The sequence below is a fragment of the Cetorhinus maximus genome, chromosome 9 (genome assembly GCF_964194155.1).
Source record: "Cetorhinus maximus chromosome 9, sCetMax3.hap1.1, whole genome shotgun sequence".
In the NCBI taxonomy this organism is placed as follows: Eukaryota; Metazoa; Chordata; class Chondrichthyes; order Lamniformes; family Cetorhinidae; genus Cetorhinus; species Cetorhinus maximus.
The window spans coordinates 140,589,436-140,661,524 of NC_135887.1; positions in this window are offsets into that span (position 1 = coordinate 140,589,436).

The window sequence follows — 72,089 nt, forward strand, 5'->3', positions numbered from 1 at the left end:
GAGAAGCCTATGAAGGAGCTGAGGCAGTTCCGCCCTCATATGAACCACCCGCCCCACTGTGCCCATTGAATCCCACGGCCCCTATGGCAATAACCGTTAGGAAAAGTAAAGTCAGGAAAGGCGATTTGAAACCCGAAGAGAGAAAAGGGGGGTACCCCTAGGGGAGTTAATAAGCACTGACAGGCAGGGGAAATGTGAGCTTTCACCAGTTTGATTGTCCCTATAGGTGGAGCGTTCAAGATCCCTTTATTTCCCCCACTGCTATTTGAAGTTTTGTTTAGAATATGAGAGTTTTAAGTCGTTAAGTTAAAGATACAGGAATATAAATACATACTTCTAAATGTATGTTTGTTTGTGTGCAAGGTTGCATTTGTATGTGAGCTTTAATGTGTTTTCTTCCGTAAATTGTCATTCGTATGTGTAATTCAGCACTTTAGATTTGAAAGCCCCATGTTAGATTAAAGGTTAAATTAAATTAAATTAAGTTAAAGGTTAAATGTTAGACTAAAACATTCCAAAGTTTTGAGTATAAGGTTTGAGTCGAGATTCTTGGCAAAAAGGGTAGCAATTTGAAGGTATCATGAAGCTAGACAGGGTTAGATGAACCAACCTTTATACCACTCCCTTTGCAGACTAGCATCACCAGCTTCCAAGCTGATTGGGATTGATACATAGGAGTTACATTAACTCATACGAGTTAGTATTCTAAAATCCTGAGGGGAAAAGTTACCTGAAGTTCAAGGGATTCTAGAAAAACCAAAAGGAATAAACACACGGTCTAGGTGGTTCCAATGGATAAAAAGGGGTTTCTTATGAAGAGATCAATTAAATATGAAAGGAAATCTGTATCCCAACAGCACTGTTAGTTGAAGTTGGGACAAGGCTTGAGGTGTAAAGTGCAGTGTAATTTAGAAGATTACTTTTGAATCACTAGGATGCTATCTAAGATAAAGAATGTGTCGATAAACATACAGGAATTATAACTTGGAGACAAATCAATACACATAAGAAAGAGGTAGTTTCAATTTTGATAGCGTAAATTACATTTCTTACAAAGTTTAAAATTTGAGGTTTGGTTCGTGATAAAGTTCTCAAAAGGGAATTTTCATTTTAAAAGGTTTGACAATAATTGGCACTAATTCAAATGCTACAAGCTTTTGTATTTGTAAAGCCTGTTCCCAAAATGTGAAACTAAGCTCAAGACCTTGACAAAGTTTGACAGAAATCCAATTTTTGGCCTAGTTAGGGAATCTGGGATAATTCTAAAAGAAACGGGTCAGACACAATTTAGTGGGTTACTTTTGAGACAATAAAATGTTGTTTGAGAAGAAGATAAGGAAGCAAAACATGTCAATGCCTGATTTCTGTTTTGAAACTTTTATGGGAATGCTTTATTTATTTTAAAGTCTTTCCAGGCAACCTGAACAAGATAATATGGGAGCTGTGGTATGTGTAAAATGGTATGAGGCAAGTAGGAGAAAGAGCTAGGGAAAGAGGATACAATATACAACTTTTTAAGGGAATTGAATTTGATAATCTGGCCATCAACTGAGACATTGGAAACATACGGGGGGAGATAAGCAAAGATCTAGAGACAAGAGATCCTCGTTGACAATAGAGAAACTGAACTCAAGAGAATCTTAGGATGATCATGATCAGGGGAAAAAAAACTTAGAGGTAAAACTATGTGGAATCTGTAGTTCAGGAATTGAAATGTAAGGAGAAATAATACTTAACAACAATTTACCACAAGATGGATACAGGTAAAGGGAAAGCTGGAAAAAGGTTAAATAGATGTATTACTGATTCTATTAATATGCCTGCGAGCTACAGAAAGTAAGGCCACAGGATTAACACTATGATGACAGACAGTTAAGCAGCTCCCAGAGAGAACCGTCACTGGAAGTGAAGATACTGAGCCATTGAAAGATAGAATAGGAAGGTGCATTGTAGAGCTGTTTAAGGAATTGAGGTCTGACATGAGACAGCAGCAGGAGAGAGTAAACTGGAAGGAGTGGAGGGGGCCTACCCAGATGGATTCAGATCAGGGAACTCATTTCACAGGAAGAGTCATTAAAGAAATGTATAAATTTAAATATAAACTGAAATTCCACATTCCCTACCAGCCACAGAGCTCAGGGATGGTGGAAAGGATGAACTGAACTTTAAAAAAAAACATCAATCACAAAAGCAATTCAAGAGACAGGGAACAGCTCATTATTCTGATGCTCCTTAGGGCTACCCCAAGCAGAACCACCAGGTTCACCCCATTTGAAATAATGACAAGGAGAGCAATGCAGTTACCCGAGGGACTCATAGTCAGAGTGGGAGATGTAGGACCACTAAAAGGAAGGATGCGAGACTGTGTGAGGGAAATGAGTAAGCAATTGCATGAGTTAAGGAAGGAAGTCACAGACCCGACAGGTGATTAAGGACATGGAAGCAGGCAAATCCAAAGAGCAGCTGTTGATCAAAAGGTCCGTACCCTGAGCTTTCACTCTATACAGCTCTGATGGGCCAGTTGATGGTTGACGCGGTCCAGTTTAACAGCGGGATGTGATCAGGCCCAGAGGGGGACCAAGCTAAGCGCAGCCTGATAAATGACGCTGCCACATTATTCAATACAGGGACATCAATAGTTAATTCCATTGATCTAGCAACTGTAGATCAGAAGGTCCGTACCCTGAGCTTTAAGCTTAAGTTGATTTTAGGGCAGGGACAGGGGATCCAGGATACACAATTAGATACGGACCAGGATGTGACACGGTTAATCCAAAGCCTGGCTACCGTGCTCGAAAGTCATGCGGGGACTATCAATAAATTAATTGAAATAGGGAAAAATATTTCAGACGAAGCGAGCAGAAATGATGTTTGCAGCACCTATGGATCCTGGGCACTGGAACAAGCCTGAGAAAATTTAAGACAGATTAATAAAGGGGTAGTCCCTTTATGGGTAACGAATGAGCATTTATTGAATCTCTCACAACACAAGAATCATGACTTGACTGGTTGCCAGCTCAGAGGTTTGACACACGTATATAGAATGAATGTTGAATGTATAGTGAATAGTAATATGCTAATAGGCATTGTATTAGTAATACCTGTTATACCTATGTCAACACCTGGCAGGACATTATATAGAGTAGAAAATATTGGGGTTATACGGGAGGATTATTATATTAGGTATCATGACATTCCACCATATGCAATAGACATAGAAGGGAATATAGTTAGTACCACATTAGAAGAGTGTAGGATAGAAGCCACCGCAGTAGTATGTGCACATCCGATATATGAGACAGATGAAGCTAAGTGGATTTAAAGCAGCAGCAAACTGTACAATGGAAACTATATGGGCTGCAAAAGAACCAACTCATGTTGCATATACAGGGAATGGGAGATATTGTATCACCACATGGCAGGAAAGAATCCAGTATGGGAGTAACCAGATATGCCCCATCCATAATCATTCAGTGTGCCTACACCCACAGGTGCCGGCAAGGTAGGAAAAGTGGAACTGGTTGAAATATACAAGAGAGGAACGACTACTATTCAGGTCAAGGAAAGCCTTAAGGATAACCTGACACAGTATTTGGACCAGTTCTCCAATGAAGTTCCCCTAATACCAGAGAATCTCACCACGATTCGGAGACAGGCTCAGCAGATATACAGAACTTACTATACACCGCAGCAACAGGTTAGAGCCTTAAAGATGGATATTGAACAAACAGATTCTTCCACATGGTGAGAGGACCTGTGGAACTGGGGTTCAAACACACAGATACACCCCTGGATTTGGATTATCTCCCATGCCTTAGTTACACTTCAGCTGATATTATATATCTAACATACTTGATTCATCGCACCCGGAAATCACAAAAAAGGTGGCGTTGGGGGAGTTTTAGTAGATGGAGTAGGAATCTGGTAAACCAGAGGTTTGGATTAAAGGACCAGATGATACAGATGGTTGACCAGTACCCGTACCCTTTACGTGCCAAAGCTGGATGACTGACCAGCATCAATGGGTGGCGGTGCGTAAAGGGGGTGGGAGCGGACACCACTGTAGTTGGCTACCTTGGGCTAGGCCACGGGCCTAAAGCGGGGACTGTTAGGGGGAAGAAAGTAAATGAGAATTTATGGTAAGGGAGAATTCATTATAAGAGAATGAATTACTTAAATTAGAATCTATAGGCAGGCCAGCGCAAATCAGTAAATCAACAATTAAACAGTTAAACCAGATGAACCTTATACACTCTCAAACTTTGTAGACTCTCAGGGTTTGCAATCACCAGCAAGGTCCTGGGAGTTAGACTGGAGTCAGAGGATGGCAATAACATAAATTAACATTACTGATGATGATAGCAAACCCTGAGAGTGTACAAAGTTTGAGAGTGTATAAGGTTCATCTGGTTTAACTGTTTAATTGTTGATTTACTGATTTGCGCTGGCCTGCCTATAGATTCTAATTAAAGTAATTCATTCCCTTGGAGCTATTGCTGTTCATCACTTTCTTTAAAGGTCACGACAGAGTTATTTTGAAATGAGAATTTTTTTGTCTTCCTGTTCAGCAGAGGTTTCTGGTGGGAGAAGATCCCCTGACATTTTGCCAGGGATCTACAACAAGGGCACAATATTTTAATATGACGTATAGTTCACTTACAAGCATTTGTTCACATCAAGCATAGTAGAATTTTGAAAAAAAAAACCTTAAAAAGCAGCGAATGCTAAATTAATTAAAACTTTCAGGACTGAGATAAATAGATGTTTGTTTGGTAAGATATCAAGGGATCTGAATCAAAGACAAGGAAATGGTGTTGAAGTATAGATCAGTTATAATTTGATTGAATAATGGAGCAGGTTCAAGGGGCTGAATGGTGCATTGAACTTCCTATGAATATAGAAACAGGAAAGTTCAAAGCTGGAAAAACTCAACAGATCTGGCAGCATCTTTGTAGAGAAACAGTGTTAGCGTTTCAGGCTGATGACCTTTCATCAGCACAAGTTGCAAAATTTTCTTCTGTAAATAGAAAACCATTTAGACTAAATTCACCCTAATTACCTTGGAAAAATTAAAAAGAATACGGAATTAATCATGAGACATTTAACCCATTCATTTCTGTGCACTTGAAAGACTGCATATAATTGAACAACTAAAACTCGACAAAATAATTGCATATAATCTTTTGCATAGTCCTCCAGGAAGGAACCCCAGTAATGAGGAATGCATTTATGGAAACCGTTAACCCTGATCATTCAGACTTGATGTTTCTTCTCTCCAAGGTTAAGTGTTAATTTTGGTGAAGTCCTTGCATCTGTGTAGTTTGTACTGTCCCTTTCATTTAAAACAGATTGCTATTTGGAGATCCAATTTCTTGGCTCTCTGTTATCAACTTCAGAAGCATTTTGAAATCCACCCATAGCATTGCCACTTCCTACTTGGAGTAGCTTCATACCGTCTACCCTTCGACGCTAGTGTAGCAAAATGTAATTTTGTTTGTTGAATTTTTTTTGCCCTGTGCCGCTGCTAACTTCAGCATACAAAGGTAAACCTGTATAAAGTAGTCAGGAAGGCATATGGCATGCTTGCCTTCATTGGCAGGGGTATTGAGTATAAAAGCTGGGAAGTCATGCTACAGCTGTATAGAACCTTGGTTAGACCACACTCGGAATAATGTGTGCAATTCTGGTCGCCACATTACCAGAAGGATATGGAGGTGTTGGAGAGGGTGCAGAGGAGGTTTACCAGGATGCTGCCTGGCCTGGAGGTTATTAGCTATGAGGAGAGGTTGGAGAAACTCAGATTGTTCTCACTAGAGCGACGGAGATTGAGGGGCGACTTGATAGAAGTTTACAAAATTATGAGTGGCATGGACAGAGTAGATAGTCAGAAGCTTTTTCCCAGGGTGGAAGAGTCAATTACTAGGGGACATAGATTTAAGGTGAGGGGAGAAAACTTTAGAGGAGATGTGCGGGGCAAGTTTTTTACACAGAGGGTAGTGAGTGTCTGGAATTCGCTGCCAGAGGAGGTGGTGGAAGCAGGTACGATAGTGGTGTTTAAGAGGCAGCTTGACAAATACATGAATAGGATGGGAATAGAGGGATACGGACCCCTGGAAGTGCAAAATGTTTTAGTTTGACAGGCAATATGATCGGCGCAGGCTTGGAGGGCCGAAGGGCCTGTTCCTGTGCTGTACTTTTCTTTGTTCTTTGTTCTAACAGGGAGTTGAACTGGTTGAGGAGGAGATGGAGGAGCTCGAAGCCTCCTCCAATGAGGAGGACGCTGATAGGGATGAGGGTAAGGAGGTCCTCGAAGGCAATGATGATGAGGATGAGGCCCCTGCACTGGTCAGATGAGGCAGTCGTGCTCGGGAGGCCCTCATAGCTGCTAGGTTTGTGGAGGATGATGGTGACATGCAGTGAGGAGACCCCATAGACCCTCACATCGCATTTGTGAACGTTTGACTCCAGCCTGGCTTATGGCAGCGCGAATACCCTCTGTGAGAATGCTCCTGTCATGGAGACGCAGTGGAGGACCTAATACTCACTCAATTGCAGCAGGATGGTGACGACATGCAGTGAGGACACTCCATAGATCTTCACATAGACACTGAGAATGTCTGACTCCTGTCTGGCTGGCTCGCTTGTACTCTGTGATCAGGTGATATCATAGAGACACAGCCATGAAACTTTAAAAGCATCTGATCCTTTGTCTGCCTTCAGCACCTGAGCACTTCAGGAGCACAGCATCACTGGTCACAAATGCTGAAGAGATGGGGGGCAGCCCCACCTTAAAGGTGCTGAGAGCCACACAGAGAGAATGATGGAACTCTGTGACACCTGCCCAAGACATCCTGGCAGCAATGACCAGCACCGTCGAGGTGCAGGCATCAGTAATGTGTCCAGGGAGTGTGAGGCTGGACCATCACTTTGGTCTGAAGGCTGCACAGAGCACAGGGAAGAGGCCCTGGACTGAGACACCTGCCTTTATCTTGTGCAGAAAGGTTTCACATCTGAGTGACAAGAACACTGCTCATCAAGACAAGGAGCCACAGGCAGGGAGACATTCTTGGGAGTTTATTGACAATAGTGAACATTATATACAAGTGATTAACACCTGTGCCCAGGCTGTGCAACTACATCTTCTTATCTACCTAACCCTGCTGCTACGTCTTGGTGTTACCCAGACATCTACAGTGGAGGTGGAGGCATCCTGCTGACTGCAACGCCCTGTCTGTGATGACCTTAGTGGGTGTCCTCTGAAGGGCTGAGACCTGGAGGGCCCCGACCTGCTTTCAGGGTCCTGCTGTGTGGCAGTGGCACCCTCCTCAGCATGTGGAGCTGGAGCTGCTGAGGTCGCAGGAATGGGGGATTTGGGTGGGCCGGACACTCCCGCAGTCACCAGGATGGATGGCCTTAGGGGTTACACGTGCTGATCCTCCTCCCCATGGGTGCCTGAGGACCCCAGGCTGCCTCCTTGAGGAGAAGGGGTAGCTGGAGTGAGATTGAGCTGCAGTGCACTTAAGGTAAGAAGCAGGGGGTTTAGAGGGAATGTGAGGAAGAATCTTTTCACCCAGAGGGTGGTGGGAATCTGGAACTCACTGCCTGAAAGGGTGGTAGAGGCAGAAACCCTCATAACATTTAAGAAGTATTTGGATGTGCACTTGAGATGCCATGGCATACAAGGCTATGGGCCTAGTGCTGGAAAATAGGATTAGAATAGTTAGAATGTTCTGTTGAAGGGTCATGAGGACTCGAAACATCAACTCTTTTCTTCTCCTCCGATGCTGCCAGACCTGCTGAGTTTTTCCAGGTAATTCTGTTTTTGTTTTGGATTTCCAGCATCCGCAGTAGCTTTTTGTTTTTATATTAGAATAGTTAGGACCTTGTTTGACCAGCACAGACTCAATGGGCCGAAGGGCCTTTTTCTGTGCTGTATACCTCTATGACTTCTGTGACTCTACCCCTCTAATGCACACACTGTTGGAGGCCGACTATGGCAACAGCGCTGGAGTTCAGCCCACGTAGCAGTGCAGGAACGATATCCTGGACCAAGGTCTCCAAGGCGGCCGCCATCCTGTCGGTGTGTTGGCATGCCGACGCTACCACCTCAGCCTGAAGATGGACAAATTCCTCCATCATGCGCTCTGAGGACTGCAGTGGACATCCCTTCCTGATGTTCCCGAGCTTGTCTTTGCAGCTCCAGCAACTGAGACATGACCAAGTCCAGAGACTCGTCATCTGATATGGGCTCGGCAAATTTCTGGCCCCCAGCAGCCCTCCAAGTGCCGGGGACCTGCAGCTACCTACTGTGGATCAGACAGTGTGATGTGCTCATGAGATTGTGATCTCAATGCTATTCTAAGCTAGGTCCCACCGAGGTGTGTGTCTCTGCGCTGGTGGAGGGTGTGGGTGAGCGCTGTGATGGGACTTCAGGGAAGGTGCCTTCAGGTTCCTCTGCAGAGGTTTCTTTGGGGCTTGTTTGGAGACCCTGGATTGTGGGCTCTCTTGGCTGTTTCCCAGATGTGCCTGCGAAAGCAAGGGGAGATAATTGGTGCATGGCAGTGGCCTGTGAAACAGGACATATCACTCACGGCGTGGTTATCTGATGGATGTTGCACTGCTGGATCCTCACTTGTGAGAGCACCACCGACCTCACCATCAGCACAGGATTGATCCAGACTCTCACTGGCCAGCTGGATGGTTCTGTTTTCGAATTCTGTGAGGAACTTGATTTCAGGCATTCCTCCACCAGTCTGTGACCTCTCTCCCTGTTGTGGTGTGCGAGCTTGTCCTGAATGGGTAGAGATGGAGAGAGTATAGGCAGGACACTTGATAAGTATGTCTGGCCTGTGTGGGTGACGAGTGGCTCCATTGACAGGATGAGGACAATGACGGTGTGTGTGAAAGACTGAATGGTGATGTCCCTTGAACTGGCAGTGAGTGAGGGCCCTGTGGATGTGTGATGGGTTTGTGAGTGTGTGAGTAGAGGATGATGAGAAGAGTGACTTACCCTGGCGGAACAAAGGAGATCATTTATCCTCTTGTGGCACTGGGTGCTGGTCCTCTTATAAGGGCGTTGGCACTGACCACCACTGCCACCATCTCCCAAGCCAAGGTGATGTTGCTGCCCATCCTGCAGCTAGTGTGCTGGTCGGGGACATCATGGTGAGCCTCAACTGCATCCAAAAGCTGCTTGTGGGACTCATCATTGAACCTGGGGCCTGCGGTCTTTTTGCCTTTTGGGGCCATGTCTTCTGTGCAGCAGTGCTGGGCTGGTAGCTTTGAGATGTGTGTGTGTGGCTGCACTTTAAATATGGCACCTGGCGTGATGAAGCAGCGAGGTGATGGCGAATGAGAGCCCACCCGCCATGGAAACACGTGTTTCCCGGGAATACATAAAAAATGCAGCTGGTTTGGGGAGGTGGTAGTGTAGTGGTATTGTTGCTGGGCTAGTAATCCAGTGACCCAGGGTAATGATCTGGGGTCCTGAGTTCAAATCCCACCACTGCAGATGGTGAACATTGAATCCAATAAAAATCTGGAATTAAAAGTCTCATTATGACCATGAAACCATTGTCAAGTGTCATAAAAATCCATTTGGTTCACTAATGTCCTTTAGGGAAGGAAATCTGCCATCCTTACCTCATCTGGTCTACATGTGACTCCAGATCCACAGTAATGCGGGTGACTCTTATTGCCCTCTCAGATGGCCTAGCAAGCCACTCAGTTGTACCAAATTGCTAAAAAGTGAATATTGAATTAAAGGACGACTCAACATCAACCTAGGCACTGGAAACGACAGAAAAATTCAGGCCTATGTTTTGAGTTTTGCCATTGCAGGATGGTTGGGTATGGTCAGTATTTTGCCTGTCACAAACAGTACTGTTTAATACAATCTGCCAGTCATTGGGATGTATGGCCTACATGCCTAGCATCACACTGCCACTGACATTCATTTACCGCATTACTCATTTCTGTGATAGACAGAACATATTCTCCATTAACAAGATGCTGCCATCAAGCCAAAAAGACATTCTGCCTATCACACAAGTGAGTAATGTGGTATATGAATTTCAGTGTGCGGTGTGACGCCAGGTACATGGGCTGTACCTTAGCAATACTCAAATTAGAAAATTAGAGACAAAAAGAAAAATCGGCCTTTTTTTAACACAACGAGTAATAGATTTGCAGGATGAACTGGGGTCAAATACTCTTCCCTCAGTCGCTGAGTTGGCACATTGGAAGAGATGATGAATTTTGTCATCCATGTCTGTCATCATAGACAAGTTATGGGAAATGGTCCACATTGTCCAGGATATCACCATTGATCTTAATTGACAGGTGGTGCCCTTGTGCTGTGGGAACTGGTTGGAAGTAAATTTTAGTTTCCAAGCTCATACTTTTTAGTTAAGTACAGAGTTTCGGTGGGCTCAGGCAACAATCACTGTGGATATTTGTAAATATATGCAAATCAAGTGTAATTTGAATTTGCATGGAATTTTGTTTTAAATCGAGCCTAAGTGGTAAATAGATTGAATTTTGTTGTGATCATCTACTCAAAAATGTTTCCCTTCTCTAATCTGCATCTGCAGTGACTACAGCTTGGTTCATTTAACATTCATGAGGTTGACGTAAAATTGACAGAACGACCAATGGGAAAGCAAAGTTGTAGTTTTAAACTTAGCTCCTGAGGAGCACATGCTCTGTCGATGGGAGACAATTTATGCTACGTATGCTCTATACATATTGACAATGCACACTTTGAAGTAAAAGGTATATTTATTTCTCAGAACAGTAGTGATATTCTGTCGGATTTTAGATGATGTAGTTGCAAACATGCATATTTATTATTTATTTTCTGAATCCCAAGGCAGAGTTCAAGATTTCCTCGGAGTGTAGATTTACCTGAGTGAGTATGAACAAACGTCTGCCTCTTAAAGCTTCACAGAAACTCTGCCCCGAATGCTAAGATGCTAACAGCAATTCCTGCCAGATATTTAAAGGGTCAGTGTTCCCTTTGTTACAGTTTATACTGCGAGCACATACCGGAGGTGCAAAACTGAGTGTATTTTGGAATGCACTTAAATATAGCTTCTGGATTAAGTTGTCAGATATTCACCAACAATTGTTTGCTGAAATGTTTGGCCATCGTTTGAGAATTCTTGAATATCAATCCAAGCTCATGGGAATGAATGAGTTTGACTGAGAAGAAAAATAGTGAAAAGTTGCAAAGCCCTCATTTTTTGCTAGAAACATATATTTTTTCCTCATTCCTTCACCAGGCTTTGTCAATCTCCTCATTTCAAACTCAGCAATAAAAATATTTGTTAAGTGTGCAGCGAAATATTATTATTATTATTATTATTATAAAGTCCCTCGGGTCTTGCTTCCACTCCAGTTCGATGGGTTCTGAGTTGGCTGATAAGTTCAATGCGCAGTCTGCACACACTGTCGCATGTGGGGCAGGTGGTACTTTGAAGGGTCGGGTAGGTGGATTACTTGGAGGTTTGTGCGCTCCCTCTAACACCGTGAGTTCACCTCTGCACATTCCCAATGAAGCCTCTCAATGTGATCGGTGTCTTCCCGAACTAGCCTACTTGGTGCGGTCACGTGCCAGGGCCTCCTGAGAGTTGACGGGTGTGTTTGACTACTTCAGGGATGCTTTAAGGACATCTCTAAAGTGTTTCTGCTAACCTTTTGGGAGTCTCCTGCCATGACTGATGTCCGAGTAAAGCAGTTTCTTTGGGAATCTGGTATCAGATACATGAATGACATGTCGCACCCAGCGGAGATGGTTTGCATGACTAGTGCCTCAATGCTGGACATGTTGGAGAGGACGCTGCTGTTGGATCTTGCAACCAGGTTTGGAGGATCTTGTGAAGGCAGTGTTGCCGGTACTTACCCGGCGCTTTGAGGTACCTGATGGATGTTGTCCAAACCTCCAAAGCATATAGGAGCATGGGAATCACTGCTGCCTGGTAAAGCACAACCTTACTCTTGGGTCCTCAAATACTCTTCCCTCAGTCGTTCAAAGGCTGAGTTGGCACACTGGAAGTGATGATGAATTTTGTCATTCATGTCTGGGTCCACATTTTCCAGGATATCACCATTGATCTTAATTGACGGGCGGCGGCATTGTGCTGTGGGAACTGATTGGAAGAGAATTTTTGTTTTTTGGGTGTTTACTGAAAAGCTCATTTTCTCATATGTTTCAGGAAAGGAGTTGGCAATGACCTGCAGCTTGGTTTCAGAGTGAGCACACATACAAGTGTCACCTGCACCCTGAAGCTCAATGACTGAGGTTGGAGGGATTTCAGTTTTGGATTGAAGGTGCCCTAGGTTGAACAGCTTCCAGTCTGATGTGTAGATTATCTTCACGCCTGTGGGTAATTTGCTGGGGGTGAGATGCAGTATCACAGTGAAAAAAAAAATATAGGGAAGTGAGTTGGTGCAGTGACACAGCCTTGTTTGACCATAGTTTTCACTGAGATCGGGTTTTGTGGTGGCTTTGTTGGTGAGGGATCATGGCACATGTCATTGTGGAGTAGACAGAGGGTGGAGATAAATTCCTGAGGGCAGGCAAATTTCAGGAGGATTTTTCATTAGGCTTCGTGGTTGAGAGTCAAACGCTTTCATGAAGTCGAAAAAGGCCATGTCCAGCAGTTTGTGCTGTTCCTTGCACTTTTCTTGAATTTTCCACATAGTGAAGATCATGTCTGTGGTGCTTCTCGTTGGGTGAAAACCATACTGCGACTCTGGAAGCAGTTCCTCAGCTACTGGGAGAAGACAGTTGAGGACCCTTGCAATGACCTTCCCTGTGGTAGACAGAAGGGAGATTCCTCTCTAGTTACAGCAATCAACCTTGTCTCCCTTCATAAATATATCATCACTGCTTCGGTATAGGCAGGGTCATCCTTCAACATAAATGTCAAAACTGAATCATATTGCCTCCATGATCTTTGCCATGTATAATTCAAATGAACTCCTTCAAATGAAAAAAAGACACATACTGTCAAAGCTTTTCATCTCGCACTCATCAGGACAATTCGCAAGAATACCAGATTATAAAGGGAACAACAATTTATACTGCATGAGAAGAAAATGCTGATTGGTTGGCAAATGGATTCTGATTGGTTGAGGTGTTGCCATGGAGAATGCACCAGTTAGCTGGCAGTTAACTGCCAAGCTTGGTTTAATTTCAGAACAGGCAGGTTGGCACAGATTAGTCAAGGCATTGTCTTGAGGAATGAACCAGGGAATGGCTGTCCCCCAAGTTTTTGTTTAGTTGAAAAATGTGCAATGTGTGGACATTTTCCTTCCGTCTGTAAAGGACAGGGCCCTGGGTGTGAATATATATAGCTTCTAGTACACCTAAATGAGCCACATTGTGAGCCCAGCTGATAATATTAGATTTGTTGTCAGTGTAATTCTTAGCACACTCAGGATTGTTGAGCAAGTGTTGTCCATCATGGAATCACATTTAACATTGGACACCATGTTTTGAGTTTTGCAAGTGCGGACTGGTTGAGTACACCAGTATTTTGCCTGTTCCCAACAGTGGAAGGGGACATATTGTTTGATACGATTGGTCAGTTGTTGGGACATACGGCCTACATACCTAGCACTGCACTGGCACTGAAATTCATACACCACATTACTCATTTGTGTGATATGCAGAAATTCTTTTTGGCTTGATGACAGCATCCTGTTAGTGGTAAATACCATAGATCCATAGAAAAGTTGCGACACAGAAAGAGGCCATTTAGCTCATCATGTCTGTGCCTGCCAGAAAAAGATGAAAAAGAAACTACCCGCTCTTATTAATCCCACTTTCCAGCACCTGGTCCATAGCTTTGCAGGTTACAGCAGTTCAGATGCAGATCCAGGTACCTTTTAAGTGAGTTGAGCATTTCAGCCTCAACCACTGATTTAGGCAGCGAATTCTAGACACCCACCACCCTCTGGGTGAAAAGGTTTTCCCTCATGTCCCCTCTAATCCTTCTACCAATGCCACCTGGTAATTGGCCCCTCAGCTAGGGGAAACAAGTCTTTCCTGTCCACCCTATCTAGGCCCCTCATAATTTTGTACACCTCAATTAGGGCAACCCTCAGCCTCCTCTGTTCTAAGGAAAACAACGCTAGCCTATCCAATATGTTCTCATAGCTGCAATTTTTCAGGCCCAGGCAACATTCTTGTAAATCTCCTCTGTACTCTCGCCAGAGCATTTATGTCCTTCTTGTAATGCAGTGACCAGAACTGTACACAAAATTCCAGCTGTGGCCTAACCATCATTATATCCCTGCTTTTGTATTCAATACCTCACCCAATAAAGGAAAGTATTCCATATGCTTTCTTTACCATCTTATCCATCTGTCCTGCCACCTTCAGGGACCTGTGGACATGCATTCCAAGGTCTCTCACTTTCTCAACCCCTCTCAGTATCCTCCCATTCATTGAGTATTCCCTTGCTTTGTTTGGCCTCCCCAAATGCACTACCTCACACTTTTCCAGATTGAATTCTATTTGCCACTTTTCTGCCCACTTAACTAAATCACTGATATAATTCTGGAGGCAACAGTTATCCTCTTCACTATCAATTACACGGCCGCTCATGTAGTGCTGCAATTAACAGCATGAAACAGCTAGCTTCACCTGTTCCTCAAATTTTTGAGGTACCTTACTCTTCTAGGGTAATCTGAGGTAGACTGGTGACCTTTCAGGACCGAAAATGTCAACCTTGCTGTCAGTTATTAATTAACTGGTGCATTCTCCATGGTAACCCCTCTACCAATCAGAGTCCAGATGCCAACCAATCAGCATTTTTTTTCATGCACTATAAGTTGTTGTTCCCTTTACGATTTGGTATTCTTGCGAATTGTCCTGATGAGTGCAAGGTGAAATGTTTCAGCAGTATGTGTCTTTTTTCAGCAATTCTCAAGTTCTGTACTACCAAACAACTACCCTTCAATGGTGTGGTGTTTTGAGCTCAGAGATGAGATTAATGTTGTGCAATTACTCCAAGGTATCATGGTTTATTCAAGGAGAGGCATGTCAGACAGGTTTAATGTACTTCCTGAAATTCTGAGGCCATTAATCCCATTCCCCAAAATATGTTGCTCTTTGACACTTTATTTTGTGATTTTTGTGTATTTTCCAGTGTTCTATATTGATGTGTGTGTAAATAATTTATCATATGTTTACTAAATTTACCTGCTGTACATATTAATATTTTCCCAAACACAGCCACCTACTTAGCAATTCTTGCTGGCAGAGGCTAGAGACACATTGTCCGTAGAATCGCTGCCACTCCTGGTTCCCACTGAGTGCTTTTATTGTTCCGCGGGACCTAACTGCTGTAGGCTAGAATTCTTGATCTTGTAAAACTATTGTGAGAATCTCTGTCCACCACTTGTTTCATCTTCTGGAGCAGCGGCCACATCAGGAGCCCTGCTAACAGATAAAGCAGGAGTAATGCAAATTTTCATTTGCAAGCATGACTATAAGAAAATTATCCTCAAAACATTGACTGCCCTTGTGGAATATAAAATCCCTACACATCTGTCAATACTACCCTGGGACAGAACCTTAGGCGAATATATAGTCATTTCAAATTATTGGTTGGTCAGTGCATCCTGAAGTTTACTTAAGTGCAATAATCAAGCAGTTTCTTTAGGCAATGTTCCTTGTGTAAGGGAATCCCAGTTCATTTCAGTAACCTTCAGGATAACTTTGAAAACACATACCAAGGGTGGGATTTTCTGGCAAATCTATTTGTAGATTAAAATCACCCGCAATTATCACTGTACCTTTCTCACAAACCCCCATTATTTCTTCCTGTGTACCCTGTCCTACAGTGTGGTTACTGTTAGGGGCCGATAAGCCACTCCCACAAGTGACTACTGACCTTCACAGTTTCTTTTCGAGTTCAGAGACAGGTCGCTCCCCACTGCACCGCAAATCCTCCACATGAGATCAAAATGACAAAACTTCAACTTGCTGAAAAATGGGGAGGTGGTGGCTTAGTGGCGTTGTCACTAGACCAGTAATCCAGGGTAATGCTCTGGGGACCTGGGTTCACAATGTCATCACTGCAGATGGTGAATTTTAAATTCAATAAAAGTCTGGATGATGACCATGAAACTGGGATCGACTGGGATTGTCCAGTCCCGCTGAAAGTCTACGGGCGTTTGGTTGGACAGCTGCAATCCCCTGCGCTGGGTCCCGATATGACGGGGCCGGAAGATCTCGGTCCAAAAGTTGACAAAGTTCTGCAATCTATCTGGTGAATACAGAATTCCATTAATATATTGCACTCGTTTTTATACATACTCTTATTTTAAATATCCTCTTTTGTTGTTTAGCTGGCTTCTCAGTGCAGTATTGATGTATATAAATTTGACATTTTTGGGATAATGCCTTTTCCTCTGGCTGGGAGCTTCTCTCACAATCATTAGAAGATCAGGCTTATGGGTACCTGGTTTTCTAAGTAGTACAGCAGTTGCTCATATCCAGCTTTATTTATTGCCCTTGAGAACTCAAAGGCTTGCTAGGCCATATCGGAGTCAACCATATTGCTGTGGGTCTGGAGTCACATGTTAGCCAGACCAGGTAAGGACGGCAGGTTTCCTTCCCTAAAGGGCATTAGTGAACCAGATGGGTTTTTACAACAATCAGCAATAGTTTCATGATCATCATCCAGACTTTTATTGAATTCAAAATTCACCATCTGCAGTGATGACATTGTGAACCCAGGTCCCCAGAGCATTACCCTGGATTACTGGTCTAGTGACAACGCCACTAAGCCACCACCTCCCCATTTTTCAGCAAGTTGATGTTTTGTCATTTTGCTCTCATGTGGAGGACTTGCGGTGCAGTGGGGAGCGACCTGCCTCTGAACTCAAAGAGAAACTGTGAAGGTCAGTAGTCACTTGTGGGGGTGGCTTATGGGCCCCTAACAGTAACCACACTGTAGGACAGGGTATACAGGAAGAAATAATGGGGGCTTGTGAGAAAGGTACAGCGATAATTGTGGGTGATTTTAATCTACAAATAGATTGGACAAATCAGATTGGCAAAGTTAGTCTGTTTGATGAGTCCATAGAATGTTTTGGAGATAGTTTTTTAGACCAGCATGTTTTAGCACCAACAAGAGAGCAAGCTATACTAGAGCTGGTAATGAGCAATGAGACAAGATTAATTAATGGCCTCATAGTGAAGGCGCCACTAGGTAACAGTGATCATAATATGGTTGAATTTCACATTCACATTGAGAGAGAGAGGAGTGGATCTAAGACTAGTGCTTTAAACTCAAACATGGGCAATTGTGAGGGCATGAAGACAGAGCTGGCTAAAGTGAACTGGGAAATTAGGTTAATAGATAGGTCAGTAGAGTTGCAGTTGAAGACATTTAAGAAGATATTTCAGAATACTCAGCAAAGATACATTTCAGAGAAAGAAAGACTCCAAGGGAAGGATGCACCATCTGTGGCTAAATAAGAAAGTTAATGATAGCATAAAATTGAAAGTAAAAGTGTATAATTCCACAAAGATAAGTGGCAGGTCAATTGGACAGAATAAAAAGAACAGCAAAGAATGACTAAAAGATAAATAAAGAGGGAGAAATTAGAGTATGAGAAAAAGCTTGCTCCAAATATAAAGACAGATAGTAAGAGTTTATGGAGACATTTAAAAAGGTAAAGAGTAAGTAAAGTAAGCATGATCCACTAGAGAGTGAGAATGCGAAATTAATAATGGAAAATAAGGAAATAGCAGATGGATTGAACAGATGTTTTGCATTTGTTCTCACTATAGGGGATACAATTAAATCGCAAGATAATTGGGGAGGCGATGGTGTAGTGGTATTGCTACTAATCTAGTAATATAAAGGTCCAGGGTAATATCTGGGGGCCAGGGTTCACATCCCACCATGGCAGATGGTGAAATTTTAATTCAATAAATATATCGACAACATCAGATCTAATGACGCATTGTCGATTGTTGTAAAAGCCTAGTATGCTAAGGCCCTTCACAGAAGGAAATTTGCTGTCCTGGTCTAGCCTACATGTGACTCCAGACCCCACAGCAATGTGGTTGACTCTAAAATGGCCTAATAAGCCACTCAGTTGTCCAAAAGGAATGGAACTGGATGGACCACCTGACACCGAAAATGACAATGTTGACCCTGGAGAGTCCCACTTACTAACATCTAGGAGCTCGTGCCAAAATGGGGGAGCTGTTTCACATACCAGTCAAGTAACTGCCTGACATAGTCATCCTCACGGAATCATACCTTACAGATAATGTCCCAGACACCATCATCACCATCCCTGTGTATGTCCTGTCCTACCAGCAGGGCAAACCGAGCAGAGGTGGTATACAGTCAGGAGGGAGTTGCCCTGGGAGTCCTCTACATTTACTCCAGACCCCATCAGGTCAAACATGGGCAAGGAAACCCCCTGCTGATTACCATGTTCTGCCCTACCACTCAGTTGATGAATTAATGCTCCTCCATGTTGAACATCATTTGGAGGAAGCACTGAGGGTGGCAAGGGCACAGAATGTACTCTGGGTGGGGGACTTCAATGTCCATCACCAAGGTTGACTCGGCAGCACCACTCCTGACCAAGGTGGCTGAGTCCTAAGTGACATAGCTGCTAGACTGGATTTGCGGCAGGCGGTGAAGGAACCAATAAGAGGGAAAGATCTACTTGACCTCATCCTTACCAATTTACCTGTCACCATGACAGTACTTGTAAGAGTGACCACCGCACAATCCTTGTGGAGATGAAGTCCCGTCTTCCATCATGTTGTGTGGCACTACCACCGTGCTAAATGGGATAGATTTCGAACAGAACTAGAAACTGGGCATCCATGAGGCGCTGTGGGCCATCAGCAGCAGCAAAGTTGTACTCGAACACAATCAATACCTCATGGCCCAGCATATCCCCCACTCTACCATTACCATCAAGCCAGGGGACCAACCTTGGTTCAACGAAGAGTGCAGGAGGGCATGCCAGGAGCAGCACCAGGTATACCTAAAACTGAGGCGATAACCTGGTGCAGCTACAACACAGGACAGCTTGTGTGCCAAACAGCATAAGTAGTAAGTGACAGACAGGGTTAAGCAATTCCACAAGCAATGGATCTGCAGTCCAGCCACATCCAGTTGTGAATGGTGGTGGACCATTAAACAACTCACTGGAGGAGGAGGTTCCACAAATATCCTCATCCTCGATGATGGGGGAGCCCAGCACAGCAGTGCAAAAGATAAGGCTGAAGTATTTTCAACAATTTCCAGCCAGAAGTACTGAGTGGATTATCCACCTCGGTCTCCTCCGGAGGTCCCCTGCATCACAGATGGCAGTCTTCAGCCAATCCGATTCACTCCATGTAATATCAAGAAATGGCTGAAGGCACTGGATACTGCAAAGGCTATGGGCCCTGATAATATTCTGGCAATAATACTCCTGTGCTCCAGAACTTGCCGCGCCCCTAGCCAAGCTGTTCCAGTACAGTTACAACACTGGCATCCACCTGGCTATGTGGAAAATTGCCCATGTATGTCCTGTACACAAAAAGCAGGACAAATCCAACCTGGCTAATTACCGCCCCATCAGTCTACTCTTGATCATCAGTAAAATGATAGAAAGGGTCATCAACAGTGCTATTAAGCGGCACTTACTTAGCAATAACCTGCTCACTGAAGCCCAGTTTGGTTTCCGCCAGGGCCACTCATCTCCTGACCTCATTATAGCCTTGGTTTAAACATGGACATAGGAGCTGAACTCCAAAGGTGAGGTGATGCCTTGACATTAAGGCAGCATTTAACCGAGTGTGGCATCAAGGGGTCTTGGCAAAACTAGAGTCAATGGGGATCAAGGGGAAAACTCTCTGCTGTTTGGAGTCATACCTAGCACAAAGGAAGATAGCTGTGGTTGTTAGAGGTCAGTCATCACAACTCCAGGACATCACTACAGGAGTTCCTCAGGGTAGTGTCCTCAGCCCAACCATCTTCAGCTGCTTCATCAATGACCTTCCTTCCATCATAAGGTCAGAAGTGGGGATGTTCACTGATGATTACACAATGTTCAGCACCATTCGCAACTCCTCACATACTAAAGCAGTCCATGTCCAAATGCAGCAAGACCTGGACAACATTCAGGCTTGGGCTGACAAATAACAAATAATGTTTGTACCACAGAAGTGCCAGGCAATGGCCATCTCCACAAAAAAGTGTCCAACAATCACCCCTTGCCATCCAATGGCATTACCATCTCTGAATCTCCCAATATCAACATCCTGGGGGGGGGGTACCATTGACCAGAAACTGAACTGGTCTAGCCATATAAATACTGTGGCTACAAGAGCAGGTCAGAGGCTAGGAATCCTGCGACAAGTAACTCATCTCCTGACTCCCCAAAGCCTGTCCACCATCTACAAGGCACAAGTCAGGAGTGCAATGGAATATTCCCCACTTTCCTGGATGAGTGCAGCTCCCACAACACTCAAGAAGCTTGGCACCATCCAGGACAAAGCAGCTCACTTGATTGGCACCACATCCACAAACTTTCACTCCCTCCACCACCAATGCACAGTAGCAGCAGTGTGTACCATCTACAAGATACACTGCAGGAATTCACCAAGGCTCCTTAGACAGCAGCTTTTGCACCAGCTTTGTTTCCAGTGAGGCTGTGGGCCATCTGCCCACCACCCCCCACTCCCATATTATTCAGCTGAAGGAGTCTGCAACCTGATATAGATAGGTAAAGTGAATGGGCAAAATATTTGCCAGATGGAGTATAATGTGGGCAAATGTGAACTTGTCCACTTTGGCAGAAAGAATAGAAAAGCAGAATATTATTTAAATGGAGAGAGATTGTAGAACTCTGAGGTACAGAGGGATCTGGGTGTCCTGGTACATGAACCAGAAAGACGTTAGTATGCAGGTACAGCAAGCAATTATTAAAGCTCATAGAATGTTCTGGTTATTATAAGGGGAATGGAATGTAAAATTATGGATATTTTGCTACAGTTGGTGAGACCACATCTGGAGTACTGTGTACAGTCTCAGTCTCCTTATTGAATAAAGGATATAAATGCGTTAGAAGCAGTTCAGAGAAGGTTCACTCGACTTATACTAAGGATAGGCAGGGTTATTTTACCAAGAAAGGTTGGACAGGCTGGGTCTGTATCCATCGGAGTTTAGAAGAATGAGAGGTGATCTTATTGAAATATATAAGATCCTGAGGGGACTTAACAGGGTGGGTGAAGGATGTTTCCCCTTGTGGGAGAGATTAGAACTAGGGGCCACTGTTTAAAAATAAGGGGTCTCCCATTTAAGATGGAGGTGAGAAGAATTTTTACTCTCTGAGGGTCGTGAATCTTGGAGCTCTCTTCCACAGAAAGCGGTAGAGGCAGGGTCAATGAATATTATAACACAGAGGTGCCAATGACAGGCAGTGAGAGTGGGAGAGATTCCTGGTCAGCCATGTGATGCAAAGAAAGTTGAAGCCTCTACCATCACTTCCCATAGCTTCAGACTATAACATGCAGGTAAAAGTCTATGTTGCCACAACAACTCAGCTTCTTTGGGGTAGGGGGCGCAGATGGCTCAGTTGGCTGATGGCTGGTGTGGATCAGACCAGTGCCAACAGTACGGGGTTTGATCCCCATTCTAGCCGACGTGGATTTGGGATCTGCCATCTTATTCTACCCATGGTGGACGTGCCTTGGCACTATGGCTCGGACCTTCAGGCAGTGAACTCAAGAAGAAGAAGCACCACTGGACACTGTTATAGAAACTGGAGGCCATTTGAGTGAGGTGTGCAGTGCTTCCAGCTGCTTCCAGTGTGCCCCCCAACTCAATGCCATCCCATGTTGGGAGCTGTCCTTATGCAGTCGCTCCCCACTTACGCAGAAGCCTCATAACTGGTGTTGTCATGACATCAAACAACTATTCCTGCAGATTTGACGTTCTACTTACAAATTTGGAGCATGCTGGTCAATTTAACATATTGATTTGTCACCCACCAAAGGACATGCCAGAGGGGCCCAGGACTAGCATTGTTTAAAGGATCAGATGCCTAACTTGCAGGTGAAGGGTCGTTTTGGATAGCTCCTGCTATTGTAAAGTTACTGAAAACCCTGTGGACTGTTGTTCAAGGTGCTGTAGTGCGTTCCTGGATTTGACAGGGGGTGTTGCTTCACCCTCACAGGGAGGGCAGAGGACCTGTTGCCCTGTCCATCCAGAGGCTGCCACAGGTAAGGCGTCTGGAGAGTCGGTGCCTCTGGCTCTGCAACACAACAGGGAGATGGAGCAGAGAGGAACAATTCTGTGTGCTGTTCTCTGCCAAGTGATTATTGGATCCCCTCATGCTCCTTGACAGTGACAGGGGGCTGCCTGGCAGTCCAGCCAATACACCCAACCACCTCAGTGCACAGCCTCATCAGTGTTCTCCTTTATGCTGCCCTATCACATTTCTTGTCTGAATCCCCATTGCAGACCTCATCTGCAATTTTGCTCTTCAGTGAGCTGGCTCACAAACTACCATTTCCCCCTGGCCTGGCTGCAGGTCACTGATGCTCGATAACTCACCACAGGCAACTTCCAATCCACACTAATCTCCAGGGTACACGCAGCGCCAATATCTGAGTTGGTGGCTGCAAATGTCAGATCAAGGGACGGGACCTCTTCACTAATGCTGTACCCTTGCTCTATCTCCTCTTCCAGTGGCTTGTGGTTGGACAGTCACCTGTTATTGGGTGTCTGAGAGCAGGAAAGCAGAGGGAGAAGTTTGGGTTGAAGAAAGGGGGGTGGTGGGTTAGAAAGCAAAAGGTTCATGGTCACCTCATGTGTAGCTTGCTCATCATGCCAGATAGCAGAGTGAGGGTGAGCTGAGAGCTGAGAAGGGGAACAAAGCAGGGACATACCATTATTTTCAATGTTCTCAGTGAGACCAGATGCCACAGGCTCTGTTGCAGCTGGTGTTGGGATGTGGAGAACCATCTCCACTGCAGGGCCCAGGGGAGATGCATGTGTCCTTGTCACCCGACTGGCTCTGTTCTGCTGCCTTTTGTTGTGTGTCATCTTATGCTGCAAGAGAGATGGAAGAATGTCATTGTGTTGCAATGTGTTATGGTGCTGTGTCTGCCACAGTTGAAGCAACAGGAGCTGGGCATGAGACTGGCATCATTGGCAGGTGGTGAGGATGAGGTGGAGCATCTAGCTCAAGGGGACGATTTTTCCCTTGTCAGGTGGGCACGCTAGGGAGCAGCTGCACAAGGGTCCCTTGCCTGCGATCGGGCCCTGACCGTGATTTAACGGCTGCCAAGGTTGAGGGGGGGCTGGAGGAGTGCGAGTGCTGAAGTGTGCTTATGCGCGCGGGTTGCACTCAGTGAAAGCTCCCTGAAGGCACAGAGCTGCCTCACAGAGCTGAAGATTTTTAACATTAAAATAAAGGTTGCAAAAATAAGGAAAACACGTCCCCTCTTGTGACTCTGTCACATGAGCAGGGACATGTTAAAAATGAGTTTCAAAAAGTCTTATTGTTTTTTTAATTACTGTTCGAAACCTCATCCCACCTGTGTATGAGGTTTTGCAAGAAATGCAAAGGCCGTCTGGCCTATTCACCCGCCCGCCCACCGTAAGGTTGGACAGGCAGGGAAATTTTCACTTTATTTAATTAATGAATGGGCTTACCAGCGCTCTCAGTCGGGCTCCCGCACACGCCCACCGACCGAAATATTGGACACTTGCCCAACATCATCGTGCGCTATTTCACACTCGTGGGTGTCGGGCGTGTACCCGCACGCCAAACTGAACATCCTGCCCCCAAGTCCTGACTATCAGGGGGTGCTGCTGGGTGAGTGGTAGGTGTGTGGTGCATTGAGCAGTGTGAGGAATTGGGAGAGTGTTGGGCAGGAGATCTCATATCAAGATGCATTCACTGACTGTGACAATCTGTAAGAGGTCATTACGCCTTTTCTGGCTCTGTTGCCAGGTTCTCTGAGCAACATTCTGGGAACTGACCTTCCTGGGCCCCTGTTTTCAAATTGTTTCTGAGAAGGGTCTTTGAGAGGACCCTGGTTCCCCACAGTAAAATGGTATCTCCCCTCATGTCCACCTCCACATCATTTGTGCAGCTCCAACATGTAGCCAGTGTCATTGCCGACAGCCATCTGCCGATCCCTTCCAGTTTCCCTTTAAGAGAGGTAAACTACCATTAAAAGGAGGAGTCTGGCTTTACCACATGAGGCGAGTGGATGTTGCTCGGGCTCTTGCTGAGCACTCATACAGCGATAGTGTGAGCCTCACTCAGCCCAATGTCACAATCAGGTACAAAATAAAAGCAAAATACTGCGGATGTTGGAAATCTGAAATCAAAGCAGAAAAACTCAGCAGGCCGGGCAGTATCTGTGGAAAGTGAAACAGAGTTAACGTTTTGAGTCCATATGACTCTTCTTCAGAGCTGCAGGGAGATAGAAATGTGATGGATTTTATACAGTTTAAGACAGGGTGGAGCAGGTGGAGTAAATTGGAATGTCAGGGATAGGTGGGAGCTTGACAGATTTGACAAAGGTGTCATGGACACAAGGCAAAAGGTTGCATTAAAGACTAAAGAAGGTGCTAATAGTGGCATTAAGGTAAGATATGTCTTAGTAGCAAAACAAGGGTAAATGCTCTGTGAAAGCAAAACATAAGAACAAGTTTTTAAAAAATTCATTTCATTGGATATAAGTGTCACTGGCAGGGCCAGCATTTAATGCCCATCCCTAACTGCCCTTGAGAAGATGGTGGCAAGCTGCCTTCTTGAACCGCTGCAGTCAGTCCACATTGTGTAGGTACACCCACTGTGCTGTTAGGGAGGGAGTTCCAGGATTTTGATCCAGCGCCAGTGAAGGAACGGTGAAATTTTCCAAGTCAGGATAGTGAGTGTCTTGGAGGGGAACTTCCAGGGGGTGGTATTCCCATGTGTCTGCTGCCCTTGTCCTTCTAGATGGTAGCGGTCATAGGTTTGGAAGGTGCTGTCTAAGGAACTTTGGTGAGTATAGCTACAGATGGCCCTATGGGGGGAGGGGTGGGGGTGGCGGGAAAACATTTTAAAAGATAAAAATGGAGGGCAGAGTTCATGGCCACAATCAGGTAAATGAGGAGACGACAATCAAGCTGTGTGCTGCTCCCTCCACGGCAACAACTCATGACGTACATGCTCAAGAAAAGCACACATTAATTTTTAGCCAATAATGTCATCTTGTATAAGCATTTTCTGAGCCAAAGTCTAGACTGAGACAATTCAGCAATGTTCAGTTGGCAAAAGACAGTTTTCCTATAGTCAGGCAGATTGTTATTTAGTAAATCACGTTAGGACCGTTAGAATTGGTGAACTTCTCCAAAGTAACTTTTGGAAATATATGTTTGTCTTAGATCATATTATCCCGTAGAATGGTTTCTTTTCAAAGGCTCCTCATGTTGCGAATTCAACCTATTTCGCTTGCCAGACAGATTTAGAGAATATTTAAATTAGAGTACAAGAAATAACTTGCAGGAAATATAAAGACAGACAGTAAGAGGTTCTATAAATATTTAAATAGGAAAAGGGTTAACAAAGTGAGCATTGGTCCTATAGAAAGTGAGTCTGGGGAATTAATTATGGAAAATAAGGAGGTGGTGGATGAATTAATTAGGTATTTTGCATCAGTTTTCACAATAGAGGGTACAAGAAACATCCCAGAAATAGCTGTACGTCAGGAATTGGATGGGAGGGAGGAACTCAAGAAAATTACAATCACCAGAGAAGTGATATTGAGCAAATTGTTCGAGCTGCCAGCTGATGGACTTTATCCTAGGGCCTTGAAAGAAGTGGCTAGTGAAATAGTTGATGTGTTGCTTTTAATTTTCAAAACTTGCCTAGATTTGGGGAAAGTTTCATTATATTGGAAAATAGCACATGTATCTCCTTTATTCAAAAAGGGAGGGAGACAGAGAGCAGGACACTACTGGTCAGTTAGCCTAACATCACAGGGGAAATGTTGGAAGTTATTTATTAAAGATGTTATAGGAGGGCATTTCAAAACGTTCAAGGAAATCAGGCAGAGTCAACATGGTTTTGTGAAAGGGAAATCATGGCTTGACCAATTTATTGGAGTTCTTTGAAAGAGTCACACGTGCTGTGGATAAAAAGGAACCTGCGGATGTCTGTACTTAGATTTCCAGAAGACAGTTGATAAGGTGCCACATCAAAGGTTATGGCAGGAAGTAAAAGCTCATGGTGTAGGGGGTAACATATTGGCGTGGATAGAAGATTGGCTGGCTAACAGGAAACAGAGGGTAGCCATAAATGGTCTTTTTCTGTTTGATGAGATGTATCTGGCAGTGTGCCACAGGGATCAGTACTGGGGCCTTAACTTTTTACAACTCATAAAGTGACTTGGATCAAGCGACTGATGGTTGTAAAAATTGTCGACGCCACAAAGATAGGCAGGAAAGAAAGGTGTAAAGAGGATGTAAGGATGCTACAAAGTGACATAGATAGGTTAAGTGAGTGGGCAAAGATCTAGCAAATGGAGTATAATGTGGGCAAATGTGAAATTGTCCATTTTGGCAGGAAGAATCAAAAAGAAGCATATTATCTAAACAATGAGAGATTGCAGAGCTCTGAGGTGCAGAGGGATCTGGGTGTCCTAGTGCATGAATCACAAAAGGCTAGTCTGCAGGTACAGCAAGTAATTAGGAAAGCTGATAGAATGTTATCATTAATTGTGAAGGAAATTAAATATGTACTGACAAGTAGGGAGGTTATGCTTCAGTTGTACAGGGCACTGGTGAGATCACATCTGGAGTATTGTGTACAGTGCTGCTCTCTTTATTTAAAGAAAGATGTAAATGCATTAGAAGCAGTTCAGAGAAGGTGAACTAGACTAATACCAGGAATGGGCGGGTTGTCTTATGAGGAAATGTTGGACAGGCTAGGCTTGTATCCACTGGAGTTTAGCAGAGTAAGAGGTGATTTGATTGAAACAGATAAGATCCTGAGGGGTTTTGACAGGGTGGATGTGGAGAGGATGTTTTCTCTTGTGAGAAAATCTAGAACTAGGGGTCACTGTTTAAAAATAAGGGGTTGCTCATTAAGATAGAGATGAGAATTTTTTTTCTCTCAGAGGGTTGTGAGTCTTTGGAACTCTTTGTCAAAAGGAGGTGGAAGCAGAGTCTTTGACTATTTTTAAGGCAAAGCTGGATAGATTCTTGATTAACAAGGGGGCGAAAGGTTATTGGAGGTAGGCGGGTGGTTACAATCAGATTAGCCATGATAGTATCGAATGGCAGAGCAGGCTTGAAGGGCCGAGTGGCCTATGCCTGCTCCTAGTTCATATGTATGTTTAAAGAGATTTCATGCAAGTGCAGTGATTGAAAAGCTGGTGTTGTTTAGAGATGGTCATAAAAGTTGCAGTATGAAATCCACATTGCTAAAGTGTATGGACAGGCTCATCCAAGCTAAAACATAGCCAGAGACATGCGGTGGTGTTGATGGTGGCTATTAGCTTCTGTTCCTGCTGGAGCTTTGCTTCTAGAGGTAGCGAATGGTTCTGGAGGCATCTGCTCCTTCAATGATATTACAGAACTGCCCTGTAAAAGCAGTATTGTAATTCAGATGAGCATTAAAGATAGGTATAAGCTTCTTTCCCGGATTGTTGTCATTAGCAACTCACACTACATGTTGCATTTCTTCCCTGTTCATTCCTTTGCCTCATGTTACAAAACAGAGTGTAGGTAGCGGATATCAAACTTAGATCAGTTTTATATAAATTAAATTGAATCAAATTAACCTTGTAATGGATGAGTAACCCACCTTTGAAACAGTTGATAAGGAGTTAGTGTCCTTTCATGCAGCTTTAAATCTGGTGTATTACAAATATGTTAACGGCAGACATAGATTACTACATCACCATGTTCCAGTAGCTGTTCAATATGAACATAATTTAGAATTCCAAAATGGAATTGGTACTGAATATTACATAAATTTAAATATTGATTTACATATTTTGCATATAAAAACTGACACTATTTCTCCAAAAAATGTAATCTATGCATTTCAAAGTTAGCATTGAAGAATCCGTCCAATCCGGTCAGTCTCGGATAAACCAGGTCACAGCTCTTCAATGCTAATATCATTCTGTGCTTTGTAAATTGGATTACCGCCTTGTGATGTTGTTGAGACAGAGGTCAATCTTTTCATTTCCCCAAGGTATTTCCAATCTTACATTTCCCCTTGCAGATGTTTTGAAATAATGTAAGTGCGGCTTGTGAATTTGAATACAGAGCACTGGTGATGTGCTTTTTAACCACTGCGTTGCTGATTTTGTTGATTTTTCCTCATTACTTTACATAACAAAATCCAAGCGGCTGAAAACGGTTGGGATGCAATCCGAGGAGATATAAGGCATTAGTGGCGCCAGTGGAAGGGCAGATTCCACATCTTACAACATGATTTGTAAAGTCCAAAGACAGGTGGAAAATCAACAGTGCTCAAGAGCAATGTCAGCTCCTGCATCTTTATGAAAGTTTAACTCATATTTTACATTTTGATGCTCTAAAATGTACTTTCTGATGATGAACACAAGGATAAACAATTCGACAGCTTTTACACAAGCTTCATGGAGCAGTTGAAATCTATTCTGAGCATATTTGCAGATTGTCTGCAGCCAGTATTACTTAATGGTAACAATTCTTAGATGAGGTGCGTTTGAAGGGGCTAATGTTCGTTCTGGAACCTGAAAATTGGGCAGAATTTTTTCACCCCGCGGGCAGGCATGTGCCCGACCTAAATGGGAGTAAAATAGTTCGCGATGATGGCTGGGTGAGCATCCCAATGTCTTCGCACGCTCACACGATATTTTGCTCGGCAGGCGCACACACGGATGTCGGAGCGGTGCCCGCCTTTAATTAAACAGCTACTTAAGGCCCTTAGCAGACAAATTGACTGTGATTTTTTTCTTGCCCGTGCGATTTTTTGCTCGTCACACGGGGAAAATTAGGCAGACGGCCAGCCGACATTTTCGCAAACCTCATCCAAGGGCGGGATAAAAAGGGTCAGCAGTATTGCCAGTGTGAGTCGTGAGCAGCTTTGGAGATAGTTTGCAGCTGGTTTCTTATTGCTACTGGGCAGCTTCATCTCTGTTCGGGGCTTCATTGTTAGCGTTTCCAGGCTTCACTTCAGGACTCACTGCTGCCTGCCAGGCCCCCGGAGGATTCAGACTGTGTGGATCCTTCCAGGTATCAGACAGCCTTCCATTACCCTGGTAGTGGGGGTTGTGGTCTCCGCTGAAGGCACCTCCTCCTCTGAGGAAGAGAGGGACAGAAGGGAGAGGAGGCCAGGTGTCCCAGTGCAGCCTCCAAGGGGAGGGACCTGTGGGAGGAGAGGCGCAGGCACAAGGGGCGCAGGGTCAGCAGGAAGCCCAAGGCGAAAGGGTCCGCAGAAGACGCCACTATCCTGCTGCCAGGGTTTACAGGCAGCGATGCAGCTACCTCAATATATCCGAGGGGCAATGCCGAAGGAGACTCCGCCTCTCAAGGCAAACCGTGACCTCCATTTACCTGATGATTGGCCCTGAGATCAGCTCCGACTGTGTGGGTGGACACCACTGAAGGACACAGTGGCCCTCAATTTCTATGCTTCTGGCTCTTTCCAGGGCTCAGTGGGGGATCTTTGTGGAGTCTCCCAATCAGCTGTCCACAGTTGCTTCAAACTGGTGACAGAAGCTTTGTTCAGGTGGATCCTGACCTTTATTCTTTACCATACGGACGAGGCCAGCCAGGCTGAGTGAGCTGCAGAGGCTTTGCAACGATTGCTGGGTTCCCCCGTGTCCAGGGTGCCACATGTGGCCATCAAGGCGCCAGCAGGTGGACCCGGTGCCTTCGTCAACAGGAAGGGCTTCCACTCCATGAACGTGCAGATAGTGTCTGACCACAGGATGCTGATTCTACAAGTCTGTGCAAGGTACCCTGGCAGCTCCCACGACGCCTACATCCTGAGACACTCCCAGGTGCCGGGGCTCTTCAGTGCTCCAGCCCGGCTGGATGGATGGCTGCTGGGTGACAAGGGTTATCCATTGAAGAAGTGGCTCATGACGCCTCTCCACCATCCAAGAACAGAGGCAGAGAAGCGTTACAATACGAGCCACGCCTCCACAAGGGCGGTGGTAGAGAGGGCCATTGGTCTTCTCAAAATGCACTTTTGATGCCTGGTCCGTTCAGGGGGAGCACTCCAATACCCCCCAGAGCAGGTGTCACTGATCGTGGTTTAATGCTGCACTCTCCACAATCTGGCACTGGCAAGGGGGGGGACACACTGGAGGAAGAGGATCTTGACATAGCTCCACAGGACACAGATGATGAGTCCAGTAGTGAGTCCAAAGATGAGCATGGTGAAGAGAACAGTCACTGGTGGAGAGGCGGAGGAGCTGCTGCCATCATCCAGAGTGTCCTGAGCGGAGCCCACAAAGATGGCAGGCAGCTTGTGCGCCGACTTGATGTCACTGTGGACCTCCCTGCTCACCACTAATGGTCGGACATCGAGCTGGGATACCGGGTGCCTCATCCATCTCCCACACTGACACTGACCCACCTGACGTCAGTGCCTGTGTGAAGGTTTGTAGGTCCGAGCACAACCCCAGGAACCCCTCATTCTGTCCCTGGAGCTGCCTCTCCATGAGAGTCGACACTCTAAAGAGGAGGCTGTGCACTCGGCCATGAGGGTCAACGCAGTGCTCACACTCCGCATGGACTCCTCATTCACGAAGACCATGATACTCATGGGTCTCTGGTAGATCCTCCCGTACATCTCGCTGGACATCCAACATCTGCTGCCTAATGGACGACTCCAGAGGCTCATCATCAGCCTTTGACTGAGCATTGTCCTGGTCCCCAGCAGTCCTCTGACTGCCGGTGACCTGGGCACTCTCTGTCTCCGCCTGCACCTCAAGCAATTGTGAAGTTCCCTCACCAATATGCACCAATATACTAGCCGCCGCTCTTGTGCCCACCGAGGTGCTGGTGCCTGCTTCAGAGAGAGGGTGTGACGCTGGTGCAAATGATGGTTGATGGTCCTCCAGTGTCAGGGGTGACCTTTCGGGGTCTGGAGATTGGATATCTGCTGATGAAACTAAAAGTGAGAAGAAGGACATGTCATTAGTTAAAGTCATCACACTGTCACTATGCATGTCGGATACCCTGGTGAGACAATGGAGATCTGCATCATGGTGCCATCGTCTTCCAATGATCAATGGGGGCTCCAGACTTGAGGCTCCCATCCATTAAGACGCAGCACTAGAATGTTTGCACAAGCGGAATTTCTCACCCCTGTGCACTGCGCTCTTACCTTTGTCTGGCACGCCTGCCTCTCCATTGCCTGGTTGCCTGTGGGGCGTGCCAGCTCTGAAGCTCCGGGGCATCTTGTTCGGACCTCGAAAGTATTAGGAGGCTAGTGGGGCCTCTGTCAGTCCGCGACCTTTCTATATTGCTGTGGGCAGTTTTCTCCTGAAACAACAGAAGAGCAGTGATTATTCCACTCTCTACCTGCAGCGCCATTGCAGCCTGACCAACCCCAGCTGAGGGGCACCTGGCAGGGTATTTCCAAGTCGTGGCCCTCGAGCCGCAGGGACTCAGTCCAAGCAGCCAGGGCTCACTGGCTTGGCCAGCTCCAGCGTGATTGACAGTTGACACTCAGACTCTAGTACCCCTGAGGTCCACGGGTGGATGGCCAGACGTTAACACTTCTGCACACTGACCTATGCCAACATGGTGCTCACCCTTCCTGAGCGCAGCAGGTCAGTAAAGCGCTTCCAGCACTGCGCCCATGTGCGCCGCACCACATCGTGGTTGCTGACCAGTGCTGTCACCTCCACCCATGTGTCCTTGGTGAGGTGCGGTGGCCTCCTCCTCCCATCCCTGGAGATAAGGATCTCCCTCCCAGCAGCCAACTCCTCCAGGAGGATGGCGAAGCACTCGTTAGAAAAGCAGGGCTCTGACCGCCCTCCCACCTGCCATGTCCAGCTTCTCTAGGGTTCATCCTGCTGGCTCAGGGAACTGAGGGAACTCCGTGACAGCCTTCCAGGGGCTTCCTGGTCCGCTTTTAAACCAGCCGCCAGGAGGCCATTGGACCCAGCAGCTGACAGGCACCCTCCCCCACTCAGCCCTTCCTGACCAGAGAGGAGCCCTGTTTGAGGCTGGGCGGGCCTTAATTGGCCCACCAGCGTGAAATCGCGGCCGGGGCCCGATTGCGGGCAGCGGTCAGTTTCGTGGTCGCTCCCGGACCCGCCTGCCGTGCACGCCGGACAGAGGGAAAATCCTGCCCTTGAATTTGACCTTTATTTGAACCTGCAGTTGCTTGTTTCATAATGTTGCTCAGGTAACATGGCCCGCGTGGGCTTTCAGCTTCTGCACAAGGAACCTTCTGATTTTTTATTCATTAAATTATTGTTACAAAGCGGTTCTATATAGAATATTAATTTGTAATGTCATCTGCTGGACATATATTGAATTTTTGAAAGTAACTTTCTGTGTTAAACGAAGGACACAGCCCCACAGCAGCAACCAAGTTGCATTTTTAAAGGCTACAGACTGCTTTATGGAGACACAGTGTCTGCAGAGCTCTCCGGGACAATGGCTAAAATAAACCCCAGATTGAAACGAGAGAGAGAGGTCACGTGACCCAGCTCTTGGGTCTAAACTAAACTGGTTTTGAGCTAACAGACAGAGATCGTCACAGGGACAGTAGGGGCAAAAGCCTTAACCTCTCTCTCTCCCTCAGAAACCTGTCTTGTCAAAGCTGAGCCTTGTTTGGGGTTTGAAAACCCATCAGAAGACTTCATTGCTGCAGAGTGAAAGTTCTTAAAGAAAGATTCCAACTCAACACCACGATCTAGCTGTGAGCAAACATTCAAACAACCCGTGAATAAATTTTCTGACTTTAATTTTTTTCATTTGTTCAAGTTTTAACATCTGACACTCTGTATTTTTTTTTTCTTTTCATGCATGCCTTGGGAAGCTGTGTGTGTGTGTGTGCTTTTGCATTAGTGGAAAGTTGGACATATTTATATATTTAAAACTTTACGTTAATAATTTCTGTAGCTTTACAGAGTGAGTTTTTGTAATAAAACTAACTCCTCACTTGTTTACTCAAGTAACTGGCTTAGTTCCTGGACCAAGCTATACACAGTTCAGCACACATTAAATTGGCTATATCACACCCTTTTTTAAATTTCAAACTTTGTTAAAACCAACTCAGGAGTAGGACAAAGAGAGGACTCAGCTCACCCTTCCTGTCCTGGTTGTAACAGTTTAGATGGAAAATTGATAAGTGCAAAAGTGGAAAACACTCAGGATTCAGTGTTTCTTGACAAGACAGACTGAGTGTCTGATATTAACAATTTTATGTTTTGATTCCAATTGCATCAGAGACTTGCATAAAATGGCATTCTGTTTTAACTCTGAAGACAAAGTGAATACATGGCCTACATGTGACTCCGGACCCACAGCAATGTGGTTGACTCTTAAATGCCCTCTGAACAAGGGCAATTAGGGATGGGCAGTAAATGCTGGCCTGGGCAGTGATGCCCACATCCCATGAAAGAATAAAAAAAAATAATGATTTTTTTTTTATAATCAAGGGATAGTGAGATACACAATGAGGGAGAAAGGGAGAGAAGGTTATGCTGGTAGAGTTAGATGTTGAGGAGTGGGAGGATGCCTGTGTGGATCATAAACAAAAGCACGGATGAGCTGGGTCAAAACACAAATGCTTTCCTCCACAAGCCCTCCTGGAGGTCATAGAGAACATTATTATTTCTTTCTGGGGTAGATATAAAGGGGAGGGTAAGGGGTGAGGAGTTTCACTATCATCCAAGCTGACAGTTTTCAGCCAAAACCTTGTAACTTTTGAGTGGGATTATTGTAGTGGAGACACTCACCATTGGGAGCCAAAATGAGAGAACTCTCCCCTAACCTTGGAAAGACTCCTGGGCCTGAATTTTGCACTTGTCGGGCGCGCGAGATTGGAGGGCCTAGGAGCGGATGGGGAACCACCTCCCAACCGCGATCTGCCTCTGACTGTGATTTCACGCTGGCCGGCCAATGAACGGCCAGCCAGTGTGAAACACGCCTGGAGAACGGCTCAGCGCTGCCGGTGAGGGTGGGAAGAGGGTGGACGCTGATGTCACCGCGAGCGCAGGTGAGCACTTCCTTCAGGCAGACCGCCGCCTCAGGAAGCTGCAGACCTCCAAATAATGAGAGAAAGCACAAAAATGCTGCAAGAAATGCCCACGCAGCACAATCAAGCACTTGAAAACATACCTCATAAAAGAAAACAGTCCCTAGATACCTCTTTTTATTTTAAATCCTAACAGAGATTTCATCCCACCCTTGGATGAGATTTCATCAAAAATGTAAAGCCCGCCTGGCCATTTGGCCCATCCGCCAACTGTAAGATTGGACAGGTCACAAAAAAATCACTTACAATTGGGCTTAACTGCTCTCTTAATTGCCGGTGGATGCTTCTCCAGTTTTGGCACATGCCTGCCGAACGAAATATTGTGTGGGTGTGCGATGACGTCGCCTGATGTCATCTCGTGCGATTTTACCCACATTCGGGTTGGGTGTGCCCACCCGCGGGATGTAAAACCCTGGCCCTGGCGTCAGCAGCGGAGTTTTTTGAAGGGTGAGTGAGTTCTTGAAGTAATAGTGGGAATCGCTGGCTGGCCAACTTTGATGGTCACTGTACAAAATCATCCAACATGCAAGAAGCATTCTCTTCCTTTTCTTTTGCTTTTTGACTTATGTGTGTGAAGAAGGTCAGGAAGAAAGTAATGATTGCATATTCACTATCCAAACTCGTGAACTCATTTTTAAAAAATTCTTTCACAGGACGCGGGTGTTACTAGCAAGGCCAACATTTGTTGACCAACCCTAATTGCCCTTGAGAAAGTGTGGTGAGTCATCTTCTTGAACTGCTGTAGTCCATGTGGTATAGGTACCCCCATGTGGGTTGGTTTGGGTAGGGAGCAAACATCAAATTTGCAATTACATTAGGAAAAGGTACATTTTTCTCATTAATACAGCATAAAAATAAAGACTGTATTCATCACAATCTGATTAAGATTGCCTGGAAATAGCAATGATTTCCTAACTTTGTACCAAATGCATCATTACAATCTATTTAATAAACACAATTAACGATAATATAATTAATGTAATCAGCTGCCTCAAAATAAGTATACAAACCTACAAAAGAGTAATTTTCTGTTTAAAAAAAGACTATTGCCTTTCTGAATTCATCCTGCACGTGAACTAAAAACAAGATGTACGAAAACGAGGTGAATAGTTTGGATTTTAAAACACTGAGACTTTTAAACACCTGTTTTGGTGAAATAATAGTTTGAGTGGATGTTGTCATAACAAAATGCGCAGAGCATTTTTTTCTGTAGAAATAATGATATCTGCTATTTTGCAAAGACTTGGCTATTAAGCTTGTGATGATAGCTTAATTAATTAGTTGACATTTGAACCAGAATTAAGTTGTCATTTGGTAACGGATGAATTATCTTCAATTATGGTCTTGTAGAGTGAACTATAAAGTTGTTTCAACAGCATATCACTGTCAACTTTACCATTGCTCATACATTAATCTATTGCTGAAATACAACTTTGTTTAGCAATTTAATTTTACACAAATTATTTTAAACTTGAATAATTATACACGAGAAATACCACAGATAGGGCTGGAATAGAATGACAATACGCCTTTTCTTTGCGCCTTTGGTATGAGATTAGGTAAAAGCACTGATGGATGCCAAATTAATGTTAATTTGAGGTTATGAATGGATTTGATAGGGTGGACATAAAGATAATGGTGCCATTTATGCAGGCGAACAAAACAAGAGGATATAAATATAAGTGGTCACTTCTAAATCCATTATGGAATTCAGCAGAAATGTCCTTACCCAGAGAATAGTTAGAATGTGGAATTCACAAGCATTAGGAATAGTTGAGTTGAATAGAAGAGACACATTTCAGGGGAAGTTAGATAAACACATGAGGGAGAAGGGAACAGGACAAATGCTGCTATGGTTAGATGATGAGTGGTGGGAGTAGCTGGAGCATAAACACTAGTATAGACCAGTTGGCCCAATGGCCTATTTCTGTGCCACATGTTCTATGTAAAGAACACTTTGGGATCAAACTCATTTGGGGGTCCCTGATCTACTGCCATGACTTTGGTGGAAACTGGAGAAATGGCATATACAGCCACTTCGACTGACCTTCTCGCAAAGTTACAGGAGAAGATTCTAAGAACACCCATGAGCATTGTGTCTCTGCACTGGTGATTGGAGTATCAAAGCTAGCTCTGAACTATAGATGGTAAGTAGAATAATGGGGACAATGATGCTAGACAGGATGGTTCTCCGGAGCTTGCTTAATTGCTTCCTGTCAGGTTCTTTGTTAGGAAAAACAAATTAGTCCCATTCGGGCCATAACTTCAATTGCCACAAGGCTCCATTGAAAGTAAAAAATATATATATATATATATACTGTTGAGCAAAATTTGACAACCTTTTCCATTTTCCAATCACAGATGCACACCTTCCCCATAGACTGAACACAGCACTAATAAAACACTTCAGTCATGCAGCTGATACTTCAGTTACTAGTACACTCTGCACCTAGATAACCTGAGATACAACCATGTAATCATTTCATTAACTTTGCTGGTGGCCATTGTATTCTTCCCTTCTCTGTCTGTTGTATTATTATTTCCCAGGTTTGAGTTGCAGCATATACTAACATGTTTAAAACGAATCTCAAATTATTCAGTGGAAGACATCAAACAAAGTAAACCAGAGACTGAGGGCAGAATTTTCCGTGCCCATTAGTGTCGGGTATCATGGCGGGCATGAGCTGAGAATATAGCGGGAAGGCCAAAAATCAGCTTCATGCTATCGTGAAACCAGTTTGCAACCATCCGCTCTGCCTGTCATGGCGGGCTGCGTATCCCTCCGCCGCAGTTTGGGAACTTCATTTTCATACACCTGGAAAACATTATAAGCCCTGCTCACTGGAATCATCCTTCCACATCAAATTTACCGCCCACTTTGGCAGGAAAACACGCTGGTGCAGAACACGTCTTGACAAGTGTGACATGCAGAAGTCGGGACTTACCGTCTGGGCCTTGCTCACTTTGTGGACATCCGAGGAGCAGAAGATGCTGGAGCCCTATAGCTACAGGAGCCTGGAGGAACACGCGCATCGCATGCTGGGTGGGTTCTGCTGGACATGTCTCCACCATGGAGCCGCTCACGGAAGGTGGAAGGTCACAACTAAGGGTCTGCTTTGGGACCTCAGTGTCTTGGCCATGGTCTGCAACAAGGTGATCATCAATGGGGTGGAGGGGAAGGTCCAGCTGTGAGTGGGAGAGGAAGATGCACCAGGGGGGATGGGTGGGAGAGGAATTTCTATGTTTTACTTGGCGAGGAAGGTGTACGGGGGGGAGAGTGAGGTTGGCAGGGGGGGAAACGATGGTGTCGGGGATTGGTGAGGTTGGGGGTGGAAGGGAGTATCAGGGGGAGGAAGGTGTAATGGAGAGAATGTGGCAACTGGTGTAAGGGGGAAGGAAGGTGGAAGGAAAGGTGTTCGGAGGGGGGCAGGATTTAAGAGGGAGGAAGGACTGTGTGGGGAGTAAGGAATTCAGAGGGGTGAAGGAATCCAGGGGGAGGAGGGAGGAAGGAGTCCAGGGGGAGGAAGGAGTCTGGAATGAGGAGGAGTAAGGGTGGAGGAAGGAGTAAGGGTGGAGGGAGGAGTAAGGGGGCATGTCCAAGTGAACTTGCAGAGGAGGGGTCTGTGGAGTTGATGACTACCTCCTAGGGAGTGAAATGAGGGTGGGCATGATAGGAGGGAATGGTGAGAATGAGAGAGGGCAGAGTGAGCTGGTAGGGTGGGAGGGTGAGGGTGCAAAGGTAGCTGTAGAAGGGGCGGAGAGGGTGGTTGGTTGGGCTTGAGGCAGACACAGACACTGGGGGTAGGAAGGGCAAGGTCAAGGTGGTCAATGTGGATGGGAGTGAGATTCTCAGGAAGGTAGGGAACATACACTTTCACCTAGACATCCTGAAAAGACAAGGGGCAGAATTTTCTGGTTGGCGATTTGGGGGCGGGGCCTGCTCGCCAACGGGAAAATGACGCTGGATGATGTTGAGAGGAACCCCCGACGCCATCTTGGTCCCTTTAAATATTTAGGAAGGCGGGTGGACAGTGAAATCAGCTGTCCGCCCGCCGACCTGTCAACGGCCAATTAAGGCCATTGACAGGATAATTATGCTTGTAAAGGCCCTGTCCGTCCAACCTTAAGGCTGGCGGGCAGGCCAGGAGCCCCAGGGGGCTTCTGATAATACATGAAACCTCATCCACTGGCGGGATGAGGTTTCATGTCCATTTTTAAAAACTTCAATAAAGTTTATGTGCTTCTTATTAACATGCCCCATCACGTGTGACATTGTCACGAGGGGGACATGTTAATAATTTTAATATTTTTCTATTTTTAGACTTTACTTATGTCTCACGAATCTCTCCGAGCTGGTGGGGCCCGCCCGCCCATCGAGGGCAAAATTCTGGCCAAGGCTTCAGTTTGGTAGGTGATGCTGGGGAGATGGAAGATGGTGCCTGGAGGTCGACAGTGATGGGGGAAATGACATGGGTGACTGGGGGAGGGGAAAGGATGGGGGAGCTAAAGACAAACTTCACCAGTACCAAGCGTCTAAAACTGAAAGTGAGAGGAGCCTCGTATTGGCCGGAACAGGTGCTGCATGGGCGTGTGATCAGTGGGTGGCGGAGATGCAGGTCAGCTCAGAAACATAGAAGCTAGGCGCAGGAGTAGGCCATTTAGCCCATCGAGCCTGTTCCACCATTCAATATGATCATGGCTGATCCTCTATATCAACACCATATTCCCAATTTCTCTCCATACCCCTTGATGCCCCTAATATCCAAAAATTTATCAATTTCTTTCTTGAATATATTCAGTGACCCGGCCTCCACAGCTTCTGTGGCAGAGAATTCCACAGGTTGACCACCCTGAAATTGTTCCTCATCTCAGTCCTAAATGGCCTGCCCCGTATCCTGAGACTGTGGCCCATAGTTCTAGATAGGTTGCCTAATCCCTTTAATGCTTTCCAAGTGTTCTGATCGTCTTTTATAATAGACTCTAGAATTTTCCCCATTTTCCCCAGAAGGACAGCTGAAAGAGAGCCACAGCAGGCAACATTGAAAATGCTCAGGACATTGAGATGCGTGTGACGGAGGAAGGATCCACGTGTGTGGGAAAGCGCTTGCACAAGGCTCTGAAAGGCCCTGCCACACACACACTTATCCCTCAAAAATCACCATGGGCTAGCTGCGTGCAGCTGAATGGCTGGTATGGGTGGATGCAGGGGGAGGAATCGTGAAGCCTGTTAGTGAAGTTGAAAGACACCATTTCACATTATTCAGTGAAAGTGAATATATTTTCAGATTTTAAAGTGACAAAATGTGTTCACCTGGTGCAACCACTTGCGATTAGACATTCTTAACTTCTCTAGGCCTACCATTTCTAGGTGCTGCCCTGACATCTGCAGCAGGGGCGGAGACAGCCTGTGCAATGGTTGGCCTTGTTGCCTCTGAGGAATTTGGCGTGCGTCCTCTGGACAGCCGAGGCCTTGAGGGTCCCGACTTGCTTTGGCTGCCCTCCTGTGGGCCAGCTGTTCCCTCTGCGGTGACAGAGGACGAGGTTGAGGGGTCACAGGCAAAGGAGACTCAGAGGGAGAGGACAGCCTCTGAGATTACAAAGCGGATGAACCAGGGGTGTCCATCTGCCACTCCTCCTCCCTTCGGGTGATCAAAGAACACAAATGTTAGTAGTTGCTGTAGTTTCATCACTCTATAGAGATATAGGTAGGTAGGAACCTTTAGCCAGTAAACTAGATAGCTTCCTCAAACACTACTGACTGTCTGCAAAGTGTCAACATTGCCATTGATGATCAAGATCACATGTTTAAGTTTTTTGTTAATATTTGGTCTTTGTGAATTGGGATATATTGGGAACAGAATTTCCCTTGCTGTGAACATTCTGACCTCGTATTTGCGCGATCACTAAGATGCTTATTTCCAACTCCGTAACATCGCTGGACTTCCCTCCTGTCTCAGCTCATCTGCTGCTGAAACCCTCATTCATGCCTCCATTGCCTCCAGGGTCGACTATTCCAATGCACTCCTGACTGGTCTCCCGCATTCTAACCTCTGCAAGCTTCAGTTCATCCAAAACTCTGCTGTATAAATCTTAACTCACACCGAGAGCTGGATTTTACGTGCCCCCACTGGGGGTATTTTCGGGAGGGGGAGCGTGTAAAATAGGGCAGGTGCCCAGCTCACCACCTCCCCAGCTGCCCTCAAGCCTAACCCCATAACATGGTAGGAGGGTGGGCACCAACATCGGCAGCCTGCCCGCCATGTTTAAACAAGTAATTAAGGGTCAATTGTTCACAAGCCAATTGGCCCTGATAATATGCTGCCCACACCATAATATGGTTGGCGTGGGCTGGAGTGGGCAGGCTGACTATAAAAAAAAAACATTTTTTAAACGGGTGAGTACAAAGTGGGTACTATCTTCAGAGGTTTCCTTTGCTCACCAGGGGGACCTCCCCTCCCACCCCTCGTCAAGGACAGTGCCCCCCTCCTTCCTTCCCATCCACCTGCTCTCCAAAACCTACCCCCCAACACCCAGCCCCCTTCCCTAAGCTGACCGAACCCTCCCTGCCCAATACCCCAGCCTTGCCTCACTCCGGGATGCACTGGGCTTTCTTCTTGCGGCTGCTTGCGCTCCCGGAAACGCCCGCTACTGAGCTCTTGGTGCTGCCGGGAGAGCAGGAGCTGCCGGAGCAGCAATCGGATTGGCCAGCAGCTCCTGAGGGCAGGCCCTCCTCCCCAGTAAGGGACAGAATTCCCACTGTCAGACACTTTAGCCAGCCGGCAGTGTATTATGGTTGCGGGATGGGCTGACATGGACCGAGTCGGCTTCCAGGTGACTTTCCTACCGCGGAGGTTAGCCGTCCACCCCACCCCCTGTAAAATGCAGCCCCGAGTCCCATTCACCTATCATCCCTCTGCTCACCGACCTACATTGGCACCTGGTCAAACAACATTTTGATTTTAAAATTCTCATCCTTGTTTGCAAAACACTCCATGGCCTCGCCCTCCCCCTAGCTCTGTAATCACCCACAACCCCACAATCCTTTGAAATATCTATGCTCCTCCAATGGAGTATCCCTGATTTTAATCACTCCAGCATTCTTCTTAGTCCAAGAGCAAAGCCATATAGATTGATGAACTCCTTTTCTTTTAGATTAGATTGTAAAAATAGATTGTCTATTCACTCAAACAAAAATCCTGAAGGACAATGCCAGGCATGTTTCCTACTAATTATACAACTGTGACTATCATGAAAAATGAAAATAATGAACACGTATCATTAATCATTCTGCTTTAGCAGCATAGCCCAGTTTTTTTAAAACTCCAACCTGTTTCAAAAGATAAACTATTGCTGTTGAAAATTTGCCAGCCATCGCGTGGTGCAGCTCAACTCCTTCCTGACAAGGTAAAAGTGGCCTCTGTTGATATCAGTGTCATATCTCCTGAGAAATGTGCAAAAACACGTTAGGGAAACAGGTCACTGTTGGTACCATCTGTCACTTATGACAGTTTTAAAGCTTGTGACCTGATGTTTTATTATCCTTTTGTCTGCTTATTGGTGAAAATAGACAGTGAGGGCAAAGGTTTAATCAACAACATGCATCACTTCAATAGGGCTGTATTACTTTCTTCACTGGTGATGGATACAAATGGCAAAACTTTACAGAATTGCATAGACTGTAACCAGACCAACATAAGGTTGAAACTCCAGTAGTGAGAAGCGAGCTCACAGTAATTTCAACTGCCTGTTTTACACCATCCTTTCCCACAGGAAACAGCACATGGTATAAAACACGCTGCTGACTCACTGTGAACCAATTTCACTTTATAGGCACAGACCAATTTTGCCCCAATGGACCCCGTTCAAATCCAATTGCTTCACTGAGCCAGTGCAGCAATAGTCTAGGAGTTCAACATTTACTTCTCTGTTCTGTTCCGCTTAGTATTCATTATGCACGTGTATTCCATTTCTGTGAGAAACGACAGTGCTATAAATGGAATGTTATACTTCCCTCCCCTTTAGAGCCAACTAGTGATATAACATTTTACGCTTCAGATGTGATTCAAGCACAATACTAAAAATAACACCACTGTCACAACAATGAACTTGCATGATAATCTCATCCCTTGTTGCTTCTGAACCAGAGTATAATTTTCTCTCTGCTATTGTTGTGAGTTCTCATTAAGATTGCTGAATTTATAGTATGGACAGCTCTTCCACTTGCATTTTAGTTCCTGTTTTTGGTTTAAAGATTTTGAAACTCATTCGCCTCAATGACATTTGTAGTCTACTATTTTTAAAAAAAGGCCAAAGCATTACTGACCATTCCTATGGAAATTATATTTTCTGCACAGTTTGTGGAATTTACCAGTTATTTTAAAACCATTGTATACAATTAACAAATGTGTGTAAATTAACACATTTCACCTATTTAGTTCTGGTGTACTTGTTGAGTTATCAGCTCTAAAATAAGTGAAAGAATAATAGCATGAGTTTTGCGGTTAGTGTTAAAGGGGTTACCTTTACTGTTCAACTAGAAAAAAGCCTGCCCACGAAGTTTTAAAGACTCTAGAACACAGATTTCCTCCTATTCGACATCAGTTTGAATTTCATGCCTTCAAAAGGAAAACTGTTGGGTCCATGAACAAATCGAATCAACAAATCAGATTGAAGATTCTTATAGATGGCAAGGCAGGAAGCAAACAGCAGGAAATATAAATTATGCTTAAATCTTGTGTTGCAGGCGAAATAAAGGATAGGACAAATACATAAAATTAAGAAAAACATTTAAATAGCAAAACAAAATTTTATTTCTTTTTTTACATCTGCAACATTTAAATTTTCTCCTGAGGGGATAATACTCCACAACTGAAAATAAAATTTCTCAGGGCCAGAGAGGTTGTTCATTAGGAATTATGACTTTAGTACACCATTAAAATCTTGACTTAATCCTGATTGAATGAAATTTAGGGCAACTTTTTTCCCTTGGCAGGCGGGCAAGCGCCCCACCCGCTCGAGCGTAAAATGACGCACGTTGACAGTGGGCGAGCGTCCCGACGTCAACGCGCAGTTGTGCAATATTTCGGTCGGTGGGCACGCGCGGGAATCAGCAGCGTGCCTGCCGACAATTAAAAGGCCTGTTAAGGCCATTAAAGTCTTAATTAACCTGCATTATTCACTTCCCATCCAGCCTTATGGTTGGCGGGGCAGACGAAAAGGCCCAAATGGCCTTTGCACCTTTTGGGAAACCTCATCCACGGGTGGGATGAGGTTTCCAAAAGCAAATGAAAATAAAATTTAAATTTAAAAATTTAGTTAATAACATGTCTCTGCTCATGTGACAGAGTCACACGAGGGGACATGTTTTATAACATTTTATGAGCCTTTATTTATTTTTCTGAAAATTCTTCGTCTCCCTTATGCAGCTCTGCATCTCAGGGAGATTTGCAAGTGCGCACTTGCACCATGCACAAAGTTCGTGCTCGCCCCCAGCACCCTCTCCCCCCCACTCCCCCCCACAATGGGCAGCGCTGGGCACTGCTGCTCATGTTTCACACTAGGCGGACTCTCATTGGCCCGTCAGTGTGAAATCACTGTCTGTCCCCGATCGTGGGCAGTGGGCGGCTTCCCAACCGCTCCCGCCGAGCCCGCTGAACAAAGGCTAAATTTTGCCCTTAAGATTTAGGTCTTTCCGGTGGGGACAGAGGGTAATTCATGTCAAATCAGTGACTTTGATGCTGATTTTATCAGTTAAGGTTGCAACAATGCACCTTTTGGAAGAGCAGAGAATCTTTGACAACATCCGGTTTTCCATGTTCAACTGCACATTTTTAAAAAATCGTTTATGGGATACGGGTGTCGCTGGCTAGGCCAGCATTTATTGTCCATCCCTAGTTGCCATTGAGAAGGCAGTGGTGAGCTGCCTTCTTGAACCGCTGCAGTCTATGTGGCGTAGGTACACCCACAGTGCTGTTAGGGAGGGAGTTGCAGGATTTTGACCCTGCGACAGTGAAGGAACGGTGATATATTTCCAAGTCAGGATGGTGAGTGACTTGGAGGGGACCTTGCATGTGTTGTAAGAGTTTGTTCAGTAGGTCTCACTTAGAGGTTCTGGGGTTTGTAAGGTTCGACAGTAGTGTTTAATGGTAACACATAACGATTTACATATGTACAAAGTATAGGCCAATCTAGGAGCTAATTTCATGCTGATTTCTCCTCGACTCTACATAAAACTCTGCCTGCTGTCTATTGTCATGTGACTCTCTACCACTCAGCCAATCACCATCCTGACTTGGAAATCACTGTCGCTGGGTCAAAATGCTGGAACTCCCTCCCTAACAGCACTGTGGGGGTACCTACAGCACATGGGCTGCAGCGGTTCAAGAAGGAAGCTCACCACCATCTTCTCAAGGGCAATTAGGGGTGGGAAATAAGTGTTGGCCTAGTCAGTGATGCCCCCAGCCCGTAAATGAATTTTTAAAAATTATACTGTTCTCCAGCCCCACATTAACTCTTGCTATGCCGAACACCCTTATATTGCACCTCCCCTCAAGTCTTTATCCGATATATTTACAGTACAATCTCTTTTTATGTACTACCCCTTCTCTCAGCCTCAGGTCTTGGACTTCATACAGTCAGATGATCTGGAGGCTTGACAATTCTTCCAGATCTCATTCTGGTCACATTTGGGGGAGTGATAGGTTCAGTTGCTTTCAGAAAACTTGCTTCGCTTGGAGTTGGAACCATGGCCAGGACTTTACTGCCCTGCCGCGGAGTTTCTCCCCCTGGTGGATGCGGCATATGGACTAGCCATATGTGACTACAAGAGCACGTCAGAGGCTAGGAATCCTGTGGTGAGTAACTCACCTCCTGACTCCCCAAAGCCTGTCCACCATCTACAAGGCACAAGTCAGGAGTGTGATGGAATACTCCCCACTTGTCTGGATGAGTGCAGCTCCCACAACACTCAAGAAGCTTGACACCGTCCAAGACAAAGCAGCCCATTTGATTGGCATCCCATCCACAAACATTCACTCCCTCCACCACCGACGCACAGTACCATCTACAAGATGCACTGCAGAAACTCACCAAGGCTCCTTAAGCAGCGACTTCCAAACTGACTGCCACTATCTTCCAGAAGGACAAGGGCAGCAGATGGATGGGACCACCACCACCTGGAAGTTCCCCTCCAAGCCACTCACCATCCTGACTTGGAAATATATCACCGTTCCTTCATGTCGCTGGGTCAAAATCCTGGAACTTCCTCCCTAACAGCACTGTGGGTGTACCTACACCACATGGACTGCAGTGATTCAAGAAGGCAGTTCACAGCCAGCTTCTGAAGAACAACTAAAGATGGGCAGTAAATACTGACCTAGGCACCGACGCCCACACCCTGTAAATAAGAAAAAAATTCAGTTCTGTGGCATGGTAATATCCCTCTGGGCAGGAGGGGCTGTAAAATCCTGGCCCATGATCTCCTGGGTTTCTGGGTCTTGTTGTCTCCATCTGATTTGCTTTTTGCGCTCCTTGGAGTTGAACTTTTCCTTATCAACAACCCATATGCTTCACTTGGACACCATAGGCTTGTCCCATTCCCTCTGGAGGGAGTGGTCACTCTGCTACTTCACAGTATGGACATGGGGTTTTTTTCCTGTAGGGTCTGCCATGATCATTCTGGGAGTTGAAGGTGTATCTCCATTCCATTCGAATGTTCCTCAACCTGTAGTTTGGCTTTTGCCACCACACTCTGTTCTTTCCTCTGCCCTTGTACCTCACTGAGGTTTCCTCTGGTGAGCTGATGGTGGCTGCTCTCCTGCTCCAGCATTGACTTGCTGCTGTGCATCCCTGCTGGAGATTGCAGCTTTGTTGCCACAGTGTTCCCAGGTTGTGTGACAACAACTGCTGGAGCCTGAGATTGGGGCCCATCCTTCTATTGTTGGTCATTCTCAAGTGTGCCTTCCGCTCGAAATGTGGCAACACTGACCTGAAGCTTTGGCTGGTCTGCACAAAGAGGAGCTCCTGCCACTTGCAAGGGAGCTGCACAAACGACTCTGCAAAGAGTGAAGACAATCCTGAGCTGAAGTCCCAGTCAAGAGTCTCTTCATCTGGTCCTCTCAGGAACTTGCAGTTCCATGTAGTTGATGACAGAGGTTGTTTTGATGTCTTTGTTCTTGCCTGTGAGGTCTTTTGGCTCCACAATGCTGACATGGTCTCCCACCATCGTGTGATCTGTTTGTGTATTGTCTCCTTGGCCTTTTATTGATTTACGAGCAGGATAGAAGGTGTTGCTCTATTCCATGGCTTAACCTCGCCATGTGAACTACACCAGTGTTGGCGAATTTCACACTGCCTGATTATCTGCATTGTCTTCTCTTCTTTTGCCTGTAGTATGTCCAAAAGGGCATCGTCAGCCACTCTGACCAGTATTTGGTTTCATATGAGCTCTGATTGCTGTACTCATAGCCTTCAGCCAACCTTTACAATTTGTTTGGGTCATTGGGCTCTCCAAGCTGCTGGACTCACTTGCCGAACTTTCCTAACTCTAAAATGTTATTACTTCTTAAATTAGATATCGAACATCTTCCTACTTAGCTGAAGATTCATTTATTCCTTGCCTCATGATGATGTCATTGGCTATCAGGCCCGTTGAGTACAGTAGTAGTTACACTTGTTCAGGATTAGATAAGAAGATAAAGGCTGAAGCTATCATGTACCTTGAAAATATTTTTCACCAAAGCCCCTAATTCTGTACCTGTTCTGGCCCTTGTATCAGCCCAAATTGATCTAGCAGGGTTGTTTTATTATCAAGGGTTGCTTTTCGGCTCAGGGGAGTAAAGCTTTAAATGTTGTTTCTCTTTTAAATATGGCACTGCAGTAACATTTTTCTCGATGCTTCTTCAAGTGCTTGTTGGGTTTTGGTGGGCTCCCGTGGTGATCACTGACCGAACCTCAAAGGGATTGACCTCTTGCAGCAAATATTTTAATCAAAAATTTGGATGCTTTAGAACGTTTTTGGAGTCTGTTAGCAAAATTGAAAGGTGATTCCCGCCTTTGGCTGAGTTTTTAAAGGTTTTTTTTTAAGGAGCTCAGCTGCCATGTGGTATGGCACCTATTCTGTATCCTGGCTGGCCACAGTGATTAACTAAATGGACTGCGCTGACAGATTAATGGCCTGAAGACTTTCAAAGGCTAGTTGAGCCTTAGAACTGAATTTTTGCTCATCCTTTCTAGGTCCTTTAACTCTGCAATCGATGGAGATTCACAATGGTCCTCCATGTGCTCTGGCGGAGTTCTTCAGCAATGCAGTGGATTTTTCTTCTGCCCTTCAGCTTCGTTTTTAGGCAATCTCCAGCTGTGCTTTCACTTCATGTGCACCTGAGACAGGTCAGGATACTGTTCCTTTAGGTTTTCAGAGTTGTGTCCTTCACTAGCTTCCTCAGTTCTTGGTTCATTCATAAGCTGCTACCGTGTTGTAAGGGTTTGTTCAGTAGGCCCCACTAAGAGGCTCAGAGGCTTGTAAGGTTGAACAGTAGTGTTTATTGGTAACACATAACTATTTACTTATGTACAAACTATAGGCCAAACTAAGAGCTAACTTCATGCTGACTTTGCCTTGACTGATACAGCTCTATCGTCTCTCTAATATTGTGTGTTTCCCTACATACTGCCTGTGGGCAGTACTCTTCTCCAGTCCCAATCCTTACTATGCTGAGCACCCTTATACTACACCATGCAATGGCTGTCCTTAGGAGAGGTCGCAGGTTTGGAGATTATGTTGAAAGAGCCCTGGTGAGTTATTGCAGTGCATCTTGTAGATGGTGCACACTGCTGCCATTGTGGGTCAGTGGTGGAGGGAGTGAACGTTTAAGGTGGTGAATGGGGTACCAATCAAGTGGGCTGCTTTGTCCTGGATAGTGCCAAATTTCTTGAGTGTTGTTGGAGCTGCACTCATCCAGACAAGTGCAGAGTAGTCCATCATACTCCTCTCTTGTGCCTTGTAGATAGAAACATAGAAACATAGAAACTAGGAGCAGGAGTAGGCTATTCGGCCCTTCGAGCCTGCTCCACCTTTCATTATGATCGTGGCTGATCATCCAACTCAATAGCCTGTTCCCGCTTTCTCCCCATACCTTTTGATCCCTTTCGCCCCATACACAACTGGTGGACAAGTTTTGGGGAGTCAGAAGGTGAGTTACTCATCGCAGGATTCCTAGCCTCTGACCTGCTCTTCTAGCCACAGTATTTATATGGCTGGCCCAGTTCAGTTTTTGATCAAAGGTAACCCCCAGGATGTTGATAGTGGGGGATTCAGCAATGGTAATGCCATTGAATGTCAAGGAGAAATATATACATTCTCACTTGTTGGAGATGGTCATTGCCTGGCACTTGTGTGGTGCGAATGGTACTTGCCATTTATCAGCCCAAGCCTGGATATTGTCCGGGTCTTGCTGCATATGGATACATACTGCTTCAGTATCTGAGGGGTTGTGTATGGTACTGAACATTGTGCAATCATCAGCAAACATCCCCACTTCTGACCTTATGATGGAGGGAAGGTTATTGAGGAAGCAGCTGAAGATGGTTGGGCCGAGGACACTACCCTGAGGAACACCTGCAGTGATGTCCTGGAACTGAGATGACTGACTCCCCACAACCACAACCATCTTTTGTTGTGCTAGGTATGGCTCCAACCGGTGAAGAGTTTTCCCCTTGATTCCCATTGACTCCAGTTTTGCTTGGGCTCCTTGATGCCACACTCGGTCAAACGTGGTCTTGATGTCAAGGGCAGTCACTCATACCTCACCTCTTGAGTTCAGCTCTTATATCCATGTTTGGCCAAGACTGTAATGAGGTCAGGAGCTGAGTGGTCCATGTGTGTGGATGGTAGAAGTTGTCAGTTTTATCCAGTAACAACCTTGAGCACTGAGAGCTTCACCATTATTACTACTGCAAATTCTGGGCATTATGTTTTTCTACAGGGCCGAAAGTTCAACCCTACAAAATGTTACATATCTTCTAATGACTTTGAGCAGTGATCTCATTGGGATGACAAGAAAATCGAGCTCGGATGAACGCTGTTGACATTACATCAAAGGATGTAAAGGTCACTAGAATCAACCTTCATGGATCTTTTCATGAGTAGGTGACAACTGCATGAACTCCCAGACAATACTCCAAGATTTTTCAATATCTTGAGGTTTAACCTTCAAAGCTGAAAGTGATACATAATCTTTAAAAATGAACTATAGTAGATACTAAATGTTGAGTTTGGGAATTGAAGCTAATTTCTAACTTGACCAAATAATAAAAACTATACATAACTTACGTATTTCGATTCAAACATGCTGCTTGCTGTACAAAAACAGAAACAGAAATACCTGGAAAAACTCAGCAGGTCTGGCAGCATCGGCGGAGAAAAGCACATTTGACGTTTTGAGTCCTTATGACCCTTCAACAGAACTAAGTAAAAATAGGAAAGGGGTGAAATATAAGCTGGTTTAAGCTGGGGAGAAGGGGGCTGTGGTTGTTGGGACAAGCAGCCAGTCATAGGTGGAGATAACCAAAAGATGTCACAGACAAAAGACCAAAGAGGTGTTGAAGGTGGTGCTTGCTGTATTGGATTAATTTGCTATTAAAGTGAAGCTCCCTGTTCCCTTCAATATACCGAAATAGAAATTTCCAAATATCTTATTCTAACTGTGTGAGCATTTTCATTTTTTTCAATGGCCACAAGAGGAATCTTCATTATCTTGTCTCTAAACAGAGATACAGGGGCAGATACTTGGCTTTGCTAGAATAGCTGGATTTCCAAGGTACATTCACTCCCTCCACCACTGATGCACAGGAGCAGCAGTGTGTACCGTCTACAAGGTGCACTGCACAAACTCACCAAGGCTCGTTAAACAGCACCTTCCAAAGCACAACCACTATCATCTGGAAGGACAAGGGCAGTAGATACATGGAAACACCACCACCTGGAAATTCCCCTCCAAGTCACTCACCATCCTGACTTGGAAATATATCGCCGTTCCTTCACTGTCACTGGGTCAAAATCCTGGAACTCCCTTCCTATCAGCGCTGTGGGCGTATCTACACCACATAGACTGCAGTGGTTCAGGAAGTCAGCTCATCACCACCTTCTCAAGGGCAATTAGGGATGGGAAATAAATGCTGGCCTAGTCAGCGCCCCCCACATGGATTTTAAAAAGGCAGAATTCCACTACACACAGGTGGTTCTGTGGGCCTTATATCTAAATGAGGGGGAGGTACAGGAACTGCGAAGGCTTCAACTTGATTAATGTGCAGTTGGTGTGTGACCATGCTCAGACCATCTTGTCAGTGAATATCCCCCTACCCTGGCAGCAATTGCTGCTTTCAACCGGAGGCAATCTGCTGTTCCCGCTGCCTTTGGGCCATCACAAGAAACCAGAGTCTTGGAGAAAAGTGCTACCTCCCTCACCACCACCCCTACCAAACATGTGGGCTCATGACTCCCCTCCACACCCAGCCATGTGAGGATAGTGTACCTACAACAAGAGCCATGCTGCCACTAGGAATGGAGTGAAGTAATCCATTAGCTTTCCCATGCAATAGTTCTGTTGCCTGGACCACTTGGGGAACCCTACAGTCCTTACCAGACCAATGTCTCCAAATTCATGGTGGTTAGCTGCGTACTTCACAACCTCACTATTGTGAGGGTCCTTTCCACCAGGGATTTGGAAACCATCTCAGGAGGAGGAGGAGAAGGGGATGCAGGGAGGTGGCATTCAGGATCCCTTCATTCCAGATGGGCTGGGTGTGAGTGCCGACTGAGACTCTGGTTCCTTGAAGATGCCATTTCATCACCGCCCTTGCACCACAATTCTCCACCTTTCCATCCAGCTGCCAATCACATCACAGCATCCACCTGGTCAAAATCCTGCAATAAAAGCTGCCAACAAAAATCCATTCCTTAACAATTTTATCCAACAACACATTCAATAATACAGACAAAAATCACCTTGTCATCTTTGTGAATTCTCTTTGTGCCTGTCTTGTGGTATCTTTTGCCTGGTCTAGTGTTCCATCCTGGTGGCCAAGGCTTGGCTGGTGGAAGGATGCTGACTTTCACTGGGGGAGACTGCAGATGACCTTGGAGGAAGAGCTGGAGGGCCCGGCTTCGGACAGCACCACTTTGGCATTGGGCACCAGCACTTTGGGCTGGGTGGCTGAGAAGGACCAGAGGGAGAGAGGGAGTGGTGGGAGCACCAGGGTGGTCATTTTGAAAGAGCTACTGCCTCAGCAGTCATAATAATCTCCGGGAGCAAGACTGCTGTGAGACCGAAATGAGAGCGTTTCGAGCACCGAGATCCGTACTCATGATAGCAGCCGTCTGAGCCTGCCTGGCACCTAGCTGGACTTTCACAGAAGCAAGCTGAGATTTCATTACCTCAGTCTGCAGCGCTTAGACATTGGCTGGCTTCTCCTGTGCTGCAATGGAAGCTGACGCACTAGTTATCGTGTTGCATCACAGACAGTCTGCATGTGCTGTCATGGAAGAATTCACCACTTCCACACTGGAAAGGAAATGTTCTGATCTACCTCAGCAGCAAGTTGGAGCCAGACTCCTGTATGCTCTTTGAGAGTGACATATATTGCCTGGTAGGTCAGGTCAATGCGCTCAGCATCTCTGTATGCCCGCTTATCAGTGTTCTCTTGTAGGCTGACTCTTTGAAATCCTTTTCTGATTCCCCTTTAGCTGAACACAACTGCAGTCTCTCAGGAGCTGGAAAATTAACTTCCCATCCCTTGGCCTGGCCTCTCTTATGCCCAATCATTCAACTTGTGTAAATCCTGACTCGATACCACCCTCTAAGGTGTGCCCAGTGCCAGTATCTGAGCTGGTGACTCTGTTGTTTTGGATTTATCTCAGGGTTCATTGGCTGCTGACTCTAAAATAGATCCTGCTGGAGGCAATGGTCTTTTGTTCAAAAGCATTTATTTACATTACTATTTACAAAAGTTAAATAAGACCAAGATATAGCTGGAGCTGCTGTTTGAGATGCTTCTTACTCATCGCTTCCCAGTGAATGGCACCACCGTGACATAGTTCTTTACTCACATGCTCATTGGTTACCATTAGAGTTGACTCCCTATTCTACATCTCCCCCTGAGTCTTTATCTCCATGCTATCGTAGATACATTCTCCTACACCTCCCCGTAAAATCTCTTCTCTTAAAGAGAAAGAGTCTTCACTGGTTTCACTAGTCTTCCTGAACGAGTGCAGAGCTCCTTCTGGGGTAGGCAGAACTCCTATTGCTCTGAGGTCAGTTCCTGGGGGTTGTCACTCTGGTTTCCCTCATTTGTGGTTCTGTAGGTGCGACATTCTCCTTAGGTTCGGGGTTCTCTTTCCATGTTGTTAATGGTGTTCTGTCCATTGAAGTTATGGCTGGTCTGTTCCTTTGAATGATGACTGATTTTGCCTTGACTGGATGCAATCTCAGTTGCTGTAACTTCTCAATTATCGTACCAGCATGATTCTGATCTCTGATGCATACCTTCTCTCCAAGAAATGGAAGGTCACCCGCCCGCTGCCTCTGGTTAAATGTATGAGCTTGACTCATTCAGTACGCTTATACCTTATTCCTAGAGTAAGGTGTAGGGCAGGAAAGGAAGTTGGGTCTTTGGCCTGCAGCCCATTAGAAGCTTGCATGGGGCAAACCCATTATGTAATAGTGTTGTACAATAGCTAAGCAAAACAAGCTCAAAGTTGTCTTTCTTCCTCAAGACCTCTTCAACTGCACGTACTCCTCGCTCAGCTTCTCTGTTAGACTGCGGGTATTTTGGGGAGCTCGAGCATGCACAATTCCAAGTGATGCTGCGAAGGATTGGAAGCACTTGGTGGCAAATTGTGGTCCATTATCAGAGATGACTATGTCCAGAATGCCATGTTAGAGAACTTTTTCTTCAAGGATGTGGCAGCAGCTTCAAAGGAGCCATGTAGCTTTTGCACCTCTATCCAGTGGGGATAATAGTTTGCTACTATAGGAAATATTTTCCCTTTGTAGCCAAACAAATCCATGCCAAGGCATTCCCGAGACCTTAATGGGAAGGAGGAGGGCAGGAGTGGCTCTTTCTGCCCCTCTCTTGAATGGAGCAGGTGACGCAGTTTGAGACCCTCTCTTCAATAGAGTGTGAAATCACTGGCCATCATTCTGATTGCTGTGCCCTGGCTCCATACTTGGTAATACCAAGATGTCCTTGGTGAATCTTCTGGAGGGCTTCCAGGCAGAGATCTTGCATTGTATCCCAGGAGATTGGCTACAACGCTGGAGTGGTGACGCTGTTTGAAATATTTCTCAAGATAGGGTTGCTTGGAATGTACTGTGGCCATCTGTCCAGGCAGTATGTGCAAATCTGGATGCACACTCTTCATCTTGCCTTTGGGTCTGTTCTTATGGTCTGTTGCCAGCAAGTGTTTGGTAATCAAGGCTTTGAAGGCTCCAAATTCTGCAGTAAAGGTTTTATTTTCCTGTACTGGGCAAGTGTCGGATATCCTGGACAGTGAATTGGCCATAGTCTGATATATACCCTGTATGTATTCTGTAGTAATGCCGTATTGCATGAGTCTAAGTCAGACTCGGTTAATCCTGGGTGGCATCTTTGCCATGGCAGTGCCTGGGAATGGATTTATTTGAGGTCAAAGGCAAAGCTTTCATCATCGTCATTGATTGATGCTCTGAATGTGTAGACTGCAGAGCATCACAGCGGAGACAGACATCACACCACTAAGAAGAATCAACACACGGCATCCCGGACGTTGTGGTGTCAGACAACAGTCCTCAGTTTGCTAACAAACTGTTCCATAACTTTGTGCAGGAATATGGTTTCATGCATGTGACTGGTTCACCTAAATATCCTCTGTCAAATGGAGAAGCAGAAAGAGGAGTTCGACCAATCAAGGAATTGATGAAAAAGAACAAAGATATTAACTTAGTCCTTCTTAAATACAAAACCTCATTGCGAAAAATAGGTTCTCGCCATCAGAATTATTGATATGAAGACAGCTGCAAACACAACTTCCAGTTCCATAACTAAAACTGCAGCCTCACATTATCTCAGATGATTGTGAGAGAGGAAATGTGAGAGAGTTAGGGAGTGTGAGAGTTAGGGAGTGTGAGAGAGTTAGGGAGTGTGAGAGTTAGGGAGTGTGAGAGAGTTAGGGAGTGTGAGAGAGTTAGGGAGTGTGAGAGAGTTATGGAGAGTGAGAGAGTTAGGGAGAGTGAGAGAGCTAGGGAGTGTGAGAGAGTTATGGAGAGTGAGAGAGTTAGGGAGTGTGAGAGAGAGAGTGTGAGAGAGTTAGGGAGTGTGAGAGAGTTAGGGAGAGTGAGAGAGTTAGGGAGTGTGAAAGAGTTAGGGAGAGTGAGAGAGTTAGGGAGTGTGAGAGAGTTAGGGAGTGTGAAAGAGTTAGGGAGAGTGAGAGAGTTAGGGAGAGTGAGAGAGTTAGGGAGTGTGAGAGAGTTAGGGAGTGTGAGAGAGTTAGGGAGTGAGAGAGTTAGGGAGAGTGAGAGAGTTAGGGAGTGTGAGAGAGTTAGAAAGAGTGAGAGAGTTATGGAGAGTGAGAGAGTTAGGGAGTGTAAGAGAGTTAGGGAGAGTGAGAGAGTTAGGGAGTGTGAGAGAGAGAGTGTGAGAGAGTTAGGGAGTGTGAGAGAGTTAGGGAGAGTGAGAGTTAGGGAGTGTGAGAGAGAGAGTGTGAGAGAGTTAGGGAGTGTGAGAGAGTTAGGGAGTGTGAGAGAGTTAGAGAGTGTGAGAGAGAGAGTGTGAGAGAGTTAGGGAGAGTGAGAGAGTTAGGGAGTGTGAGAGAGTTAGGGAGTGTGAGAGAGTTAGAGAGTGTGAGAGAGAGAGTGTGAGAGAGTTAGGGAGAGTGAGAGAGTTAGGGAGTGTGAGAGAGTTAGGGAGAGTGAGAGAGTTACGGAGTGTGAGAGAGTTATGGAGAGTGAGAGAGTTAGGGAGAGTGAGAGAGTTACGGAGTGTGAGAGAGCAGTAAAGGCAGGAACAAGCTCATAATTTCAACTTCAGGCACAGAGCACGAGACTGGAAAGTGCTACAGACTGGGGAGAGAGTGTGGATCCGGGATCAATAGAAAGATGGCCTAGTAATAGAAAGAGCTCCACAGCCAAGATGTTCTAGAATTGAGATGGAGCAGGGGAGTATCAGAAGGAACTGAAGAGCCTTGATATAGTTGAAAAGAAAACCAATGGAACCTGGGGCATACTGTTTCAATCAGGATGGTGACAAGGAACCAGAAACAAGTAGAAACTCTACAACCACCCAAGTGGAAGACACGCCTATCCAACAGCGAGAGAGTGCAGTTCATCCTCAACCTCAAAATAAAATCAGGACCAGGTCAGGGAGATTGGTGAAGCAGCCTTAAAAACCTCTGGCTGAAGATGCTTGTAAATGCTTCAGCTTTGTCTTTTGCACTGATGCGCTCTCCCCCATCATTGAGGAAGGGGATGTTTGTGGAGCCCCCTCCTCCAGTGAGTTGTTTAATTGTCCACCACTATTCACCACTGGATGTGGCAGGACTGCAGAGCTTAGATCTGATTCATAGGTTGTGGGATCGCTTAGCTCTATCTCTCACATGCTGCTTCTGCTGTTTGGCACACAAGTATTCCTGTTTTGTAACCTCACCTGACTGACACCTCACTTTTGGGTATGCCTGGTGCTGCTCCTGGCTTCCCCTCCTGCACCCTTCATTGAACCCCCCCCATGCCGCCCCCACCGGTTTGATGGCAGTGTTAAAGTGGGGAAGAATGTGGTGAAGTGGTAATGTCACTGGACTAGTAATCCAGAGGCCCAGACAAATCCTCTGGTGACATGGGTTCAAAGTCCCACTCCGGCCAGCTGGTGGAATTTAAATTCAATAAATAAAATCTGGAATTAAACACTAGCCTCAGTAATGGTGATCATGAAACTATCATTGATTATTGTTAAAAACCCATCTGATTTGCTAATGTCCTTTAGGGAAGGAAATCTGCCGTCCTTACCTGGTCTGGCCTACATGTGACTCCAGACCCACAGCAATGTGGTTGACTCTTAACTGCCCTGTGAAATGACTGAGCAAACCATTAATTTCAAGGGAAATTAGGGATGGGCAACAAATGCTGGCCTGGCCAGTGATGCCCATATCCCACAAAAGAATAAAGAAATGCTGGGACATGAGGTTACAGATTGTAGTTGAGTACAATTCTGCTGCTGTTGATGGCCCACGGCACTGTGTGGATGTCCATTTTGAGTTGCTAGATCTGTTTGAAATCTATCCCATTTAGTATGGTGATAGTGTCTCACAACACAATGGAGGGCATCCTCAATGAGAAGATGTGACTTCTTTCCCACAAGGGCTGTGCAGTGGTCACTCGTACCTGTACTGTCATGGACAGATGCATTTGCAGCAAGCAGGTTGGTGAGGACGAGATCAAGTGGGTTTTTTCCTCTTTTGGGTTTCCTCATTACCTGCCACAGACCCTTGGCCAGCTCAGTCAGTAGTGGTGCTACCGAACCACTCTAGATATTGAAGTCTCCCACCCAGAGTACATTCTGTGCCCTTGCCACCCTCAGTGCTTAACATGTAGGAGGACTGATTCGTCAACTGACGAGGTAGGTGATAATCAACAGGAGACTTCCTTGCCCATGTTTGACCTTGATTAGGCTCCCAGGGTATCTTCTCCTGACTGTATTCCACTGTGGCACCACCTCTGGTGGTTCTGGCCTGTCGGTGGGACAGGGCGTACCCAGGGATGGTGATGATGGTGTCTGGGACATTGTCTCCAAGGTATGATTCCATGAGTATGCCTATGCCATGTTGTTGCTTAACGAGTCTGTGGGACAGCTCTCCTAATTTTGGCACAAACCCCCAGATAGAAACATAGAAAATAGGAGCAGGAGTAGGTCATTCCACCCTTCCAGCCTATTGTGCCATTCAGTACAATCATGGCTGATCCTCTATCTCAACGCTGTACTCCTGCAATTCTCCCCGTAACCCCTTGACACGTTTAGAGTCCAGAAACCTACCTATTTCCTTCTTAAATATATTCAGTGACTTGGGCTCCATAGCCTTCTGAATCCTGAGACTGTGACCCCTTGTCCATTCTTAACTGCTTGCTGCACTTATATGCTTGCTTTCAGTAATTGGTGTAAAGGACACCCAAGTCCCTTTGTATATCAACATTTTCCAGTTATCCACATTATACTGCACCTGCCATGTATTTTCCCACTCACTCAACTTGTCTAAATCAGCTTTAAGCCTCTCAACACCCTCCTCATCGCTTACATTCCTACCAAGTTTTGTGTCATCAGCAAACTTGGAAATATTACATTTGGTTCCCTCATCCAAATCATTGACATGTATTGTGAATAGTTGGGGTCCAAGCACTGATCCCAGTGATACCCCACTAGTCACCACCTGCCACTCCGAAAAAGACCCATTTATTCCTACTCTCTGTTTCCTGTCTGCTGACCAGTTCTCAATCCATGCCAACATATTCCGCACAATCCCATGTGCTTTAATTTTGCACACTAATCTCTTCTGTGGGACTTTATCAAAAGCTTTCTGAAAATTCAAATACACCACAATCCACTGGTTCTCCCTTATCTATTCTGCTAGTTCTGTTAGTAAGGAGAACATTGCAGGGTTGACAGGGTTGGATATGATATTGTTGTTTCTTTGGTCGATGACAGGTGTTCCATCTGGTTCATTCCTTTTTAACAACTGAGCTTGCTAGGACATTTAAGAGTTGTTAGGCTCCTTGTCCAGGCCCCAATGTTGTTGGTAAGATCCAGGTGAGGACCAATAATGTTTTGTTTAAAGTAGACAAAGTTTGAGATTTAAGACACTTGATCAAAGAATAAAACCACAAGATTCCACAGGTTTTAAACAAAAAGAAACAATCCTTAGGATACAAGGTCAGAAAGACAAAACAATTTACAATGTCTACCTTATATTCTAACATTCAGGGTTAATATGAGGTACATGAGGTGAATTAACAGGCAAACTGGTTGAACACACCACACTGCACAGTAAATGACAGATGAAACCAAAACAGATTCCATGGATTTCTCAACAACCCATCCAGACGCCACAAACATTGTGAGTCACCCAATCTCATTGAAACTTTGTCTCTCTCACAAGGGGTTTCAAGGTTCACCTTCGAAGATCTTGCCTTGGAATTCTCGCCAAAGGCCACTCCAACTCAAACTGTCTCAATGATAGCCCACTTCGCAGGATTTCAATCTCAACTCCCAAGAACCTGTTCCCCTAGATTCCCAAGTTTACACTCAAGCACCAACTCACAAGCACAACTTCAGATCTTCGGCCATGCCAAGCAGAACACTGCTGATCCAAAGGGATACCTTTGCCCCAGCAGCACAAAGTCACAGACCTTCGGCTGTCCCTTGGATCTTCAGGGATTCTCAAGTCCTCTTCAGTGACTAGGCTCTGATGGCATCAACAATGGCCCAGCTCCAGGCTTTCAATCCCATCTCATGAGATTCTGTTCCCCTGGATTCATAAGAATACACCCAACACCCAATTCCAGGCATGACTTCAGATCTTCTCTCACACTGAGCAGAATGCTGCTGCTCCAAAGGGGAGCCTTTTCCCCAATGGCCCCCTTCAGTTATCAGGGCTTCTCCTGAACCCACCTCATATAGAGTCTTCTCCCCCACAGCCCTTTCTATAACTTGGAGCCTGTTTCTCTGCTCCCTTCTTTTTTTTGTTAACTTAAATGGGACTGGTTCCTGCCCCCTTACATGGGACTTCCTTTTGAAACTTCCCCCTGACCACCCACCCTGGTCATCACAGCAGTCACATGACCTGGATTTTTCACACCTTTCTTCTTTTCTTCCCTCAATGTGCAGGCTTGGGCCTGAAGGACATAAAGATGCAGAACTTCACACGCACAGCCCGCCTGACCTGAGCACGCACAGAAAGTCCAGAGACGGTTAGGGCTTGGAGTTCCCAATCTCAACACTAAGGTAAGTCTGAGTTTCATAACAAGAGTCATTGCTGCGGAGCCTGGAGTCATTTGTAGGCCAGGCCAGGTAATGGCCCTAAAGGGCATTACAGAGACTAGATTTTAATTAAACTTTAATTCCACCAGCAGCTGTAGGATTTGAACCCATGTCCCAGGTCATTAGCCTAGGCCTCTGGATTTCTAGGCCAGTGATGTTACTGCTAGGCCACCACCATCAGCATCTGCCCTGCTCCTAATAATTGCTACTTCGCTTCAGCTCCTCTCCTTTCTGCCTTTTGCTGAACATGTTCCTTTGCTGCTTTTCAAACTTCTGCAGTTGCTGTTATCTGTTTCTATCATAAGAAAGTTGATTGGTCTCAGAGTTCCAATTCAGAAATGTTCAGCAGTCATCATCACTTCATCGGTTTAGTTATACATTTTTTATAGAGTTGCCATCATTTTATTTTCTTTGCCAAATCATTTCTCCTGAGGCACTAACAGTAGCGTTTCCACCTCTTTGACAAATGCCATCTCAATTCTGGAATGCTGCAGCTCAGCGTGTCTCTCTGCGTTATTCTTTGACTGATGCTTCTTTCATTTACTTACCTGATGAGAGTAAAGACTTTCAGAGTAGGTTTCTCAAACCTGACTTAAGCAGGAGAAATTACCACTTGCTCAAAACCGGTTTGTGGTACTTAAAGCACAGCGCAGTCTTTGTCACTGCATCAAAGGATTCTCATGAGCCTATGATTTAAACATGCTTTGGAATTAGACAGTAAACTATGTAAGAGCATTGCGGCAATTTCCAGGATATTTACAACCACTTTCAAAAATTTGAGAATATATTTAATGGCTGATATTAGAACCACAGAATTGTTACAGTGCAGAAGGGGGGCCATTCGGTCCATTGTGCTTGCACCTGCCCTCCAAATGAGCAGTTCACTTAGTGCCATACACCCGCCTTCCCCCCGCCCCGTAACCCTGCACATTCTTCCTTTTCAAATAACAGTTTAATTCCCTTTTGAATGCCTCGATTGAACCTGCCTCCACCACACTCTCAGACAGTGTATCCCAGACCTTAGCCACTCACTGTGTGAACATTTTTTTCCCATATGGCTTTTGCTTCTTTTGCCAATTATTTTAAAACTGCGCCCTCTTGTTCTCAATCCTTTCACGAGTGGGAACAGTTTCTCCCGGTCTGCTCTGTCCAGACCCCTCGTGATTTCAAATACCTCTATGAAATCACGTCTCAGCTTTCTTTTCCCAAAGGAAAATAGTCCTAACTTCTCCAACCTATCCTCATAACTGAAATTCCTCAACCCAGGAACCATTCTTGTGAATCTTTGCTGCATGGTCTCCAACACTTTCACATCCTTCCTAAAGTGTGGCCCCCAGAATTGGACACAATACTCCAGCTGAGGTCTAACAAGTGTCCTATACAAGTCCAACATAACCTCCTTCTAATTGTACTCTATACTCCTATTAATATAACCTAGGACACTGTATGCTTTATCTTTCAACCTATCCTGCCAAGGTCAATGATTTCTGCACATAGATAGCCAAGTTCCTTTACATTTCAACCTGTTGTTAACATTTCAAAACTTCAAACCTTGCCTGAATAGTTGGATCATCCCCGTATTCTTCGAATTATGACCTAGACTTGGGGCCAGGGAGCGAAATCACGGGGCCCAGTGCTTCTCCTGTTTCCAGGCCCCTTATTCCAAATTGTTGTTTCCTTTACATTTATTATTCTTGTGAATGTCCTGATGAGTGCAAGATGAAAAGCTGCAACCTATCTCTTTTTTCAGTGATACTCAAGATACAGACAGGTTAGGTGAGTGGGCAACAAGATGGCAGATGGATTATACTATAGGGAAATGTGGAGATATTCACTTTGGTTGTAAGAATAAAAAAGCAGAATATTTTTCAAAAGGTGAGAAACTTGTATGTGTTGATGTTCAAAGAGACTTGGGTGTGCTGGTACAAGGAAAACAGAAAGTTAGCCTGCAGGCGCAGCAAGTAACTAGGAAGGCAAATGGCATGTTGGCCTTTATTGCAAGGGGATTGGAGCACAAGGATAAAGAAGTCTTGCTACAGTTGTACAGGGTTTTAGTGAGACCTGTGCAGTTTTAGTCTCCACATTTAAGAAAGGAGATACTTGCATTGCAGATGATACAGCGAAGGTTCACTAAATGGGTCCCTGAGATGAGGGTTTGTCCTATGATGAGAGACTGAGTAAACTGGGTTTATATTCTCCGGAGTTTATAAGAACGAGAGGCGATCTCATTGAAACCTACACAATTCTGAAAGGGCTTGATAGGATGGACACTGAGTGATTGTTTCCATTGGTTGATGAATCTAAAACATGGGGGCACAGTCTCAGGATAAGGGGCCGATCATTCAGGACTGAGATGAGGAGAAATTACTTCACTCAAAGGGTTGTGAATCTTTGCAATTCTCTGCCCCAGAGGGTTTTGGATGCATCGTTGAATACATTTAAGGCTGGGATAGACAGATTTTTAGTGTCTCAGGGAATCATGGGATATGGGGAACAGACAGGAAAAAGGAGTTGAAGCCCAAGATCAGCCATGATCGTACTGAATGGCGGAGCAGGCTCGATTGGCTGCATGGTCTACTCCTGCTCCTATTTCTTATGTTCTAAAATTCTTTGGTTCATATGGTAGCATTCTTAGGGTAACAGGCGAATCTTAAAGGAACCCCCAGCTAGACCCCAAACTCAAGATGAGCATGAATGACTGTCTTTGAGCCTTTGAATATTTTAAGGCAGTGCTGGATAGATTCTTGATATGCAAGGGGGTGAAAGATTATCAGGGGTAGGTGGGAATGAGGAGGTGAGGTGACAATCAAATCAGCCATGATCTTATTGAATGGCCGTCAGACTCGAGGGGCCAAGTGGCCTACTCCTGCTCCTAATTCGTATGTTCATACCTTCATATGTCCTTGACATCAAGGTAGCATTTGACCGAATATAGCATCAAGGACCCCTGGCAAAACTGGAGTCAATGGGAACCCAGGGGAAAACTCTCCACTGGCTGGAGCCATACCTAATGCAAAGGAAGATGGTTGTGGTTGGAGATCAGTCATCTCAGCTCCAGGACATCGCTGCAGGAGTTCCTCAGGGTAGTGTCTTTGGCCCAACCACCTTCAGCTGCTTCATCAATGTCCTTCCCTCCACCATAAGGACAGAAGTGGGGATGTTTGCTGACGATTGCACAATGTAATTTTAAAAAATCTGTTCTCTTGGAAAAATTTGAGACCAACATTGTACAAAACGATTTGAGTTATGAAGGAGTTCAAACCAAAATCTATTCATACTTTTCTAATACCTTGTGAATGTTTCCACCCTCCCTGTAATGAGGAAGATTTCAGAGAAAGGTCCACAAAGTATCAGTACTTACAAGCCTACCGACTCCCACAGCTACCTCGACTACAGCTCCTCACACCCAGCTTCCTGTAAGGACTCCATCCCATTCTCCCAGTTCCTTCGCCTCCGTCGCATCTGTTCTGATGATGCCTCTTTTGAAAATAGTTCCTCTGACATGTCTTCCTTCTTCCTTGACCGAGGTTTTCCACCCACGGTGGTTGACAGGGCCCTCAACCGTGTCCGGCCCATCTCCCGCACATCCGCCCTCACACCTTCCTCTCCCTCCCAGAACCATGATAGGGTCCCCCTTGTCCTCACTTATCACCCCACCAGCCTCTGCATTCAAAGGGTCATCCTCCGCCATTTCCGCCAACTCCAGCATGATGCCACCACCAAACACATCTTCCCTTCACCCCCCCAGTGGCATTCCGCAGGGATCGTTCCCTCCGGGACACCCTGGTCCACTCCTCCATCACCCCCTACACCTCAACCCCCTCCCACGGCACCTTCCCATGCAACCGCAGAAGGTGCAACACCTGCCCCTTTACTTACCCTCTCCTCACCGTCCAAGGGCCCAAACACTCCTTTCAAGTGAAGCAGCATTTCACTTGCACTTCCCTCAATTTAGTCTACTGCATTCGCTGCTCCTAATGCGGTTTCCTCTACATTGGAGAGACCAAACGCAGACTGGGTGACCGCTTTGCGGAACACCTTCGGTTTGTCCGCAAGCATTACCCAGACCTCCCTGCCATTTCAACACTCCACCCTGCTCTCATGCCCACATGTCCGTCCTTGGCTTGCTGCAATGTTCCAGTGAAGCTCAACGCAAACTGGTGGAACAGCACCTCATCTTCCGACTAGGCACTTTACAGCCTTCCGGACTGAATATTGAGTTCAACAATTTTAGATCTGAACTCTCTCCTCCATCCCCACCCCCTTTCCGATCCCCCTTTTTTCCAATAATTTATATAGATTTTTCTTTTCCCACCTATTTCCATTATTTTTAAATGTATTTCCATCCATTGTTTTATCTCTACCTTTTAGCCTATTTCGATTCCTTCACCCCACCCCACCCCCACTAGGGCTATCTGTACCTTTATTATCACATTCCTTAGATAATATCACCAGCTTCAACACCTCTTTGTCCTTTTGCCTGTGACATCTTTTGGTTATCTCCACCTATCACTGGCCCTCTATCCAGCTCTACCTGTCCCACCCCCCATTAAACCAGCTTATATTTCACCTCTTTTCTATTTTTCCTTAGTTCTGTTGAAGAGTCAGACGGACTCGAAACTTTAACTGTGTCCCTCTCTGCAGATGCTGTCAGACCTGCTGAGGTTTTCCAGGTATTTTTGTTTTTGTTTTGGATTTCCAGCATCCGCAGCTTTTTGCTTTTATATCAGTTCTGTGCCTTGTCGGAGTTCACATTTTTAACTAAGAAAATGTCCAAATTTTCTTTATGCCATACATGTTGTGGATAAACTTTTAAGAAATTAGTGCTAGCTGATTATTTGACCATCAGATTCTGGGCTGCAGTTTTTTGAGGGTCTCATCAATGGGTGTGGGAAAATTGGTTTAAGTGATCCTATTTCAATTAGTCCCACATCAAAGTAAGTTTACTATTTTTAATTGTACTCTGAAGAAGGGTTATACAGACTCAAAACATTAACTCGGTTTCTCTCCCCACAGATGCTGTCAGACCTGGTGAGTTTTTCCAGCATTTTCTGTTTTTATGCTATTTTTAATTGTCCTCCAAACATATATTGGTGAATGAAATTGAAGCAAAGTGATTCACCTGCCCAATTTGCCTTTACCATTTGGCAGTGGTCACACATTTGTCTGTTAATATGTATTATTTTGTAACCAGCCTTCTGAAGAATTACATATGTCAACTCATTTCACAAGGAACAGCATGTTGGATAGCAAGTATGGCATACTCCTCTCGCTTATTTTTAACTTTTGCTATTTTTAAAAATTCATTGGATGTGGGTGTCACTGGCTAGGCCAACATTTATCACCCTTGTTCAGAGGGCATTTAAGAGTCAGCCACATTGCTGTGGGTCTATGTCACATGTAGGCCAGACCAGGGAAGGACAGCAGGTTCCCCGATGGGTTTTTACAACAATCAACAGTATCGATTGGCTTTCTTCAATTTTTAATTCCAGATTTTTATTCAATTCAAACTCCACCATCTGCCATGGCAGGATTCAAACCCAGGTCCCACAGAGCATTACCCTGGGTCCCTGGTCCAGTGACAATACCACTACACCCCTCTCCTTCTCCTGTCCCCTTTCTTTCTACGGGTTATTCTTCTTGATGAGGTGCAGAGGTAAAGATTACTTTGAAATCAATTTGCAGAATCTACAAAAAAAATGAGGGATTTATGTATTGGACAATCGACTTTTTAACTTTGATCTGGCATTACAAATATTCCTTTATTTTTTTTTATTGGGAAGATCCTGCCCCAGATGTGGAGCTATCCCAGCTGGCCACAGGCAGAATGAGCAGTGACATTTCTGTTCAGCTTCCTCTGAATTCTCTAAAGAGGGATGATTCCAGCAATCTCGTTTTAAAGGCTGATTATATGACTCACAGAGGAGTTGCAGATAACGAGGCGCAGCCCAGGCCCTCCAACCAAGACCCCGACTTTGGCACAACCTGACAGGAATAATTGGTTCAGAATCAGTTTATTGGCTGAATGGAGTAGCTGCAGGAGATTGGGAATCTGTTTAATGGCTCATCTTGTAACTCCTTGAAAATTTGTAGAGGACATTTGGCTTTTCCAGTTAATCAAGGATTTTATGAGCTTCAGCTGAAAGAAATGATAAAGGCAGTGTAATGATGAAAACAGAAGGGTTCTGGAGAGGGAGCACTGGGAGTAATCTGCAGTTTTAATGCCACATATTTCTTGGTCTGTTGTTCTTAAGCATTCTATACAATTTGCAAAATACTTAAAAGGTTGATGCTGTAGGTATATCTTATGGATTCTTCCATCTGAGTGAATTTGCTTTTATTCCAGCCACTTATTCAATTTGATAGAAAAAAGGATTTGGGGATTTAAGTATGAATGTCGGTAGATTGAATAATGCTTTCTCTAGTATCATCCCATTTCGTGAAGGCGTTGTTTTTTAACAGAAACACGTTGAAGATTTTCACCTTGCACTCATCAGTACGTTCACAAAAACACTAAATGTAAAGGGAACTACAATTTATACTTCATGAGAAGAGAGTGCTGATTGGTTAGCTAGTGGATTATGATTGGTAGAGGCGCTGCCATGGAGAATGCACCACTGATAACTGACAGATAACTACCAAGCTTCATTTATATTCAAACCAGGCAGGTTTTCTCTGATTGGTCAAGGCATTGCCCTGGGGAATGAACTAGAGAATGGCTGTACCTATTTTGTTTAGTTGAAATGGTTGCAATGTGCGTATATGTTCTCTCTGTCTGCAAAGAACAGGGCTCTGTGTATTAATATACGTAGCTTCTAGCATGCATAAGTGTGCTAAGAATTACGCTGACAACCAATTTAAGATTATCAGTCATGCCTACAGTGTGGCACACTTACATGTGCTTGAAGATACATTCCCCAGTGAAATGCCTTGACTAATCACAGTCAACCTGCCTGGTTTGAATTTAAGCAATACCTGGCAGTTAACAGTCAGTCATCATTTAACTGGTGCATTCTCCATGGCAATACCTCTACCAATCAGAGTCCACTTGCCAACCAATCAACACTCTCTTCTCATGAAGTACAAATTGTTATTCCCATTGATATGTGTTTTTTTTCAGTGATACTGAAGTTCTGTACTACCAAATGACTATTTGTAAATGGAGCCATTTTATCTTGTGCCAGGTGCCTCAGCTTTTCAAGCCAGCCAAAAGTCTTCATGGGTGCATCCTGGGTAACAAGGGGTATGCACTAAAAATAGCTGCTTACACCAGTGTGGCACCTCAACACACAGGCACTGGACACATACTGGAGAGTAGCGTTAGAGACTGATGACCACATTGGAATGTGCTGCCTCCTGTTCTGAGAAAGAGGAAGAGATGGAATGGGGTCGACCCCAGGCAGGCATTGAAAACACACTCATGATACCAATTGCATTTGGCATTAACAGCGTGCCAGGGAGACACGTGGCTCACTCATAAGCACACGTTTCTCATGAGATACCATTAAAAACCCCTGAAAACAAATCAGTTTTCTTCCTGATGTAGCCTTAGTTGTCTTTGATTAAATACCCTTACCATCACATTGGTCCCATCATTGCATTAATTCACCATTGCCTTCACTCTGGGCACACCTTCTCATGCCCTCTATCTCAAGTGCTCACCATCTGGTGACAGCCCACTGGTGCAGAACTGAACAGATGAACTGTTATAAAATGCAGAACAAGACCTTTAAAGTGGCACATACATCTAACGCCTTGGCATTCAGAATAAAACTATCAACAAGTGAGACCGCAAGTGCAACTAGATGGATTTACATGAATGTCTCTGGGTGCTCCCATGTTTCACTATCCCAGAGTCTGCATTTGATGTGGACATAGGCAGCTGCCTTTTCTGCTCAGGTGGTGGTGGTGGATGGACAGCTGGAAACTCTGACTGATGTTCATTCATTTTATGCTACTGCTCCAGCATCTGCAGCTTTGCCAACAACTCTGAGGCTCAACATCTACAGGAGGCTGAGTGTGGCTGGGCCTTTCCTCTATCCTCTGAACAGGTGTGGCCGCAGCTCCCACTGCCTCAGTTTCCTGCTTGATGACGTCTGTGTCATGTTCCCCAGCTGGTACCATCGCTCCTAGCCATGCAGCAATGCCCAACAGTGTCAGAGTATCTGTGCTGGTAGGGTTGCATTGGACTAAAATAACAATGCCTTCCCTGATGGCTGATCACCTCCTGAGGTCTCATGTGCCTCATGTGGTGCCAGAGACATTGTTGGTCCCTCATTCACTATTGGATCTGCAGGAGAGATGTGTGATGTCAGCATGTTGTACTTTCAACCAACTCCTGTTGCCTGTCCTGGAACCTGAGTTTCCTTTGCTCATCAGGACCCTTAGGGGGCACCATACTCATCAGAAGGGTTGGTGCCTGTGTCCATGGCATTACCAACTCTCCATAGATCCCACATCCACCTCGCCCTCAGGGACACCAGCCCTGCTCTCACCCATCCTATTTCCATTGCCTCCTCATCCTCCAGAGGGGTCACTCTAACTGGGAATGATGCACCTGCGGCTGCGTGACCTGAATTGAACCCCAGAGTCAGGACTTCCTCTCTTTTGCTGAAGTTCGGCTCCCTATCTCTGAAGTTGCTTAAAACCTGTTAGATCTCTAACTTTCCCAGTTCTAATGAAAGGGCATCAATGTGGGCTTTTAAGGGCAAATTATGTTTGACTGACTTGATTGGGGCCTAGATTTTCACTCCAGGGTCAGGTGTGCAGAAAAGAGAGAATTCCCAAATTCCCAGACTTTCAAAATGGTGACCCACAGCTCCGACTTTCATTTCGGGACCGGGGTGGGGGGTGGTGGGGGGTGAGGGGGGTGGGTTGGGAGACGGGGTTTGGCGGGCTGGGTTAGAAGTCATGCCCAACACCCTCGGAACGAGTGAAGAGGCTGCCAGGTGTGGAGGCAGGCTGGGCAGGTAGGCCTGCCTCTGTACTCCGGCACTTTGTTGAATTTAATTAAAAAAATTATTAGAACAAAAGCCCCACCCATGCCAACCTATGCCACCTTATGCCCCCCCATCCACTCCATGGCCCCTCATATCCCCTATGCTAACACATACCCCTCTACCAAGCCTCTCGGCCCTCACACCCACATACCCATAGCCCTTTATAATTCCTATGCCAACTTAGTGCCAACTCATGTCAACCCATGCCCCCCCCACCCAGCACTCTTTACCCTTACCCTCTCCATGCCAACTCACCTAATATCTACATGGGCAAACATCATGAGCCAAGCTGATATAAAATTAAGTTACGTGCCTATTGATGGCATCACTATTTTGAACAAAAGAACACTCCCATTGATTAAAAAAATCCATTCAATACATAGAAATTCCTTCAATTAAGCTTTTATGAAAACAAGCATTTCTATTCTATAACCACTTGGAGCTGCTAATCAAACTGTGCATTTAACAAGCAACCTACTGTGATAATGTTAGTTTGTAAAATCAGTCATTGTAGCACAAATCCTATAATGAAACATCGAGCAATGATTTTTTTTGAACTCCAGACTTTTTTTTTAATTTAAAGTCCAGCAGAGTTAAATCTATTATGACTTTGACAGTTCCAATGGGTTATGAAGGTTCCAATTAGTCTTGACAGTTCTTTGACAGCTTAACCATTCTTTGGCGGCTTTAGCAGTTCTTTGACAGTTCCGATGTGTTTATGCACTTTTTACGCACAATCATGTTTACTTTTAACAACCCCAAAGGGTGCCTTACCTATCGTTGGCCTATCAGAACCCCACTTCAGTGGAGGAAGATAATGATTTAACTGGCCAGCTGTCTCTGTGAAATGTGCACGCCTGAACCCCTGCCTGACTCCATTCCCCCTCCTGCGAAAATAGGAAATGATGTGTTCGGGAACAGGACTCAGGATTTTCAGCCATTTCTGCTATTTTCACCACAATGGAGAGCTTCTCTGTCATGGCGAAAATCTGGGCCTGAGTTTTTTTGTGGGGGTAGATAAGAACAGGGGTAGATAAAGGCAGATGACATGAGAAATATGGACTTTTAAAAACAATTTGCTAAAGAACCATAGACTAGTCATGTTAGCAAATTGAAGCCCAGGGGATAAGAGGGGCAGATTAGCATTGATACAAAATTGGCTAAGAATAGAGAGTTGGAATGAATGGTTGTTTTTTGTACTGGAGGAGGATAACCATCATTGTTCCCCAAAGTTCAGTACTAGGATCACGGTTGTTTTTAATACATATTAACAACTTAAATTTTCAAAATCTGCAGATGACAGGAAGCTTGGAAGTGCGGTAAATTGTGAGGAAGAGAGGAATTGACTTCAAGAGGGCACAGACAACCTGGTGAATTGGAAAAAAAATGGCAAGTGAAATTCAACTGAGAAATGTGTGAGATAATACATTTTGGTAGGAGGACCGAGGAAAGAACACACAAGCTAAATGGAGCAATTTTAAAAGGGGTACAAGAACAGAGAGACCTGGAGGTATTTGTGCTCAAATCTTTATGACAGGGCAGGTTAACAAAGCCATTAATATTGATTATGGGATCCTGGGCTTCATAAATAGAGACATAGAGTACAAAAGGCTGGAAGAATGCTGAACCCTATATAAAACACCAATTAGGCCCCAACTAAAGCATTGTGTCCAATTCTGAGCTCCACATTTCAGGAAGGATGTGAAGGCTTTGGAGGGGGTTTATTAGAATGGTTCCAGGGATGAGGGATTACTGTTGTGTGAATAAACTGGTGAAACCGAGATTGTTTTTATTCAAGCAGCGAAGCATAAGAGGACATTTAATGGAGGGATTTTATATCCTGAAGGGTTTAGATTGTGTAAATAAAGAGAAACTGTTTCCCATTGGCAATGCCTCGCCAATCAGAGTCGACTTGCTAATTAGCGCTCTTTTCTCCTGTGGTATAAATTGTTGTGATCATTTGACATTTGCTATTCTTGTGTTTGTCCTGACGAGTGCAAAAGCTTCAGCAACATGTCTGTCTTTCCAGCAAGGTTCAAGAAACTGTTTTTATTAGCTGAATGGTCGATAACAGAGGATGCAGGTTTAAGGTGATTGGAAAAGAACTAGAGACAAACGAGGGGAAATGTTTTTATGCAATGAGTGGTTACAATTTTGTATGCATTGCCTGATGGGATGCTGGATACAGATTCAACAGTAACCTTCCTAATGGAATTGGAAAAATACCTGCAGGAGAATAAATTGTATGGTCATAAGGAAAGTGCGGGGGATTGCTAACTGGATTGCTCTTTGAGTGCTGAATCTTCCTCTTGCCATTGGAGTGGGTTTCAAGGGCAGGACCAGGAGGAATTTCTGAGAAAGGTGTGTCAGGTCAGTGACCTGCCTCTGAGTGATCCCCCTGGTATTCAATCTGCAAAATGAACTTGCGTTCGTGAGCAGATTGAGCACCTCACTGGGGTTTTCCTGCTGGGGGATGGATCCTCAGGCTGAGGTCCAAGCCTGGCAGGTACCTGGAGGCCTCTTGCCTGTGGCTGGCCTGGAGGGCCTGTGAGGCTTCCAACTCTAACCTCCCCAACCCCTCCTCACCTGAGCAGCAGTCATCCGTGGGCCACAGCTACTGCCACTGTCCACCTTGTCCTCCACTGGGATGGTCTTGCAGCTGAGGCCAAAGTTTATTTAGGTGATGCAGATACCTCTTCAGAGGACACCTCAAGATGAAGGCACCTTCACGTTCCCCGGCAGGCACCCCGCAACGACCCACCCCCGACACCCCCACGGGCATTTTGATTAGGCCTGCAGCCTCAGAAACCAGCCCCCTGACTTTAATTGGATAGCAAACTGGAAGGTGTCCTCTTGATTGGCCGCCTCCAGGAAGATCTCGCAAACAGACACCCTGATAGTCTGATCGGGGTCGGATCCAGGACATTTATAGTCTAAGAGGAGAAGATTCCACCTAGAAAGACATGATCCAGATTAGATGGATTGAATGAGCTCTTTCTGTGCTATATTATTCTATAATTCTATTCCGAAAGTTTTTTTAAACGAATGCAATAGATCACAAAAAGTCGATTTGCGCTGAATGTAATTTTCATTTAAAATTTTGTGATCTTTTGCACTGGTATGGCTGATTTCTGGTGAATAATGCTGCCAAAAGCAAAACAACTTAATGAAAACTCATGTCCCTAATTTTAAAACTGACATCCAGAGAAAAGTTAGTTAGGATATTCATGATGGTTGTATTCCCCAAAAACTCAAAACAATAGGCCATTCATTAGTTTTTCTCGGTAATTAGAAAATAGCTCAGATGTACGGGGGATGAATTTTCACTTATATTGCCAGGTAGAAGATGGGTGGTAAAGGATTGTCTGTCTGCTTTAGTCTCCAGCCCATCTTCCTTTTCATTGACTTCAAATATGTGACCGACTATATTCTGTACAGTTGAATTTAAGGGTAAATCACTTGTGTGCGACCTAAATTGGTTTAAATGAGAAACATGTCATGTGGGATTTCTGGTTTCACTTTTCTCTTCACCCTCAATCCTTTATTTTTCCACAGTACAGGATTCTTTCGATTGCAGATTGATACCTGGTAGGGTGATTCAATTCACGTGAGGAAGGCTGCACAGAGATAATCCCAAAGACTCTAGACTCGACTATTGTAATGCATTCCTCGCTGGTCTTCCACATTCTACTGATCGTAAACTTGAGGTAATACAATACTCTGCTGCCATGTCCTAATTCGCAGCAAGTCCCATTCCCCTATCACCTCTGTGCT